Source organism: Misgurnus anguillicaudatus, unplaced genomic scaffold, assembly GCF_027580225.2.
Source record: "Misgurnus anguillicaudatus unplaced genomic scaffold, ASM2758022v2 HiC_scaffold_29, whole genome shotgun sequence".
Lineage (NCBI taxonomy): Eukaryota > Metazoa > Chordata > Actinopteri > Cypriniformes > Cobitidae > Misgurnus > Misgurnus anguillicaudatus.
Genome location: NW_027395279.1, coordinates 3,470,011 through 3,536,636, shown reverse-complemented (window position 1 = coordinate 3,536,636; position 66,626 = coordinate 3,470,011). Strand labels below are relative to the sequence as shown.

The 66,626-nt window shown below is 38.4% G+C and overlaps 1 protein-coding gene across 3 annotated transcripts; it reads left to right on the top strand.

Annotated features, from left to right (window-relative positions):
• The first annotated feature begins 11,896 nt into the window (after nt 1–11,896).
• Nucleotides 11,897–62,837, top strand: LOC141362907 (uncharacterized). Of its 3 annotated transcripts, XM_073865172.1 has the most exons (17): nt 11,897–12,091; nt 17,160–17,504; nt 17,587–17,943; nt 24,139–24,240; nt 27,875–27,961; nt 28,139–28,231; nt 28,426–28,497; nt 30,480–30,593; nt 38,131–38,265; nt 42,678–42,761; nt 43,310–43,408; nt 46,424–46,507; nt 48,287–48,382; nt 49,050–49,148; nt 54,513–54,541; nt 60,762–60,821; nt 61,742–62,836. In XM_073865172.1, exons 1-17 carry the CDS (start codon nt 12,040–12,042, stop codon nt 61,895–61,897), a joined length of 2,064 nt encoding a protein of 687 aa, XP_073721273.1. In that variant the 5' UTR covers nt 11,897–12,039; the 3' UTR covers nt 61,898–62,836. The 3 variants fall into 3 exon arrangements, with proteins under 3 accessions (XP_073721273.1, XP_073721274.1, XP_073721276.1); XM_073865173.1 differs by lacking the exon at nt 24,139–24,240 and having other exon boundaries at nt 61,742–62,837; XM_073865175.1 differs by lacking the exon at nt 30,480–30,593 and having other exon boundaries at nt 61,742–62,837.
• Nucleotides 62,838–66,626: the final 3,789 nt, after the last annotated feature.

Below are 66,626 nucleotides of genomic sequence, written 5' to 3'. Positions count from 1 at the left end.
CAAAGCATTTGTGAGATGTCTTACCTTAATAGTCTAAAATATCATGATATATCTAAGAATTTTGAGATAAGATTTTTTGGATGTCATTAGCGTTACCCTTTTTTTTTTATAGCGGGGAGTGTTAAGATCTTTACATAAAAATACATTATACTGAACAAGTATGTGATTGTTACATCTCTGATGAAATAGCACATGGCTAATGGTAGCCATTTTGTTAACATGTTAGTTTTTTCTGTAAATTGTCATTAGTGTTACCGTCATTGGTGTTACTTCTCTAATGAGTACTTCCTTAGCAATATTCCTTTAACTGACCAACATAAAAGCATACAAACAAAACAAGATGGAAAACTGTTTAAGTTTATAAGTTTTATCATATTCGTTATCTATTATTATATTCTCATTTTGTCAGGTATTGAAGATACAACGTCATGGATTCTTTATTAAAATGTATTAAAAATTAAACATAGATTAAGCTCCCCGTTTTGCGGATTCATAGATTTGTCAAGTTAATTAATGATATTATAGAAGTTTTGGGTGTTTTGAAAGAAGATTGACAGGTGCACATCCTCGTCTTTCAAACAGGTATCATTATAACCTTTAACAATACAGTAAACTTTATAGTTGCTTCCACTGTGTTTGTCTGATATGAATAACACACATCGGCAAATTATTATTATTTGAAAATAAATGTTATTTATTATTTGCTAATTATTATCTTATTTGAATAGATTTTTTATTGCTGCTTCCACAAACATCATGGGTGTATTTTACAAACTATAGGCTATTGTTTTACCAGTCTGAAATCTAAAATAAACATTATGAGTTTGAAAATACTGCATAGTGTTGATATAATTATGACAGCGCTGAGCTCGTCCTTCTGGCTCAGCGTCAACCAACGCGGAAGACGTTTGAATCTGGCAGTAATATCATGTCACTGAACATTCTAAATCCCATATGGGGATAAGGTTAAATTATTATTTAAATCAAAAGGTTGAACATTTTAACCATGAATACAAAAATGAAACAGAGGGGGCACAAATCAGATCAGAGGGGGCAATGCCCTCTTTTGCCCCCTCGTGGCGCCGGGCCTGGCACTAGAATAAGTGTAGTGAGCACAGTACATTAGTTTTATCATATGACCAAGCAACACGAGTTATATTTCATTGTCATAATAAAAGTTTTTCATTATTCTTTAGAACTTACGCTATCGTGAGTATCTTAATTTTTTAAGCTTAGTGATGCAAACATCATCAATATAAAATAATGTAGGCTACATTATCGCAACACAGCTGAATCACTTTAAAAACTATGATGTAGGCTACTGCATTATTTTTAATACTATTTATACAGTGGTATGTTTTACCATCACATAAAGTTTTACTGTTTACTACATCCATAAATGATTATATTATATATTATACTTTATCTTTATAATAAAAGTATAAGCCCTATGTCTATGTTTCACATCTATAGATAAATTTGTGTGCACACTTTACAACAAAAATAATATTTAACAAATATGTGGTCTAAAGGCTGAAGTATGGTACATTTTTTACTCATACGCAAGGGTCCGCGTACAGTGCGTGTGACACAATTTCCTTTGTGTTCTCCCAGCAGACCATACTATTAAAGCCGGAGTATAGTCTTATAGTTTTTTCAGTGTCAGATTTTTTAAACCCTGCGTACATTGTACGCGTAGGTGACGCAAGGTTGCCCAGGAGATGCATTGCATTTTGTCTCAATGCACATGTGTTGAGTGTCTGCGTACATGTATGAGTCAATACTTTGCCAGGCTGTGCATTCGACTGTGGCATACGTTCACATAAATGTAAAAAAACAGACTGTACTCTGGGGTTAATGGTATGGTCTGCTGGGAGTACACAGTCTTCAGGCCTTTGTATGTGCTTTGATTTTCAGTTTAAAGTGACTTCGTGAAGATATCTTTTTAATCACAAATAATAATTTGTAATGTTTTGATTTTCTTTAATTTTTAAACATTCTTAAAGTCAAATCCAGAAACAAGAATCAACCTTAACTCGTCATTATGGAAAATTTAATTGTTACAATGCATAGGATGTTTGGGTAACACTTTACAATAAGGCTCTATTATTCAATGAAATATCTAACCTAAATGTTTAGTCAGTTCATGTTAGCTAATATATTAACTAAAGTTAACTAACAATAAACTATTCTTCTACAGCATTTATTAATACATTTTTAAAATTAAATGTTGTAACTCTTAACATTAGTTAATGCACAATGAACTAACATCAAATTAACATATTGCCATTCTTGGTTTATGTTATGCATTAACTAATGTTAAAAAATAAAGTGATATTAAAGTAATGAAAGGCCTCCAGTAGTCATAACAAGTGGATAACAGACAGTCACTACAATAAATGAATCAGTGCAATCATATTTACAGTTTTAAAAGTCATGCTTTAATAAAAAAAGATACTTACAGAAAGCATGCATGAGTAAAACTGCCCAATAGAAAGCAAAACCACTGTCATGATCCTGTCAGCCCTGTATGTCTTATGTGTTTCATGTGACAGGGTCATGGCAGCCCTCACTGTTGTCTTGTTTTGTGTGGAGAGTCACGTGGCCTGTGTTTGTGTTTTGTGTGCCTCGTGCTCTCCTGTCTTAAATCTTGTACCATATTTGTACCTAAATGGTAAATATTAGGGCATTTTAAAAGGGTACTTCCCTAGTATCAGCTTTTGTACCTTTATTTTTGACAGTGTATATGTCACGGGGTGACTATATAGGGCGGAACCAAAATGAAGGAGATTGGTTCCGCCGGAAGATGGTTTCCGCCCGGACCAAAATTTTAACCCATTTTACTTCCTGGTTCCCATGGCAGCACAATTTGAGCTCACGAGAAGCAGGTGTGGAGGATTTGGATGGCGGCTCATGATTGGAGGATGCAGGCAGAAGGGACACATAAATAGGCCCAGAAAAACACAGAAAGGGAGAAAGGGCGGACGGGCGTCGGTCGATCAAGTGAACAGGGGCGGTTGGCAACACTGGACTGTGACTGGCGCATTGATGGAAGGAAGTGACGGTAGTATCGGAAGTGAGGTAGAGATGGGGGATGAAGCTAGTGGCGGGAGTAGTGGAGTAGGAGAATGGAGTAAAACCTCTAAGCGTAAAAGGAAGAAAACATCTAGAAGGCAATCAGAAACGGATAGCGATAAGGATAGGACTTCAACACAGGCAAATAGGGAGGAATTTAAGGTAATGATTAAATTTAAAAATAAAAATGTGAGTAACCCAATTCAGCTTACCAAAGCTTTGAAGAAAGCTGTAGGTGATATAGAGGGAGCCAAGTACTTGAGAAGTGGTAATCTACTAATTTTCTGTAAAAATGCCAAACAGCAAAAAATTGCACAAGGTATTAAGTCAATACAGGGGGAAGCGGTGAGTTGTACTCTGCCGGTTAAGAGGGTTTGGTTAAGAGGAGTAATCTCTGGAATTCCGACAGAAGTATCTATTGATACAATCAAGAGCAATATTGTAGGAGCAAAGGTGGTTGAAGTGAAGCGGTTAAAGTGTGTACGGAATAATGAGAAAGTTGAGAGCCTTTCCGTAATGCTTGTTTTTGACGAGGAAAGACTTCCAAACCGAGTGTATCTTGGATATGTTAGCTACATGGTAAGAGCGTATATTCCACCTCCAATCAGATGCTATAAATGTCAAAAATATGGTCATGTTGCAGCAGTGTGTAAAGGAAAGCAGCGTTGTGCTAAATGTGGTGGTAATCATGAGTATGGAGATTGTGAGCAAGGGACACAGCTGAAATGCTGTAACTGTGGAGGGGAGCACAGTGCTGGCTTTGGTGGATGTAAGGTGCATAAAAATGCTGTGAAAGTTCAGAACATTAGGATGAAGGAGGGAATATCATATGCAGAGGCTGTTAAGAAGGCAAAACAAGCAGAACCGAGTCAGGAAAACAGACCAGTGACTCAGATGCCCCAGAATACAAGACCAGTGGTAGAAAATGAAGGAAAGGATGATTATTTAAAAATGGGAAAAGTTGAGTTCATGACTTTTTTGGCTGAAGTAATTAATTGTGCAGCACAAACTGAAAGCAGAACTGAGAGGATTAAAATCATAATTAAGGCAGCTGAAAAACATTTGCAGGTTGAGGGAATTACCCTTGAACATGTGAATGAAAAACTTAAGAGCCAAATATCAGATACGCAAACATGTTATGGAGGATCCTAGTAATGCTAATAGTAGCTCAATGGAATGCAAGGAGTTTAATTTCAAATGGGCAAGAGTTTAAAAAGTTTATAGAGGATAAAGAATGCAAACCACAGGTTTTATGTATACAGGAGACATGGTTGAAACCTCACCTAGATTTTGTAATAGAAGGATATGTGGGGGTTCGAAGGGATAGAAGAATAGGCACTGGTGGTGGGGTAGCTATTTTTATCCAAAATGAAATTCCTCATAGAATAATAGAGGTAAATGAAGAATATGAATCAATTGCTGTTGAGTTATACTTAAGAGAACAGAGTATTAAGGTAATAAATTTTTATAATCCTTGCAATAGGTTAACTAGTGAAATATTAGACAAAATTATAGGAGGAGATCACACTAAAGTGATATGGTGTGGAGATTTTAATGCACATAGTACACTGTGGGGAAGTGGAGTTACTGATCATAATGGGCATATAGTGGAAGAAATGTTAGAATGGAAGGGCCTAGTATGTATGAATGATGATAGGGCTACCAGAATTGATGTGACTAGGGGTGTATGTTCATCTATAGATTTAACGTTAGTATCAGAATGTATAGCAGGAATATGTACATGGCAGGTTTGGGATGAAACTACAGTAGGTAGTGATCACTACGTTATTTGTTGCAAAATAGGTATGGATATAAATGATGTCATAGAGGAGAAGGTATGTAGGTGGAAATTTAAATCAGCAAATTGGGAGGCATTTAAATATATTAGTGGAATTAAATTGTTAGAGATGCAATCTAATGAGGAAATAGAGGATGTAGAAATGTATAATAAAAATGTATGTGAAGTATTGTACAATGCTACTGAAGAAATTATTGGAAGACGTAAAGGTATAAATAGAAAGAAGTGCGTACCATGGTGGACAGAGGATTGTGATTTAGCGATAAAAGACAGGAACAGGGCGTTTAGAAAGCTTAAGAAAAATAATGTATTTGATCATCTAATTCTGTATAAGAAAGCACAAGCAAATGTGAGAAGGGTGATTCGAGCTACAAAAAGGAATTATTGGAGAAACTACTGTGACACTATAGGGGAAAAAGTAGATGTCAGTGAAATTTGGGGCATGATTAGAAAAATGGGTGGGATTAAAAGAAATTTTGATCTCCCTGTTTTGAATAATGGGGATAGAAATGCTGTGACAAATGTTGAAAAAGCTGAGATGTTAGCAGAGGTGTTTATTAAAGTACATAGCAACAATAATTTATCAGAAGAAATGAAGAGAAGTAGAGAGTTAAAAAGAAGGGAACATCCTAATATTATGATGGATAAAATGCCTACTAATAACCCTATAGATAAGGAATTCTCTTTGTATGAATTGAAAAGAGTTTTGGGGGGAATTAAGCAAACATCTCCAGGCAAAGATGAAATTTGTTATGTGATGATTCAAAATTTATCTGATATGTCCTTGAATATAATACTTGGTTTGTTTAATAAAATATGGAATATAGGAAAACTCCCCGCAGCGTGGAAACATGGAGTAATTGTCGCTATATTAAAGCCAGGCAAGGATAAACATGATGCTGCCAGTTATAGACCTATTGCGTTGACATCTTGTCTGTGTAAGTTAATGGAGCGGTTAATTGTGAATAGATTGAATTATATACTTGAAAAGAAGGATATTATTTCACCTTATCAGAATGGTTTTCGTAAAGGGCGTAGTACAATAGATGCTGCCTTATGTTTAGAAACAGATATAAGAAAAGCACAAATAAACAGAGAAGTAGTAGTTGGTATATTTTTTGATATTGAAAAAGCATACGATATGCTCTGGAAAGAGGGGCTGTTAATTAAATTAGAACAACTCGGGATAGAAGGTAGAATGTTTAATTGGATAAAAAATGTCTTGCTTGATAGAACAGTTCAGGTAAGGGTTGGATTCATCATATTCCAAGATATATAAAATAGACAATGGTACTCCTCAAGGTAGTGTGTGCAGTCCTGTACTATTTAATCTTATGATAAATGATATCTTTCAAAAAATTAATTTGGATGTAAGAAGATCCCTTTATGCAGATGATGGAGCAATATGGAAGAGGGGTAGAAATATATCACACGTAACTCAAGGTATACAAACTGCAGTTAGTGAAGTGGAGAGATGGGCAAATAAGTGGAGTTTTCGGTTGTCAATATCCAAGACTCAACTAATATGTTTCACAAAAAGAAATCGTATCCCAGAAATTAAAATAAAATTGTATGGGCAGGTATTAGAACAGGTTAAAGTTGTAAAGTATTTGGGATTATGGATGGATTCTAGGTTGACCTTTAAAATACATATTCAGAAAGTGGTAGATAAATGTAAAAGAAGTAATAATGTTCTAAGGTGTTTGGCAGGAGTCAAATGGGGCGCAAGTCGAAAATCCTTGCAGCGCATATATAAAGCTCTGATAAGATCAGTGTTGGATTATGGATGTATAATATATGGATCTGCGTCTTTATCCTTGCTTAAGAAAATAGAAGTAGTGCAAGCTCAATCACTAAGAATCTGCTGTGGGGCTTATCGATCCTCTCCAGTATCAGCATTGCAAGTAGAAGTAGGAGAAATGCCCATGTGTATACGAAGATTACAGCTGACAATGAGTTATTGGGTTAGTTTAAAAGGCCACTCAGAGAGTCACCCAGTTAAGGATATACTAAAGGAATGCTGGGAATATGGGAAAAATAATGTCAGAAGTTTTGGTTGGATAGTAAATAAGGATGCTACAAATTTGGGTATTATCCAAATTGAAGTTAGTCCAACTGTAGCTGTGCCTAATGTACCTCCATGGTTATTTCCTGTGCCTATAGTTGATCTTTATTTGCATCAAGTTAAAAATGAAATGTCTATTCCTGTGGAAAGCTTTGTACAACAGTATCTGAATGAGGTATACTCTTCAATGATCCAAGTGTATACAGATGGATCTAAGGATCCAATATCGGGACGTACAGCTTCAGCAGTATATGTGCAAAGTTTTCAAATAAATATCCTAAAAAGGACTTCTGATTTTGCTTCAGTTTTCACTACTGAACTAATAGCTATCTTACTAGCCGTCCAATGGGTGGAAGAAGCTCAACCATCAAGGACTGTTATTTGTTCAGACTCACTGTCTGCTTTAAGTAGTTTAAAAAGTGGACAATCTGCCTCAAGACAAGATTTAATCTATGAAATTCTAATGTATCTCAATAGAATTCAAAATATGGGAATAATATTGAGATTTCTTTGGGTACCTGCACATGTAGGTGTAGAAGGCAATGAAAAGGTGGACAAACTAGCTAAACAGGCTCTGGAGCATGTGGATATTGATTTTAAAATTCCACTAAGTAAAACCGAAGTAAAAGGAAGAATTCGGGAACTAATGAGCATCAAATGGCAAGAGATGTGGGATGGGGAAACAAAAGGCAGACACCTTTATAATATTCAAAGACATGTTGGTAAAGGAAGAATGGTTAGGAATAAGAGGAATGATGATACTATTATTTCTCGACTCCGAATTGGACATTGTGGATTAAATCAATATTTACATAGAATAGGGAAACATCAAACAGGTTTATGTGAATTTTGTGATGAAGAAGAGCCTGAGACTGTTGAGCATGTAATAATGAAATGTGGGAAATATAATAGAGAGAGAGAAGAATTATTAAATAAAATGAGAAACTTTGGAAACAACAATGTAATCCTTTTAGATTTACTTAATTGTACAGGAAAATCCATAGTGCAAACGGAATTAATTAGGTACCTTAAAAACACAAGATTAGACTGTAGAATATAACAATTGACAAAGGTTTAATGTTTAAGTAAAATTAGTGTATTTAAAAGGTTTTTTTTTTTTTTTTTTTTCCTTTTCTTTAATAAATGTCCTCCTCTCTATATAATGCTCCACACTCCAGTCCAGTTGGTGGCGGTAATACACCATAAGTTGGCTTGTCAACCGCCAATAAACAGTACAAGAAGAAGAAGAAGAAAGGGAGAAAGAGGCTGTTTCTCAATATGCGTTCTTCAGCGATCTTGCGTCCTCGTGTCCTCGCTCTACGTCATCATTAACGGTCGAAGTTCATTCCAATTCTCAAGAACGCAAGGACAGAGGACGCATGAAAATACCCGGATGTGTTCTTGATATCAAGGATGCATCGAGTGCAGACTTGCTGAAATCGCTTTACGCCCCAGAAGTCATTGCGGCAAAACTTCCGAGTTCGTTCTTCCAAGGTCGCCTGGCAAGACCGATCTCCACGAGGACGCAAGTCCGTTCTTTGCGTTCTTGGAATTGAGAAACAGCCAGAGTTTGGGAAGAGAGTTGATTTCCGGGGCGAGCTCTGCTCCGCCTAACCCCTCGTTCAGACAGCCAGCGACATTATCGCTGTGTGTCGCTTGTCTCTTTCAATGAGGCGTTTCTAAATCTGCTTGTGATAAACAAATGAGTACCATCCACGCCAATAACTGACGAGAGAAGGATGGCGTGAACTCCACTGCTTTGTTCTTATTGGTAGTCGCTCCCGAAAGTCGCTCGACATTTGCATAAAGTTAAACTTTTCTTAACTTTCTCGCGTCGCTGGACACGCCCATACGGTCGCCAACGGTCACTGTCGCTCGTGTCGCCGGAAGTCGCCAGGTTTCCATTGAAATGAATGAGATCGCGTCGCTCTGCTACTGCTTGTCGTTGGCTGTCTGAACGAGGGGTAAGGCGGACCACTATTTACACTTCCTGTAAGGCGCCAGGGGTGCCGTTGATCCGGGGAACGCTCTAAGAGCGGACGGAAAGAATGCGGGCCCAAGAGAAGCGCAGAGGGAAGAGTCGTGGCTGTTTCGTACAGCAGAGCTCCACGGAAAGAGAACGGGTGCTTGGTGACTGTGTGTTTTCTTTGGCTGTGGTCCTTTGGTGATGGTGTGCTGTGCTGGTGATTGTTGGATGCCACAGAGGATTGGGAACTGAACGACGAGGTGAAAAAGAAACGCTAAGCGTGGAGTAGTTTGAATAGCGGAAGGAAAAACAGTGGTTGTTTTGCAACCGTAGCCCAAAGGGTGTGAGAGTATTACCTGTTCTGAGCTGTCAATCATTCCGGCCCCACCAAACGGAGAGAGATCAGCGTGGGCGAGCCGCGGAGCCATCTTAAAGGAGAAGTATTCATGTGAGTAATACTGCTGTTCATCTTGTAATTCTTACATAAAGCATTACCTGGTCTGTGCTGTTTATCATTCCGGCCCCACCAAACGGAGAGATCAGCGTGGGCGAGCCGCGGAGCTGTCTTAAAGGTGAAGGAGTCATGTGAGTAGTATTGCTGTTCATCTTGTAATCAATACGAAGCATTACCTTTTCTGTGTGATTTATCATTCCGGCCCCTCTGAACGGGGAGAGATAAGCGTGGGCGAGCCGTGGTGTTCATCGGGATCACATGAGGCGGTTCTGTGCCTTTATCCCCCTGTCCAACTCTACCCCCACGGAAGGTAGTCCAACGCCCTTACGGCATTCCAGGTCGAGGCCGGCTTCATCCTTAGTTTCACGAAATGTGGTTGTGTAGTGCTGTGGTGGGTGAGTCCCTGTCTTCACGTGTGTGTGTGCGTTTATCGCTTGCAGTGCTGTGCCCTATTTTATTTTGATAGGAGCCGGATCGAGACCCAGGGGGATGTGAGGAAAGGCATACGTCCGTTGGGACCCTTCGGGTGCGCAGTGGCCAGGTTCTCTGCCCCGACGGGTGCCCCCACCCCCCTTTCGCTATGACGACCTGAGGGCCGAATGATGATGTCCTTTTTAATTATTTAATTCCCCCTTATTTTAATGTTTAATAAAAGTTGTCAAATTTTAATACTTTGTGTGTCTGGTCATTGGGGTGTGTTGGGACCTCCTCGGGGTGGAACTAGGGGAAGCGTGACCCGCGACAGGGGCGGTCCGCTTCTCCGACCTGTGACATATACATGTCTTTACTTATACTTTTTGCCTTTTCTTTAATTTGTTTGTCATAGAAACCAAACTTTAATGGATTAAACCTACATACAAATCTGTCCACATGGACAGTCGCAACACTCATTTAAAATTTTATAAAAATGATTCCTTAACAATTTTGCAATTTAATATCTGTACAAGCAGAATTTGGGTTAATTACAACAAAAACTTGCAGAAACATTTTATATCAAAACTATATCATTTATATCATTTACTGAAACACTTTTGTTAACCTCTCTGAACTGAACATCTCTCTCGTGTCATAATAAAAAGTTAAAACACAGAACGGATAAAAGACTGTAAAAAAATGACTGACTGTATTTACTTAAAAAAACTAAATATAAATGGGAGACACCTGCAAAAGAGTTTTTTATTAATCAATAAAATTAAAAATGTATTATGTTATCATGACAAGGTTTTACAAGAACAGTTGCAATAGCATATTGGGACGACTCTCCGTACACTAACAGTCATGATAAAACTCTGACACATGCTAGCTATGCCTTTCAGAAGCTAAGAGAACCTTCATTGAAATTATATGATTTTATAATGCTTCACACAAACACTTCAAACATTACAGTAATGTTTAAACAATACTTTAAACAAAAATTTTTCTTTAGCTAGAAACATACTTTTTCAAAGAGGAATGGTCAACATTCTTCCAGAATAGAGGAGGGGCTAACTAAGCATGTGCTGTAGGAGTTTCATCAATCTATCTAATTCTTGATTGGAGAAATAAACTATGCAACTCTCCCCCCTTTTCCCTACCTCAAAAACCACATGATGTTTTCACTTACTTGCTTTCAGAATAAGTTCTGCCATCAGGGCAACAGAATTCAACAAAACCACACCAACTGCTCCAAACATGTACATTATTACATTGCAGAGAAGCCCTAAAACACAGACATACAAAACAAAGCATAACATCAATCAATCAATTAAAAAGTTGCATTAAATTTGTAATGAAACCTGGTCTCATCTCAAATGTAAAGCAACCTTTGCCCAGTTCCTCACGCAAAGCTAACAAAGTCACTCTTTATTTGTTAAAGGTTATGGAGTTTGCAGATTTTTTTTTTGCTTTTTCTGCAAAATCTGCGCAATTATGCTGAATGATTTTAAAGGAATTTTAAAGGGTTTTTAAAGATCTGAGAAAATGGGAGCTGTAAATATCTCACATTAAATCTAAAATATTTACTTTCATATAAGGCTTACAATAAAAATCCAGTTAGGTCTCCAAACCAAATGAATCCTCTTAATCCACCAGATAAGCCTTTCTGTATTTTAAATGTAAACTATAAAAACCAAACAGTTAAAAGTCCAAAACAGACAATTACAAATATAAAGTTTAAGTTAATCATTAATGAATGCAGTAGTGTTACTTTGGTAACGCATACCACTGTGCTGTTAAAATTATTAAAATAATGCAGTATCAATATAGTTTTTTTTAAAGTGAATCAACCGTGTTGCAATCATGTACATTATTTTATATTGATGATGTCTGCATAAGCTAAAAAATTAAGATACGATGGCGGAATAGTTCTCAGTTCCTTATAACAATATTTAATAACTTTTATTATGGCAATAATAAAACTCTTGTTACTCATAGTTTGATAACATGGTAAAGTTAACGTATTGTGCTCAGTATGTTTATTCTAGTGCGCGTTATTCTTTAAATTACTTTCCTGATCACACTGACCCATCCCTTACCGTTATTTAAAAGTGAACGGACAATAGTAAAACTGAAAGTAAATGTTCGTCTGAGTTTACAAACCAACCCTATCTCATGGCGAACATGATCGTCCAACAGCAACCAAATTATTTTTACGTCAATTTATCGTAGACACGATTATTTTGTTTAATTGTGTATATCAAAAGATGTACGTGCTTAACTTTCTTTCACTCTCTGTGCTGCTGATGATCGCCGATGGTAAGTGGTCTGTTTATGAAGAGAAAAGCTTTACTGCGATCTCTCTCTCTCTTTCTAAATAATATTGTTATAAGTTTCTAAATAATATTGATAATTTTATTTTGACTCGATCTATTGGCTCCTGTAGATGGACATAGAAATGTTTTGTGCAAAGCAGGGAAAGGTAAGCATAATGAGAATGAGACATGATAAGTTTAAGGGAGGTAATTTGAGACTTAAAACTACATTTTCACCCTGTCAGATCTCAAACATAAGAGGGAAAATCTCAGGAAAACCTCTGTCAAGTCTACAGAATTGCATTGTTGCTGAGAAAATCAAAATGTGTGTGTTATACTGTTCTGTTTTCAGATATGTGAAATTAATATTTAGCTAGCTCTAGGACACTACAGTTGGTGTTAACTTTGACTGAGATTATTTTAGTATAGCAGTCATAAAATCATATACTTGTAAATCTTGTTATCATTGTATAATGTAAAATGCAAATGTGCAAGAATTTGTTTTCTGTTGTCAGTATTTCCACACATTGCATGCCATTTATGCCACGAAACATGTTAGTGTTAAGTATATTTTTAAATACATGTTTATCTTTCCCAGTTCATGTTGCAGTTTAGGAATAATGATTTAAACAATGGTGGGCCCCAGTAAAGCTTTACTTCTAGCTACACCCCTGGCCAAAGCATATACATATAAGAAACATAGCACAATAATAACACACTCTCTCTCTCTCTCTCTCTCTCTCTCTCTCTCTCTCTCTCTCTCTTTCTAACATTTAGTTTTCTAATGAATCAATTTTCTTATTATAATAATATTTTAATAATACCTTGTTGAGATATGTAAGCGATACTAGATGACAAAGGACCCCACAGAATATTTAACCCTCAAAAGATCCTCGGTACATTTTATGCCATTCTGATTTTTATTTTCAAACCATCTTGACTGTGATGATTGAATCAGTGGCGGATCTAGAACATTTTACCGGGGGGTGGGGGGGGGCAAAGGGGTGGCAAGAGGTCGTGGCAGGGGGGACGGTACATGGGAATCCCTATACTGTATGTGAATGGCTTTAACAAAACAAAAATACTTTTAAACTACGGTAGTTATGGTTTAATCATGTCCTTACACACAAGTGTTTTTAATTCACAACATGATGGAATAAGTCCAGTGTTCAAACAAAACAAAACTGCATCAGGATAGTAAAGACAGATTTCTCTGTTTGCTGGGGAGACAAATTGGTAAGATGAATATATAAAATACAGAATGTCACATATTATTAACCTTTCATTATGTTTTAACACATACATGCTTTACCAACAAAGAACAACAACCTTAAATGCTGACTTATGTACTTATGTGTGTTGTCATTGAATGCAAGACTCAAGGATCAAACTGATACTACACAATCTCTGCTTTTCATGTGTGAACAATTAATGCATCAAGACACAGATAATTTTGCCTGTATTGTCCCTATACTACAATATTATATATGTAAAATTGCAACATACACAAACAATACAGATTAAAGACTTTAGACAATCACCTAATAGACAAGCATTTCTATTAAATTAACTCAAGTCTCAATGTTGATGTATACAGCTTATCTGAAATATCAGACAAATAAACGGACAGAGTTTTGCATACACTAGTATGCATATTAAACTTAACTAAACTCCTAAGATGGTCTGAGGACATTGACAGTGTACAATTAAATGAAATACAAACTGATTTTAGACAAAACCCGTGTTTTCTCATGTTGTGAATCTCATGTCACGTGTGTGTTGTAAGACACACTTACATCATACGGTACAGTATACAACAGCAGATGTCAATCATCGGGGGATTTTCTTCATTCTGTGCTACACGTTTAGGGGCGGTTCACATTTTGTGTCTGAATCCGCACGGAAAACGGTTAATTTAAAAGAAAAGTGGGTGAATTGCATGTCCAAAAGCTGTCACTAGGGTGGTACCCTTTTACAAAGTACACCTGAATAACTAAAGATTGCATATTAGTACTGTACCTACTATATTTATACATATCTGTGTGAGAGGCTGTAAGAGGACGCTGGCACGATGTGGTGCCGCTTCTCCACCAGGAATACAAAGATTCGTTTGAATTTCTACCTCAATTGGATTAACTTATTGGCAACATGTTGTTTCGTTGTTTAATAATTATTTTTCTTATTTCGATTTTAATTGGAGCTTACGGCAAGCAATATCTTGAACATCTTGATTTCCCCATGGTTAAATACCTTCCAGCCCAACTGTTAAATCTACGGTGAAATGGCAGCTTTCCACGACTACGGGACGGTCGTGGGGCTCAGAGCTTCGTCAGCCACCAGACCTAATATTTAATAGACTATTGTAATGGAGTCACACTTTTAAAATCTCTCATTGTAGGGGTGACCTGCCCTTTGTATTTATTTCCTTAACCATGTCTTTATATTTTGGGTAGCATATAAAGGGAAGAGGCTTTGTAATTTCTCAGACTGTTCCTTTACGGCAGGGCGTACCCCAGGGTTCTGTGTTGGGTCCTACTTTCTTCAGTATTTATATGTTGCCTCTTGGGCAGATTATTCAGAAGTAAGGACTGGGATATCATTGCTATGCAGATGATACCCAGATCTATATTAGTACTCAACCTGATGCTACATCAGCATTTACAACTTTATCAGCTTGCTTATTGGAAATACAGGCCTGGATGAAACTTCCTACAGTTAAACTGTTCAAAAACTGAAATTCTCTTGATTGGCAGTTCAACTGCTGTAAATAAATGTAATAACTTTAGATTTACTGTGGATGGGTGCCTGATTCCTCCTTCTGCACAAGTCTGTAATTTGGGTGTGACTCTTGATGCACAATTTACTTTTAACATTAAGAATGTCACTAAAGTAGCTTTTTATCATCTTCGGAATATTGCACGTATAAAACCATTTCTTGCCATGCCTGATGCAGAAAGGCTCATTCATGCCTTTATAACATCTAGGCTTGATTTTTGCAACTCTTTATTTGCAGGGTTACCTGCAAGTTTTATTAAGAGACTGCAATATGTGCAAAATTCAGCTGCTCGTGTTTTGACCTATACACCATCACGGTTTCTCAACTACACTGGCTTCCAGTTCAAGCACGCATTAATTTTAAAGTTCTTATTTTAACTTATAAAGCTGTACATGGGTTGGCTCCAGATATTTGTAATTTGGTTACAGTATCTGTACCAACCCGGTCTCTCCGCTCCCCGTGTTCTCTAACTTTGCATTGGCCTCGCTACAAACCCAAAACTATGGGTGGGAGGTCGTTCTCTTGTGTTGCGACTAAGCTGTGGAATTCTTTGCCTTTTTTACTTAAAACACATATTTTTTAATGAATCTTTTTAGTTATAATCTTATAGCTGTTGTTGCCACTGTTTAGTGTGTTGTAATTATGGGGTAGTGTTGTTTGTTTCTTTTATTGTTGTTTTATTGCTGTAGCGCCTTGAGTGTAAGAAAGGCAAATAAAATGTATTATTATTATTTTATCTTTACCTAAGATAGTTAAATACAGTATTAGTTTTTTAGTTTTGCAATACACCTCTGGTGCAACTCATCAGTGATGTATCCTGGGTTCATTGGGTGTTTCGGGTCTCACAACATAATACACCCTCGCCCAGGCGACCCAGCCAGGGTTGATCAGACCCTGGCTTGTGTCTGAGTAGCTTGTATGATCCACGGATCACCCCGCTTGATCCACAGCCATCTTGACGCCTTTTCAGCGACGTCCGTGATGTTCTTAATGGCTTTCCTACTGTGCAGTCCCTTCACTCCAAGCATCTTGAGGGCCCTGATGAGTGACTGGCCGACAAATCCTCTACACCCAACCTCGATGGGATTGCATCTTGTCCTCCACCCCCTGCTTCGGCATTCGGCTGCCAGTTCCTCATATTTGGCCCTCTTCCTCTCAAACGCCTCCTCCATCCGGTCTTCCCAGGGGACCGTCAACTCCAGCAGGACCACTTGCCGTGTTTTTTCCGACACCAGGACTATGTCTGGCCTGAGCGTGGTTACTGCAATGTTCTCTGGGAATTTGAGCTGTCTCCCTAGGTCGACATTCAGCTGCCAGTCCTGTGCTGTTGCGAGCAGCCCCCCTGTTTGTTTCATGCGCTGGTGTGGCTTCTCCCCGGCTTTAACAAAGGTGATGTTCTGCCTTATTGGTCGCTGGTGTCTGCTGTCTATGATCCCAGTGCTGATAACCTCTGCTATGGCCTTCAGCATTTGGTCGTGGCGCCAACGGTAGCGCCCATCCCCCAGTGCTTTGGGACAGCAGCTCAAGATGTGCTCCAATGATCCTCCTCTCTTGCAGAGTGAGCACAAAGGTGTATCTGACAAGCCCCAGCGAAATAGATTGGATGGGCTAGGGAGGACATCATAGACAGACTTAACCAGAAATTTGATTCGGTGTGGCTCCGACTTCCACAATTCTGCCCATGATATCCTCCGCTCCGCCGCCTGCTCCCATCGGGTCCATGCCCCCTGCTGCCGCATCCCTACTGCTCTGCTGCCGCGGGATTCCTCCTCCCCTGCTCGGACCTCATCTTGAATCAGCTGTCGCTTTTCTTTTCCCTGGGCCTTGTTAAAGCGAGGTGTTGGGTTGCTCCCGAGTCCTGCCCGTCCAGATGCCACCGCTCCTACCAGCTCGCCATGTCGCAGCCGTGACTCAGCCTGCTTTACTGCCTCATGGGCCTTCCACTTCCTGCCAGTTCTGACCTCTATGCCTGCTGAAGAGACTTTGATGTCACTGGAGTCTCTGTAAAGTAGCACCTCTCTTGCTCTGGTCACCATGAACTCTTCCTTCAAACTACTGAAAGGCAGTTTTAGCTTGTTCTTCCTACCGTACAAGGCAATGTCATACAGTATTAGGACATTTCTTAAGGTTTTTCAAACAGTTTTTCTTTCTTTTTCTAAAAGTGGAAACAAAAGAAAAAAATACTTACAATCAAAGACCAAATTAAAAGTCTTTGGATCAGAGATAAATGTGTGCTTTATGTTACTGCTTATGTTATAACTATTATTTAATAAAAAGTTTGATGTTTATTGTTTAGGTTTCACAGTGAAGGGTCCCTCAGGTCCTCTGGTTGTTCCTCTGGGAGGTTCAGTGGTTCTGCCCTGTTCTGTTGGTTCACTCTTACCACTGGAGGATCTGGAGGTGGAATGGAGAAGATCAGACTCACAGACTCTCATTCATCTGTATCAAGATGAAGATATTAGACCAGAGGCTCAACATCAAGATTATCATGATAGAGCTCATTTCTTCACTGAAGACATTAAAAATGGAAACTTCTCACTCATGTTGAACAATCTGACAGCTGAAGATGAGGGACAATACACATGTAAAGTTCACACTGGACAAGAGTCTGGAGAAATTGTGGTGGAAATTAAAGATGTTGGTGAGTTTGATCATATGATTTACTAACATCATATTTTATGTTATTTTATAGATTTAACCTTTGAATAATTGAATTCTTTCAGAGCGTTTGATAGTATCAGGATCAAGTCAGTCAATATCTGCATCTGTGGGTGGTGATGTCACTTTAAACTGCTCTGTGAACTCTCACATCAAACCTGAAGAGATTGAAGAAGTTTCATGGAAGAAAACAAATAAAGGTGAACCCATCCTGGTTCTGCTCTATCAATACAATGAAACCCTTTTAGACACATCAGATGACCGATACAGAGACAGGGTTGAGTTCTTCGCTGATGAAATCCACAGAGGAAACTTCTCTCTCAGACTGAAGAGAGTCAGAACTGAAGATAAAGGAGTTTACATCTGTCAAGTGTTTACTGGACGACTTTCAGCAAATACAACCATAATACTGCAACAAACGGGTGAGTCAATAAAAAATACAAATTATATAACCATTGGCCTAAAGTAATACAAGTTTAATGAGTTATATAAGTATATCATATAAGTACAAGTTAATAGGTATATCAGTTATTTTCTTTTTATTCTCTGCAGAATATTATTTATCAGATACTGTTATGCTCCACTGCAGTCATTTACTGTGTGTTCTTGTACATGTTTGCAATGTGTGATCAAAACCATAGACTCTATATTGTAAAACATGTAAGTAGTGTCCGTGACATTACCCCGTAGGTTTCTGAAGAGCATTTTTAAGCCCATAGTTGGCGGTTGTGGCTAAAAAAGATACAGCAATGGCCAAAATGTCATGTAATCTCACCAGATGAGTGCTGTTTTTATCCTAATCCTACCCCCAAACCCTACCCTTAAACCCAACATCTCACAAGATTTGGCTGTAGCTGTATGTCATCTAGCCAGAACCAATGTTGGTGGAGTCAGCTGTCGTCATCTTGGCAATGCATCACTGCTTCACTCGCAGATAACCAAAAATGAGCAAAAAGGCGTGGGTGGAACTGAGGTGCCTTGTTGCTGAAACCACGCCCATCTAACTCAACAATAGTGACAGCAGCGGCAATTCACCTGTCACTCAAGTGACCATGCCCTTCCTTATGCAGAAATTTTGTGATAGTTGAAATAGTTACAAGGTAAGAGGAGTAGCCGGACCCGAAAGTACCCCGTAAAGTCCAGAGCCTCGAACTGATGTAAACTGTCCCTTCAACCAGGAAGTCCGAGAAGAGAAGGATCAGGTGGCCCCAAGACGGCAAAGTGTAAGCAGTGTGATGAGGATGTAGACAAGGTGTTGGAAGTGACAGCTAAAGATGATGTTGAGTAGTGACTGCAAACTATGATGACTATCCTAGTGAGAATGGCTGGTTTGGTTGGTGGAGGAGAAGGGACCGAAGCAACCTTACACCAAGAACCAGAGGGCAGTCAAGATCCACAACATCAGGAAATGGCTGAAAACCCTGAAGAAACAAGACCAGGGAGCCAGTGAAGAGGAAAGGGCAGCAGTGGTAGAACTCCGTCAAATGCTCAGGAAGAGGCTCCTAACTCTACACAGAGCCGAATATCTCAAGAGACGAAGGAAAGGGCTAGGAAGCAGGCCGCTTTTATCAAGAAACCTTTTTTTCTTTACAAAGGAGCTCCTTGGGCAGAAAAGCAGTGGATGACTGGCCTACACAAAGGAAGAAATTGACCGGGACCTCCATGACACCCTAAGGGAGACCAGAAGCTAGGGCAGTGCATGGCTGTGATAACACCACCAGAGACGATGGTGGCTTTTTTTCTGAGAGAGGCACTCCTGAAAGAAGTTCAGGAAGTTGTGAAGAAAGCAAGGTCAAGCTCTGCACCTGGACAAAGCTGAACAACCTACAAGGTCTACAAGCACTGTCCCAAGGTAATAACCCAGATTTGGAAGAAGTTGAAGGTGATCTGGAGAAGAGGGAAAGAAGCGTAGTAGTGGCGAGTTGCAGAAGGATTGTGGAACCTAAAAGAGAAAGACTCCAAAACATCAGCCAGTTCAGCATCATCTCGCTGCTCACTGTTGAATGGAAGATTTTCTTCAGCATCATAGCTAAGCGACTGACCTAGTTCTTTATCAAGATTTGGTATATAGTCACATCGGTGCAAAAAGGTGGTATCTCGGTCACACCAGGATGTTAAAAGCACACGGGCGTGGTCACACAGCTCCTCAGAGAAGCAAGGGAGACCTAGTGGTGCTGTGGCTAAATCTGACCAATGCCTACGGCTCAATGTCATAGACTGGTCATTGAAACCCTAGAGAATGCCCATGTCCCAGCCATTGTAAGAGAACTCATCCTGGACTACTACAGCAACTTCAGCCTGAGAGCCTCCTCAGACTGGCACAGATTGGAGGTGGAAATTATCCCAGGCGGTACCACCTCAGTGATCCTGTTTGCAATGGCAATGAACATGTTGGTGAAAGTGGCTGAACCAGAATGTAAAGATCTCAAGTCCAAGCCTGGGATCCGCCAACCACCAATCCGTGCCTTCATGGACGATCTGACAGTGACAACAGAGTCAGTGCCTGGAGGTAGGTGGATTCTGGCAGAGTTAGAGAAGGGGGTGATGGGATGGGCCAGGGTGATATTCAAGCCAGCAAAATCAAGATCCTTGGTCTTGAGTGACGGACAAGTTGAGATTTTCCATTCAATTCAATTTTATTTATATAGTGCTTTTCACAATTGGTAATTGTTTTACAGCTTTACATTAACAGAAGCAGGGGAAAAAACAGAAAATCCGTCATACAATAAAAGTAGCAAAATACAGCGGCTATTAATAAACTTTACAAGCGAGCGTATTAATAATGTATCGTATACAAGAGAGTGCTAAGTTAAGCCACTGTCGGCTTACTCCCCACACCTCCGGACTTTTTTAGCCTGGGAGGAACCAGCCTTTTCCTCATCCCTTGCCTACGTAAACTGCCGCCCGAGCAGTCTGAGCTCACTCCTTAGCTTGCTGATCTTCACTTCCCGTCTGTTTGGCTCTGCCACACTTCTGGTCAGCTGTTGTTCCTTAATGCCAAACCTTTCAGCTCCGATGCTGATGATCATTGTTGACATAGCTCTCAACTTCTGGTCTGCATTCCCCTCCCAGTAGCTTCAAGGACTTGATTCCGGTCTCATCTCTGGTGCAACTCAGACACATCATCAGTGATGTATCCTGGGTTCATTGGGTGTTTCGGGTCTCACAACATGGAGAAAAATCTTAATTTTCAAAGGAGGTGTACTTCTTTATGCTGTGCCTTGTATTCATATGGGATGTAAATGGTATGTAAACGTATAAGGAGATTAAATGTGTTCCATCGGTGGTCATTGGTCAGGCATCCGCTGGGCATCACGTTGAAGGACGGCCAGTACATCAGTGGTGTGTTGACCTCCAAGGCAACCAAAACTGTGTCTCTTTGTCTCAATGTCCTTAGGTTCGAGGACGAGACAGGGAGAGAGAAACACAATCCTATTAGCGCAGGGGCCGTTCGCATGTAATGCAAGTGTCACACAGTGTTGTGTTTTAATATATGCTCTGTTCCAGACAGGCTAGCTATTGCAGCAATAGTATATTACCCAGACGAGTTATGTTATGTGAATGCTTTGTAAACGCTGCTAGGTACGAGCTGAGGTCTGATGAACTTCAGCTGGGTCACCTGTACAAGGGTGTCTGATGTTTGAAAGACCCAAAACACTCAATGACTACAGGTAACATCACTTTTGATGTGCCCAGAGGCGATTCCAGAGTCTATGGGGGCCCTAAGCAAAAATTCCTAGGGGGCCCTTCCGACCAGTGTTCTGAACTTTAGCTATAGCTGCTATTCAATTCGGTCTCCCCATTAGTTAGATTAAAGGAAAGTACTGTTCAAAAGTTTAGGGACACTTGACTAAAATGTTAACTATGAATCATAGATAAAGAACAAATCAAGAACAAAAAATAAAAAAGAACAAAGTTGCACATTAAGTAAGGTCTAAAATTAGTCTTTATTTTATGGATAAAATATAATAATTCATATTTATAATAATTATGAATTTTATTATATATTTATATTTATTTTAAAATCTACAGAAGTTATTTTCTCTTGTCTTGGGTTGTTTGATTAACATAAAAAGGTTACTGTTTCTTTAAGACCAAATAAGCACAGACTGGTTTCTGCTTCTAATCTATACATACACCAGATTAGTAGATTAGACATAAACAAATGTTTTTATTAAAAATGAATACTGTGGAGATCATTTTGTTTGTATGTGCCCTGTCAAGAACAGAAAGATTTTTATGTTTGCTTGCTTTTTGAAACACGTCTCTCCGTGTATGCACTACTGAGGGCACTTAAATACGCGCACCAGGGGCATTGCTAGACATAAAGCTCTACTGGGGCACAGGCCCCCCATATTTTGCTGACTTTTTTTGAAAGCCTGCTGTGTGCAAGAAGTGTGGACTTCTATACAACGTCCTTTGCTTAACCCACTATTCTACAGTGGGACAGTTACTGCGAAAGATACATATATAAAAGGGTAATCTTCATCATACATAACATTAACATGTTTGGAGGCATAAATGGCATTACATGTTTGGAAATAATGACAGCAGAGAACTATTTTCTACATTATACAATGATAGCAATGATTAATAGCTTATTTTTACAAGAATATTTTTACAAGAATATTTTAAGAAACCAGTCATTTTACGACTGCTATACTAAATAATCTCAATCATAGTTACTGCTAACTGTTATGTAAGTTAGTGTCCTAGAGTTAAATATTAGTAAACTAAATATTAATTTCATATCTCAAAATACAGAACAGTATAACACATACATCTGTTGATTTTCTCAGCAACAATGCAATTTTATAGACTTGACAAGAGGTTTTCCCGAGATTTTTCCTCTAATGTTTGAGACCTGACAGGTAGTGATGGGAGAAACGAAGCTTGTTGAAGCTTCGAATCAATTGAACCAATTGCTTCGAAAATTGATTCAGTTTTTCGAAGCAGTTCGAAACACCACACACGCTGGCGACCCCTGCTGGTCAACGTAGTGTAAAAGCAGATCTGTCCAAACATATTACACTTTTTTTTACAAAATAATAGCAAGATTTTTATTAAAATATGTTAAAACATTATTTAACTTAATTAAGACATAATTAAAAGTGTATTATGTATTTTAGTTTTATTTAGGGCAAACAAATCATTAAAACCAACTACCCTTTTATTTATGCACATTTTTGTCATTAAATCTGTCTATAAACAAAAAGTAGACAAAATGGCAGTGTTATTAGTCAGAAGGATAAATGTTTTATGAACTTGTATAATAAAACTGAAACGAGTTCACCTAAACATATTAGAAACTGGTAATTTGTGATCAACTCCCCCTAGTGGTGAACCATCGGATTTTTATAAACGTTTTGAAACAGTTATGACGTAATGAAGCCTCGTTTGCTAAAATCACGTGACTTGGGCCCGTTTGAAACACGCTCCGAACCACTGATTCGAAACAAAAGATTCGTAAGTGTTTCGAAGCCTCATGAAGCAGTGCTTCGAAAACGACCATCACTACTGACAGGGTGAGGATGTAGTTTGTCTTCCCTCCCTTAAACTCATCATCTCTCCTTTCTTCTTCCCTGCTTCGCACAAAACATTTCTGATGTCCATCTACAGAAGCCAATAATGATCGAATCAAAATAAGATTAGCATTATTATTTAGAAACTTACTTTAGTCTCGTCATATTTTCATAAGCCAACTCACTCGTGTGGCGCTACCTTTTGAATGCGGTTGTGCCGCGATTGTCTTTGTAAAGGATTGCACTAGTTAACTGCTAAAATTTAAACTTGAGATTTACACCGGGGCACAAAAGATTTACACGGGGGCACGTGCCCCAGTACAAGGGGTCTAGCGACGCCCCTGCCGCGCACACACACACATAGACGGAGGGCGAATTCCAAACGTCATCCCACATTTGTTTTTCATTGCTCTATTCACCAAATGTATTTTAATCGATTACACTATGAAGCACAGTGATGCAACTCTCTAAAGTTTACACATCCAGAGTTCTGATAGTTGAAGGGCATATAGGGATGATTGATCACGTCTGACTGGAGCTGGACTGGACACATTAAAGCATCATGTGCTTACAGAAAGCTGCTTACTTTAGCGCCTTTTTGCGGTTAAAATGTTTTAAATCACTTGAGTGTTAACATTTGCAAGCCTTTGAAACATGTGCAAATGATAAACTTTTCCTATTTAAATTTGCGTATTAATCTGGGAATCAGGTGCGAGCCGAACTGTGGGTCATGATCCTTACGGATCAACTGCAACAGCACTACTGAAAAATACAACGTCACCCATTCGCTACGTTCATTTTCGAAACTAGCAAATTATCCACCTGGGTTGGATTTTGACTGGGCTAAGCCAATGTCAATCAACATTTCATCCAATTGGAATTTGCAGTCGTCTACGTTCATCTACCAGGTGTAGCTGGCCATCCGAGAACCAAACTCAGGGGGCTCCCAGTGGCTCTGGGCTCCAAGCTGTTGCCTGCCTTGCCTGTTGACAAGGTGCGCCTCTGGATGTGCCCTAGCTTAGCATCAGAAGATGTATCCTACAAATGTACAGCTAATTTTGTACATAAACTGTCATTCGTCTTTGTGTGTTACAGGTTTCTCAGCTTTACATGCAATAGTGTTGATTCTCTGTATAGCTGCATGTGGATCTGCTATTATAATCTGCTGTCTCATCTACTGCAGATCACACAAAGAAGGTATGTGTATCACATGACTCTATTGTGTGCAAACTTTACTAGGGCTTTGTGATTTGGCAAAAATGTTGTCACAATAATTTTACATGTGATTTTAAACAATATACAGTGAGGAAAATAAATATTTGAACACCCTGCTATTTTGCAAGTTCTCCCACTTAGAAATCATGGAGGGGTCTGAAATTGTCATCGAAGGTGCATGTCCACTGTGAGAGACATAATCTAAAAAAAAAAAACAGAAATCACAATGTATGATTTTTGTAACTATTTATTTGTTTGATACAGCTGCAAATAAGTATTTGAACACCTGTCTATCAGTTAGAATTCTGACCCTCAAAGACCTGTTAGTCTGCCTTTAAAATGTCCACCTCCACTCCATTTATTATCCTAAATTAGGTGCACCTCTTTGAGGTCTTTAGCTGCAAAAAGACACCTGTCCACCCCATACAATCAGTAAGAATAACATGGCCATGACCAAAGAGCTGTCCAAAGACAATAGAGACAAAATTGTACACTTCCACAAGCCTGGAAAGGGCTAAGGGGAAATTGCCAAGCAGCTTGGTGAAAAAAGGTTCACTGTTGGAGGAAGAAGAATGATGAGTACCATCCCAAGAACACCATCCCTACTGTGAAGCATGGGGGTGGTAGCATCATGCTTTGGGGTTTTTTTTCTGCACATGGGACCGGGCGACTGCATTCTATTAAGGAAAGGATGACTGGGGCCATGTATTGCGAGAAGGAACAACCTCCTTCCCTCAGTTAGAGCATTGAAGATGGGTCGAGGCTGGGTCTTCCAACATGACAATAACCTGAAGCACACAGCCAGAATAACCAAGGAGTGGCTCTGTAAGAAGCATATCAAGGTTCTGGCGTGGCCTAGCCAGTCTCCAGACCTGGACAGGCTATTGCTAGGCTATTCCTATGCTATCTACAGTTTTATTACAAACAGCAACCTAAACTACAACGTAATATTCACGTAGATTTAAACATGGTTATCTAAATATAATTTAGTACATTTAAACATCACTGTTTAAAGGTTTTACCAGCCTTTGTATGTTAGGCTATATGCATTGTTTGGCAAAAGCAGTGTTCCTCTGTTTGTCTGTGTTTTATATGTTAGTCTACATGTAATCCTTATATTGTACTGAAATTAGCTGTATTCATTGAGGCCTAATCCTCCAATAGCACTTTTTGATAAGTTGTGTCAACCCAGTGCATGCCAGGTTTGTGCTGTGAATCTGAATTAAAAGTGAATTAAAGAATAGAATTGAAAAGAGGTTGTGTGTCTTGCCATGTTATTAGTCTATAGGTTGCATTATAGTGGGCTCTAGCTCTATTGTGTTTGGTATGTGTACCATGATTTACCAGACTTTTACCAGATCATTTGTCTATGTTTATGATTCTGACAGTGATTGTTACTGTATTTTGCCATAAGTCTTCCCTGTGCCTATTCAAAGCTCGAGGGCCAACATTCGAGGGGATACATTCTATATCGGATTTTAAGACTAGACCTAGTTATACAATGTCTCGCATACACTGCCAGATGAACTGAATTTTGTTATGCTCGGTTTGAAGAAACACACATGACCCTTCAGGGAAGCACTGTATGCAGTCCTGTAAGCAGTACATACTCTCCCAACATTACATCTGAGAATTTTCACATTACAGAGGGTGATGTGCGACGTGTGTTTGAAAGGGTGAAAAGCTGCAGGACCGGATGGGATTCCCGGTCTGGTGATCAGAACCTGCACAATTCAACTTGCAGGTGTGTTCGCAGATATTTACAACCGCTGTCTGTCTCTCTCTGTATTTCCCTCCTGTTTTAAATAATCTGAAATAGTGCCAATTCCCAAGAAGAGTAAAATCATGTGCTTAAATTATTGGCGGCCTGTTGCTCTTACTCCAATAGTGAGCAAATGCTTTGAACAGTTTATAAGAGATCACATTAACAGTATCAGTTTGCCTATCAGGAAAACAGATCCATGGAGGATGCTATATCTACAGTACTTTGAAGCACTTTGGAAAAAGAGAATTCTTATGCCAGAATTTTCTTTATCGATTATAGCTCAGCATTTAATACAATAATTCCATCTACACTGGTCACAAAACTCAGGAGCCTTGGTATTCCATTGGACCTCTGTAATCTCATTTTGGATTTCTTAAGTAATCATCGTCAGGTGGTCAATTATGGGGTCCATCATCTCTGCCCCTCTGACCGTGAGTATCGGAGCTCCTCAAGGATGTGTGCTTGGTCCTCTTCTTTATTCTCTGTACACTTATGATTGCACACCATTACACTCATCAAATCTCATTATCAAGTATGCTGATGATACCACAGTAGTGGGTCTGATTAAAGATGACAACGAGAAATAACTAGTGGTGGACTACAGGAAGAGGAAAAGGGCAGAATTGACTCCTCTGATGATTCATGGTTGTGCAGTAGAAAGGGTGAGCAGATTTAAGTTCTTGGGGGGTTAACATTACCAATAATCTCACTTGGGACATACACATTACAGGAATAGTGGGGAAGGCCCAGCAATGCCTATTCGATCTTAGGCAGTTGAGGAAATTTGGCATGGGCACAAATGTTCTCTGTGCTATTTATAGGGGCACAAGTGAAAGTATCCCAACAGGAGCCATTACTTCTTGGTATGGCACAATAATTTATTATTGTGTTTATTATTGTTGTTGAGTGTGGGTGTATGTGTGTGCTGTGTGTGTGGGTATGGATGTGCTTTTTAGGGTTGTTTTTATGAAACTGTTGTTGGTCAAAAAAGGTGTGGAAGACCTAAGATTTTTGCTCTTGCATTGTATGTAAATATGAGAAATAACTTTAATAATCTGAAACTGTCATGTGTCATAGTTGTCATAGCTCCGGTCTGATCAGTAGCCTATTGTGTTTGTTTACTTTTGTGTGTTTGACAGTTCCCCATGTGTACGTTGCTTTGGTGAGTCCTCCCTCCTTTTTAGTGTGATTGTTTTCCTCACCTGTTCCTCGTTTGCTGGGTCTATTTAATCCTCCCGTGTGTTTCGTTTGTTGTGTGTTCGTCGAGTTGTACCATGCTCATTGCCTCGTCTTGCCATGTTTTTGGATTTCTAATGTCTTGGTGCCTTTTCTGTCCTTTTCTCTCTTCTGTTCGGTTCGACTCTCATGTATTTGCTGTGTGGAGTCAGGATTGCGTTCCATCTCTCTGTGTCCAGTCTCCCTGCGATTCCGCCTTTTGTGGATTTTTTTTCATCTCCTTGGTATTTTGTGACTCTCAGGTGCCTCACCTTGTACCTCCAGTCTCTCTCTGCTTTCCTGTTCACGTTGTCTGAGAGCTGTTGGATTCTTGCTTTCGGATACCTGGAGGATTCTTTGCCTTAAAGAGTACATCTTTGATTGATCTGTGCACGTCACTAGTGGAATTGCTGCCTGATATCCAGAAGTGTTCCTGTGTAACTCCCTCCTGTAATTCTTAATAAAATTTTACTTGCATTTGATTCCAGTCTCTGTCCCATTTTTGACAATAGTATTGTCTATCGGCACAACCCTAGAGAGTGCTGGACTGGTCTTCTTTGTGTAATCACTGGTGCTCTTTTAATAATAAGAGGTAAATTTAGTACTGAAAAAAGCAAATCTCCATTTTCTTTTTAGATGCAGTTCTTCGTATCCAGTTGTTTCTGGTCTTCTGTCCAAATCTCATCATGTTCTTAGCTTTTGTATTTTGGGGTGTATCTGAAGGTCAGTGTTTATGAAAATTACTGTTTATTACTCAATCGACCTGCTTAACATTAGTGAGAAACACTGTTGAATCATTGTGCTAACACTTTAATCTCCTATTTTTTTATTATTGCATGTATGCAAATGTTGTCTGATGTCATGTGTTGAATTGTCATTATTAATGTGTTTGTGTTTTAGGATCTGTGAATGAGAAGATTTTCTGCTGTGCTCTTTTTATTCTCAGACCTCTTTTTTTGCTTTTTGCTGCTCCATATCTCAATGAGTTTACAGGTATGTTTCACTTCTGATGATTTTCAGTTTATCAGAAGAGATCAGAAAATGTATAGTCAAACACAGATTCAGACTTCACATCTTTTTGTCTGTGAATTTCCCAAAGAAATCTAAATAAAATTCACATTTGAATTTAGTGTTTTGATGTTTATATGATATTAATATTTAATTATGATATATTTTCTGTTTTAAAGGCAAAATCGAAATACTTTTAAAATATAGTTTTGAAATGAACTATATTTCTTTCACAACTGTTGTTTTTGCAGGTAAGCTAATGCCAATACCACTTATTATCATAATCACAAAATGCATTTTGAGAAATCTCAATATTCTGAGAAAAAATGTGATTAGAATTTATATGATATAATTTTCCGAAAAGTATTATATAAAGTATTTTTGTACCATGTGCTGCTGCTGTATGTTTCTGTGGATGTCATAATTATGTCAATATACTATGGAAGTAAAACTGAGTGGATTTTGAATTCAACTTTTTATCACAGATTTTTTTACATAAAATTTTTAACACAGATTTTATTTTGCATCTAAATCAGACTTTGAATTTTAAAAGCCATCACATTTCTAGCACAGTTTTGTTGCCTATGAAATGTTTTCATTGCTTTAAAAAAAATGCAATGTCTCAAAAAATTCAATGTTTTAAAAAAATTCAGTGTAAAAATATTCAGAGTCAACATCCGGGTAACCAAGGAGAAGCAATCTATCCCTGTATCAAATCATTCAACATCCAGCCAATCATTTACACTGAATTGGTCATGTGACGCCGAAACGGGAAGGCGGTGAAGTTCAGGCAAAGAACTTATATTGAACAAGTGAAAGCCAATAGAACTTTTCATTGCAACACCAGCGCCCAGCAGCAGCCTTACGGTTTCGCCATTTTGGAATGAAAGCGACTCAGGTGTCGTCTAGAAGTGATGTGTCGTTTGCGAACAAGCGACTTCCCAACACTATCAACCAGCTTCTTGTTGTCGCTATGGCAATTTCAGTAAAAAAAGTATCAAGAATCAAATCCAAACAGAATGATGATAATACAAAATAACATACAATAAGACTAGTGATCATCAAATCCCTTTTTACAATGTCTTACACTTTTCCCCCCACAAAACCTTCAGTTTGGTTTGAAATTCTTTGAAGTTTAAGTATTACCATTAGCATTACATATTAGAATTACTCCTTCGTCCTCGAACTTGAACGTGTTCCAGCTTTACTGATAAGATGTGTACTGTCGCATGCGATTTATAATGCAGCCCTAAACGCCACCTCATTAAATGTTCCTGTAGATATTTGTTCAACAATTATGTTAATGTGCAACGGTTCTGGTAACTATTACTGCCTTTTACGAACGCCTTACTTTTTTGAGACGTTGAATTATTTTGCACAGAATTTTTTGAGACATTGATTTTTTTTTACACTGAATCTTTTGAGACATTGATTTTTTTTACACTGAATCTTTTGAGACATTATTTTTTTTCACTGAAACTTTTGAGATGTTGAATGTTTTACACTGAATTTTTTGAGACATTGTCATAGGCAAAAAAAGTGCTAGAAATTCGATAGCTTTTAAAATTCAAAGTCTAGATGCAAAATAAAATTCAGTGTTAAAAATTTGATGTAAAAAATTCGGTGCTAAGAAATAGAATTCAAAATCCAACTATTACTTCCATAATATACACTACGATTTAGTTTTGAAACACATTAAATAATTCATTAATTTGTCTGTAATTTTTGTTTTAACCTTACAAGCCTAACCCGGGACAGGGGTTGCAAATTGGCTACAAACCTGGATGCATGGCATCTACTTTGTATTTTTTATAAAGCAATGTTTTATGCATTTGTCCCTGTCAAATAAACATTAAATAAATGAATTAGAAAACAAAAATGTTTATTGATGACTTGGACTTAATAATGGACCTAATGGCCCATAACAGATGGAAATTCTTGCAATCCTGTAAAAAATAATATCAGGATGCGAACAAATAATATAATAAAAAGAAAACAATATAACATTTCTAGGCAAAGTTTGTCTACTTTAAAATGCTTAAATATAACCGAGAATTGATTTTTTTTTTGGATGTGTTTAGTCACAGCATAATCCCCATAGTTACATTTGTGTTATCCATAGTTGTGATGTTTACTTTATTCTACAATAAAAAATGATGAAGTGTTTATAAACTTTTGAATGGTAGTGTAAATGTCGGCTGTGCTGATGATTTTTATGTCTTTCTTGTTCCAGTGTTTTTCAAAACAGCCAGGGAGAAAACTCTGAATTATACTGCCTCAGAGAGAGTCATGATCTTGGTTCTCTTTGTAATAGTGCTTCTGTTATGCCTCATCTATATCTTTTACAGTAAGTTTTTTTTTTTATCTGTGTGCTTATTTGTGAGTATCCTTTAATACCACTCTGAGATGTGCTTTAATTAGCTGAAAAGTGCTTGTGTCAGACAAAATCTGAAGTCAATAACAAATGAACAGGCCCGTATTCATGAAAAATCTTGTTGTTCTTAGTGAGAAAATTCTTAGAAATGTGGTTTCCTCTTAAAATTACAGAAAATATTCTTTTATAGAAAGAAGTAATTCAGAAAGCATCTTAACCCTTAAAAGATGCATTAAGATCCAAAATTGTTGGGAGTATCGACGAGGACTTTTAAGAGGTTTAAGAGGTTTTTTAGCAGCAAGGAAATTGTACAAAACGCGAAGAGGGAGACAAAAAGTGTTCCACACAATGCATGACAGTGAGTTAATAAGACACAAGATCAAAAATTTGAGATGGGATAATGTTTGTGACTGATCTTATTAGAGACATGCTAACATTTCAGACACAGCGCAAAAATGCCTTAGCGCCAGAAATAGATATATTAAAGTGACACCATGTAATTTTTCAACCTTCATAATAAATTTTCAAGACCCTTGTGATAGTACATCGACTTTAAATAGGTTGAATGACATGTCTACCATAGCTTGACGGGGTCTGTATCACTTTTACTCGTATTTTAAAACTTAGGGTTTCTGGTAGTAACCAGAGCACAAAAAAAAAAAATAATTTGACTGCTTTACGGCATACGTCACTTCCTCCACACAATTAGTTTTTAACGTGAATTTTGCTGGAGGCTACGTAAGGAGTGTAGAGAGCAACTTCTATTATATGATTCTGTGGCACCATGTTAGTGTCATGGACTTATGACACGGGCGACCCGGGTTCGATTCCCCTTTAAGGCAATTTTTTATATAAACTCTTGATTCATACATAAATGCGATGTTCTTTATAAATGACGGCGATTATCTTGCATATAGTTCCCTGTATTCAGATGCTGTGTTCATGTATTTACCTTTCTTTTACTGTGTCTATGATATTTACATTACAATCCAGGATGCAATAGCAACTTGCTCAAACTCACACAATGTAAAACCAAACCCTATTCATTCACCAATCAGATCCGAGCGTTTCTCTCTTCTCTCTTCCTCATTTGCTGCGTTCCGCTGTCACTCGCATGACGTATTACAAAGCGGCAGACTTTAGGTCTGTTTGGACCACATCGGTTTACTTGGATTTGGAGCGACAATGTTCACACAAAAGAGAGGAAAAACGAGTGCCATTGCGGAAAATCCTGGTGGCGAGGGAGAGAGAGACGATGCAACAATATTTGTTTGGAAAAAGGCAAGGAAATACTTCTGGTCGTTTCTCAATTGGAAGGCTACAGGCTACGGAGGTCAAATATGCAGGCGGCATACGTCATCAAGCCTGGTTTATTAAGGTAAACTGAGCATTACATTCGCAAGTCATAAGCATACTGCAACAATTTACGATTAACTAAGTATATTAGTCAATTTTGTTATTGTTAATATTGTGAAATAAGACAGTCTTGATGACGTATACAGCTTAGAAATACGACATCCGGAGGCTGCAACCTTCAGATTGAGAAATGGCTTCTACCACGACAAATTCCTCATCAGAAAGTTGTAACATGACTGCGTTTCTCACTGTTGTCTCAAAATGTTGATCGTTTAGCGTTTTAAATGTTTAGTTTTTAGTTTAGTTTTAAGGTTGGCCAGTCCCTTTCCTTTGTGACAGTGCTGCGGCGCTTGTGGGCGCTAGAAGTGAAAAATACATGTCTAGCACCCCCTAGTGGCCAAAAAGTTCTGCGGTGTGCCTTTAACTACAGCAGTGCTTCTCAAATAGTGGGGCGGGACCCCCAGGGGGGGCTCGAAGCGACACCAGGGGGGGCGCACGAGACCCCGGGGAAAATACTTTTTCAGGAAGTGATTTTTTTGCACCGTCACTTAAAGACATTACAAAACACGCTGATAAGCTGCTTGAGTTTTTTATTATTATTTATTGATTATATTTAATTAAATTTTTCAGTATCAAATGGTCAAAAATATGCTGTAAATAAGGATTGATTTTTTTATTACAGGCAAATTGATGCATTTTAAGTCTTTTCAGTTACAGACTAAAAAAACAATGTTAATAAAGTTATTCTTTGTTGTAGTTGATTGATATTTCTTTTTTTGTGTTTTCTTTAATGTTAATAAGGATACAACATTTTGCAGATGTGTAATTTTATAAACAAATTATACTATTTACAGTCCCGGCGGAGCGTTGGGGGGGCGCGAAATGTTTACTTCTTCCTGGGGGGGGGCGTGACAGAAAATAATTGAGAAGCACTGAACTACAGTAACATATTTGGCAAATGAAAAAAATCTACTTTGCAGCAAAGATGATTTGTTACAGACTTCTATAAGCAAAGTGATCACAAGAACTTATATTTATATACAGTACTGTGCAAAAGTCAAAGAGTCACCATCACCAGCTTTGTTTTAGCAAAGTTTTAATGTCCATCCATGTTTATTTTTTCACTCTTTTTAAGATATAAAGAGAAACTACCGGAAATATGTACACATACAAAAAAATCAATAAATGTCTTCTTCACACTGTAAAAAATTTATATTTAAAAAATTGTGGAAACTGAGTAATGGTAAACTAAATGCAGTCAGCCAGAGGGGGGCACATTGTAGTACCAAGTCTACTCCAAGTCTACTCCTAATGCAAGATTGCCCAATTTTTACTGTCTTTTGAATATTAATCAATAAGTATGCTATGTAAAATGTAGGTAAATCTGTTATTGCTTTCTTATATCTGTTATTTAGTATGTGGTAAAGTCCTATGAAGACTTTTTGCTGTATTAATGCAGTGTTTTCTTGTTCACCTTGCAGCCTACGATGAAGTCAGTTTGTACATTAACAATGACTATGTTTACATGTACACCAATAATGTGATTATTTCCAATAATAAGTGAAAGGACTTAATCGCAGTAAGATGTTTACATGACTAGAGCTAACCTGTTTACATGCAGTTTTTATTTTCTGATTATTCACACGTAGCCCAATGCAGAGCACAAATGAACTCACATATACTGTCCTCTGTTTGTATGGATGTATTTCGCTATTCTGTGCCGTGATGAAGACAGAAATATTACAACCCCAAATCAGAAAAAGTCGGGACACTGTAGAAATTGTGAGTAAAAAAGGAATGGAATAATTTACTAATCTCATAAACTTATATTTTATTCACAATAGAATATAGATAACATATCAAATGTTGAAAGTAAGATATTTTGAAATGTCATGCCAAATATTGGCTCATTTTGGATTTCATGAGAGCTACACATTCCAAAAAAAGTTGAGACAGGTAGCAATAAGAGGCCGGAAAAGTTAAATGTACATATAAGGAACAGCTGGAGGAGGACCAATGTTTAGGAATAGGAATGTTGTCCTATTCTTGTCTAAAACAGGCTTCTAGTTGTTCAACTGTCTTAGGTCTTCTTTGTTGCATCTTCCTCTTTATGATGCACCAAATGTTTTCTGTGGGTGAAAGATCTGGACTGCAGGCTGGCCATTTCAGTACCCGGATCCTTCTTCTACGCAGTCTTGATGTTGTAATTGATGCAGTATGTGGTCTGGCATTGTCATGTTGGAAAATGTCAGGTCTTCCCTGAAAGAGACGACGTCTGAATGGGATCATATGTATCTAGAACTTGGATAAACCTTTCAGCATTGATGGTGCCTTTCCAGATGTGTAAACTGCCCATGCCATATGCACAGGGGCGGACTTACCATTAGGCAAAGGTCGGCAGTTGCCTTGGGCCCCGCCTTACCAAGGGGCCCCAAAATGCAGGGGTGTACTTGGTGAGCTGCCACTTTTTGCCCCTGCTTATCATCAAGATTCCCAGAAGACTATCATAATTTTGTTTAATTAAGAATTCTATTTTAACATCTTTTGTGTTTTTCAGTATATTCCCATAAAAGGTTTGAACGTTATTATTACATCTGCACGAATGCGCCCCCCATTATAGTTTAGAGTGGATCATTCCATGCACTACCGCATATACGCGCGCGCAGCTCAAATCAACAAAGCCAGCAGAGCTGAAGGCAGCAGCGAGTGAGTGATACATTAAAAGAGCGAAGTTGCATGGAAATAAACCAACAGTAAAACGTAGCTACACCAATGGAGCAGAAAAGATGATTCACACAAAAATGTAGCCAAAGTCTCCGCTTTTCTCCACACAAACACTGCCACGGTCTGTGCTGCTCTCAGCAACCTCTTTTCCGTCAGACACAGCTCTCTCTCGGGCACGGACACTGATTGTGTGCCGGTGAGTATGTTCTAGAGTTTATATAATATTAGCGTGTAATCTCAGGGACAGTAGCCTCTAGGTAAGCTTTAGCCCGCCGAAATGTCTGCCCAGCACCACTAAAGATTGTAATTCATCCCCAATCTGCACACACATTCGTGATCGCTTTAGTCTCATTTAAATCTCATATGAAAACGGTATGCTTCGGCTTTGCCCTGTATATCACTAGCGAACATCAAAGTACAAGATGTATACATTAACTGATAGATGACATCTGTATAGTTCAATAATATAAAAACTATTTACATAATGTAATGCAGAAGCAATACATGACGCTTTACCATCCACTGTATAAAGTCAAATTTCACCCCTTGTTTATCTTATCTCGAGTTCTTAACACCTATGCTTGCATTATTTTAAAACCATATTATGTTTCTTCTCATCATATTATGTTCATTTGAATACAAAGTATTTTAATTTAAAATATATTGTGGATGTAATGTGGCATTAAATGAAAATATATTAAATAAATTAAGTACACAAAGTAAAATAAAAAGTACATAAATGTTATACACGTCTTTTTACCATGTAGTACTGCGGTTAGTATAAAATCCAATCATATTATCAAACAGTATATATATATTAATCTCAACCTCATTGGGGGCTGAAACTTATGTAACCTAGAGGAAAAAAGAGATAGCGATGAGAAAGAGATAGAAAAATACAGTAAAGGTTGCGTAAAGGGTGCATAGTTAGGGCCCCGACACATGGTTCGCCTTGAGCTCCCAATCACTAAATCCGCCCCTGCATGTGCACTCATGCAACCCCGATACAATCAGAGATACAGGCTTCTGAAATGAGCGCTAATAACAACTTGGGATGTCATTGTCCTCTTTAGTCCGGGTGAAATGGTGTCCCAGTTTTCCAAAAAGAACTTCAAATTTTGATTCGTCTGACCACAGAACAGTTTTACACTTTGCAAAAGTCCATTTTAAATAAGCCTAGGCCCAGAGAAAACCCCTATGCTTCTGGATCATGTTTAGATATGGCTTCTTTTTTGACCTATAGAGTTTTAGCCGGCAACGGCGAATGACAAGGTGGATTGTGTTCACTGACAATGAAGTATTCCAGAGCCCATGTTATGATTTCCATTACAGTAGCATTCCTGAATGTGATGCAGTGCTGTCTTAGGGCCCGAAGATCACGGGCATCAAGTATGGTTTTTCAGCCTTGACCCTTATGCACAGAGATTGTTCCAGATTCTCTGAATCTTTGGATGATATTATGCACTGTAGATGATGATAACTTCAATCTCTTTACAATTTTTCTCTGAGAAACTCAGAAAACTATTTTTCGCGGCAGCATTGGGGGAATTGATGATTCTCTGCCCATCTTGACTTCTGACAGACACTGCCACTCTGACAGGCTTTTTTATACCCAATCATGATGCCAATTGACCTAATAAGTTGCAAATTAGTCCTTCAACTGTTCCTTATATGTACATTTAACTTTTCTGGCCTCTTATTGCTACCTGTCCCAACTTTTTTTGGAATGTGTAGCTTTCATGAAATCCAAAATGAGCCAATATTTGGCATGACATTTCAAAATGTCTCACTTTCAACATTTGATATGTTATCTATATTCTACTGTACATAAAATATAAATTTATGAGATTAGTAAATAATTCCATTCCTTTTTTACTCACAATTTCTACAACTTTTTCTGATTTGGGGTTGTATGACAGTGCGTGCCTGTAACGGTTTCATACACTGCTGTGGCATTATTTGAGCTGTTTCTGGATGAAGGCAGATTGCTGACAATTTAGTGCGGTATAGATGCGTTTAAAGTGTTTACATGGCCACATACTGCGATTAAAAACGACGTACGCACCTGTTTTAATCCAATTATATTTGCTGCTAATCCAGGTTGTGTAATATTATAATCTGGGTTTTGAAGCGGAAAAAAAGATGAAATAAGATAAGTGTGGAGGAATAAATGACAGAAAAAGTTGTTGTTTTCAATATTTAACAGGAGTTGTTTATAATCTAGCAGACGGGAGCCGCCATCTTAGTTCACGCACCGGGTCTCGTGAGGTCTTGCGTTACTCCTGCTGCTATTTTATGCTTAATCCATTATTTTTATTACCATACTTTCCAGACTATAACCCCACCGGAATATAAACCGCATTATTTAAAAAAGCGTCATTACGACGAAATAACATATATAAGTCAAAGTGGACTATGCGTCGCGTTTATTTAGAAAATTATTTCACACTATCCAAGCTGAAGAACAGATATTTAATCTGAAAAGGCGCGTTATTCAACTAAACAATAGCAGACAGAACAGCAGGCTGAATAGATGTCTGTACGTTAAAGTAATATTATCAGTTATTTAAACGATAAATCATAGCATACAGAACTTCCCTGGAAGGTTGAATAGTCTAAATTAACCGAACAAGCCAACTAGCGTTAAGTTGTCATACTCGTCATTCTACATTACAGAATACATTGAATTACAAAAATACAAGAGCAGCATAGCAGACTCTAGCGGCTGTAGACGGTAATGTTGTCTCTTGCCATAAATGTCAAAATTAATTCATACTGACTTACAAGGCGCACCTGACTATAAGACGCAGCACCAGCCAAGTTATGACCAAAAAAAAAAAAAACGTGGCTTATAGACCGAAAAATATGGTTGTATATTTATCTAGTAGTATTGTGTTTACATGGGGTAAAGTAAAATCAATATATTCTGTATATTACCTTGGAATGAGACGTTTTTATCTACATACACCGTGGGTCCCCTTACATGGAAGTCACCATTTTGCAGTGCTATGTTTCTACAGTAGCCCTAAACAGACAAACTGCTCTACAGAGCGCGTTTCATCACCACGTTGTCTCATATGACAACATGCTTGTCTATGTGTTTTGAAAGGGAGGACTGAGCCTAGGTTGCAATGTGCAATCTCACTGCCAGATGCCGATATACAAATGAAAACAACAACAAATATTTTTTTAAGAAATAAATAATACAAATGTCCAATTAAAGCTACACTAAAACCCTGGTTTTAGCTTGCCTTATCTCAATATGTAATTTTTTTTAATGAATACTTATTGTTTATAAAATGTTTATTTTGATTTCTGTATTTTTTCTTGCTGATGTCCTTTATTTCTTTTTTATAAAATCTGGACTGATAAACATTTGTGACAATAAAAATAACTACTTTTTCATTGTTGTTCTGTTTTTGTGATACAGTGTTCGCAATGATAAGTGGAAAATTAAGTCAACGGATAGAAACTATATTCATGGTTCTGGCTCGTATAATCATTACTGTTCTGCCTTTATTACAATTCATCCTTCTGTTCTACACATTTGCATCAGCCAAAGGAGGTGAGATCAACTTTATAAACTATATGGATTTATTCATGAAATATATTAAAAGAAAGCAGTATTGATATTTAAAATCAATTTAATTGAAATAGTTGATATTTTAGAAATTCATTAAGCAGTTGTATAAGCAGTTAAAAGGCTGGAACAGATGTATATTATTGAAATATATACCATATATTGTATTTTTAATGATTATATTTGAGTTAATGATGTAAATGAATGTTCTATAGGATCTTGTTTATTCCTATTAGTTATAATGCAAAACCTCTGTATATAAAAGCTGCTTTATATCACCACCCTTACTATACTGTACATTTATGATGAAGCTCAAAATCAGCCTTAAATATGAAACTCTTTATTATATATATATATATATATATATATATATATATATATATATATATATATATATATATATATATATATATATATATGAAGAGTTTGGTTCCAAAACGCAATAAATCCATTTTGACAAATTTTGGTAAAAACGTGTTTTCTATACCAAGAAAGTGACAAGATGAAAACAACTATTTTCTGTTACAAACTTTCACACAGCATCTTTAGGTTATAAAAACATAAAAAATTAAAATCCATAAGTTGATTTTCAAAGATTTATTATAAAAACTGATTATTTTTTCCACAAAATGCAATAAATCCATGACAAGTTTTTATTCAAAATGCTACAAATCTATTGAATCATAGCCTATATAAATGTGCATTCATCTTTGCCATGTTATATTCATTTAGTTGACTAGTTGTACACACTAATTAAAAATATAAACATTAATGTTATTAATCAAAACACTTACTTTGTCATATTAAGAACCCTGTCATTGCGGTTATACTTGACGTCCTCGCTTAACGTTTTTCACAGCGATCAGCTGTAAAATGTTTTTGCTCGATTTTCGTTGACTTTGAGTAAAATTATGGAAAGTTTTTCATAAGATCCTCTGGGGTCAATGCGTTAGCATGAGAAGCTTGATGCTGTCGGTAGAACAAGCACCCGTCTCCCGAGTGTCTCTCAGGGAAATTATTAGATGTTGATGGCTTACGTTTCTTTCCCATCACAGAAAACCATCACAGGTTTAGGGATGCAATTAAAGTATTATTTTGTTTTGTTTGTTGATCACAAAGTACAAAGTAGATGAGGAAAACTAGGACTCCATGTACTCAGCGCGCTGCCATGTTTGTTTACATTGCGTGAATGGTGCGCTGTGGGATTTGTTGCGTTCTGTAAAAAAGGGGGAGTGGCGTTTATCGCATTTGGGGAAAAAAGGGAGAAAAGATGACAGAATAACACGGCGGATATTGGATTTTGCGTAAAATTAAGAATTTACTTTTAACTACTGACCTGATATAATACTGATTTTGGCAGTAACTCATTTTTTTCAAAAATGGCGTTTATCGCGTTTTGGAACCAAACTCTTCATATATATATATATACACCCGATCAGAGTTTACGGATGCAGGGCGAACTGGTCTTTACGAGCAATGTGGGCCAGCAAGCAACTTATAGAATAATGAATACATTACTGTGTTTTTTTCTTGGACCCACTTGTAACTCGCTGCTGTTGTTGTTGCCTCCCTCCATACACACAGACACGAATAGTGCAGCCGGCCAGCGATCTCGGTGCACATCAGTGTCAAAATGTTGACAAATCAAAATTACAGAAGGCGGAAGTTTCTATTCACAGAAGCCATGAATGACTTTCAGCCAATCGAATTACATGGCCAAGCAAGAATTTTAACCAGAAGCTGGGTTTTTCTTAAGAAGAACACAAATTTCAGCCAATCACTTTACTGTACATAGCTGAGCAGAATTCCAACCAATAATACAAAAGAAGGGGGGAGTTTGTGTTCAGTAAGTTTAAGCGTGTAGTGTTTTACACATTAATGCATTTCAAAGCTGCATTACAGAAAACAACAGAAAAATAATTAGCAAATCCAGGGATGCAAATTACTTAACTTTAGGATAATTTTGCCATTTAAAAATGAAATGAAAAATGAAATTTAGATTATTAGATTATTTGTTATCTTACACTATTGCTGTAACTCTCAGTCAAGCAAAAGGATGTTTATAGCATACAGTTTAATATGAAGTTTGAATGTCAAACTTGAACTATTATCACAAGTAATGAAATTACATTTACATTTACATTAGTTATTTATAAATCTTATAAATCAATATTTCCTTCACGCTAAAAATAGATTTTTTTATTGTGGCAGTATTTAACATCTAAAAAACTGCTGGCGTTTCCAAATCATATTATTTTATAATATTATTCCTTATATTGTTTATATTTCTGTATGAGTGTATAGCAGTCCATGCATAACAAATCAAGCAGTATCCAGTCCCAAAGCATTTACCCAGCTAACATGCGTTGGGCCAGTTACATAATTTATTCGTCATATTTTGTCATTTCATTACTTAAATACCAGCTGGCAACTGTGAAATGGTCATATTACAGTACTGTAAAAAAAAAGAAATTGCAATGTTATTGCAGCTGGGTTGCCGGTAATTTACCATAGATTTAAATTTATGTTATTTACTGGTTTGTTTAAAGTTAAATAAATGTTAAATATTTACAAGTCTTTATCTTTACAGAATAAAACTATACAATAACAGCCTCATGCAAAGCATTCTGGGAACCAGAAATCATCATCAACCTTTTTCTGTTTTTTGCTTCAGATTTTGTTTCCCAAAATGTTTTGCTTGATGCTGTTCTTTTTAGTTGTACTCTGTAAAGACAAAGACTTGTAAATGTTTAATGTTCATTTAATTTGGAGCAAAATGTTGCCAGTAAAAAACATAAATTTAAATCTACGGTAAGTTACTGGCAACCCAGCTGCAATTTCTACGGAATTTTTTTACAGTATACCAATTCACAGCATTTCCTCTATGATCAAGATAACAAAGAACATTCCAATTAACGGTATTTGTACTATTTTGGTATTTTGGTCCTTACACAGGAAATAAAAACAAGCCCGTCTTGATCTAAACTCACTCAGAACAGAGTGCACACACAGTAGAACGGCATCTGACAGGACCGGCTGTTTTTCTGAACTGAGACCCGTTTATTTTCACTACAAATTATTTCAGTTGCTTAAGAGACATGAAAACAGCCTTTAAACATTACATATTAGAGGGTATAGTCGTACAGAATCTCATCTGACACCAATAACAGCATGTTTATTTTAAGGTGCCAAGTGCTTAATAGCTTAATAAAAATGTTGGTTTTACCATAGCTGATGCTGGGCATCTTTCGTGATTTCCTTCGGGAAAACTCTTTCACAACGTCATTGAAAATACAGTTCACAAATTCGTATTGCATGGTCATTAAATATGTTGAACTGAGACGTCTGAGTAGCTACTTTAACCTCAGTAGCTCAGATCTTGAATTAGAGAGATCTGTAATGAAATGTTCTTAATGTTGAGATGTGACCAGCGGCGTTGTGGAATGGGCAGAGGTTTTAACAGACTGGAGGGTAGTTCTTTGGGGGTTTTAAATTGGGCATAGATACGTCAGGACTTGACAAAATGTATGACATCATTATTCATGGTGGGCGACCAAAAGGATGTTCTCATGAGTGCTATGGTACGTGAAATACCTGGGTGTTCAGAGCTCAGGGAAATATTTTTACAACTTTTATTTGTTATTTATTTATTAAAAACACATTATTTCACCATATTCAGCACCATATTATTTAAATAAAATAAAAAATATTACTATAGGAAAAATTTACATACAGTAAATTTGCCAGGGCCCCCTGCTGGTCCAGTGCCCTGGGCACGTCACTGCCCAATATGCCCGTGCATTAATCCGTCCCTGGCCTTGGCCTCCAGATTCCATAGATTTTATTCTGACTGAGCCTCTTTTGGGTGCGCTGGACCAACAAATCTGCTCCATGTAGGCCCCACATCATAACTTGCAGGATTTACGTCTTGTGTAGTCCATGCCCCAATGCATCAGATCAGAGCTGTTTTGGCAGTATGAAAAAGACCTACACAAATCTGTTAGGCAGGTGGTTTAATGCTGTGGGTGATCAGTGCATGTTTTTATTATTTCACCCCCAATCCTGCAAGATTAATGGTCTATGATCCATTACAAGAAATTCACCCTCTTGTTGCTTTTTGGAAATGATTATATGACAACAGTCCCGTAGTTCAGTTGGTAGGATATTGATTAGTGCAAAAGTTTGTGAGTTTGAGTCCTAATGAACATGAGGAGTAATAATTGTTTGTATAGATTGAATGCACTGTAAGTTGCTTAGGATAAAAGCAATGGAAAAAATATACCTGAGAAAATCTTATGCAGTGAGAGTGATGTTCAGAGATTAGTGTGATGTGTTGTGAATCTATGTTCAGATGTGTCAGTAAATCCCAGCATATAAATATAATTACTCTTCTGTAGGTTTCTTCATTGTTGCAATTTTACCTGTGATAACAACGGTGACCAGATACAACTGGAATGCTGTTTGTGGGGATCAGATGGGCTGTAAGTGGGAGAATCATCATCTCTGTTATAAATTCATAAAGTAAATATTACATAATAATATAGAATTCACTAATCTGTATGTCTCTGTCAACATTAGTCATCAGATTCTTATCCTTTATGATTTTAATGTTGTGTTGAATAGGAGAAGAAATATTTTCAGTTCTTTCAGCATGATCACCTAGATAGACATTTTTGAGATGATGACCTTGATTTTTAAACAGTCTTTCCTTATTGTTTAGTCCAGGAGTCTCCAACCTTTTTGTGAGTAAGAGCTACCACAATGGATAAAACAATCTGGAGGGCTACTTTTTTATATAGTCTACTCTGAACCGTTTAGTTTTACTTGTTGATATGTTTTATCATTGTTTAAAATGTTAACATACATAAAAAGCCAAGCGAATATATTAAAAATATGTAATATATAAATATTAAAATTGAGGCTATAAAATGTGTTTGGCGGGCAACTCACAGACTCGTAAGAACGCTGGTTTAGTCAGTTTATAAGCCAAATATGCACTGTTTTTGTTAAAAACTATGCTTTATTTCAGGTTCACCTTTGGTCATGAGATTGGTGTGGTTCATTTTATTATTATTTATGAATGCACTACTCATCTATTTCTACAACATAGCACTGGGAAATGAAAATGGTAAGATGTTTTTTTTTATTTTTTTTATTATAATTTTTTAACTAAGTGTAGGCAAGGCAAGTTTATTTTTTTACTTCAAAGTGCTTGATATATGAAATATGTACATGTTAGATAAAAACAGCAAAGAGATAATACAGAGTGAAAATATGAGTATTCTTAAAAGAGACTGACTTAAGTAATCACAAACAGCTATAGATAATGAAATAATTAAAATAATTAACATTTTTTTTAATGTTCAAAAAAGAGCAAAAAAGAGCAGTGCTCATTCAGTAAATGCAGAGTTAAACGTTCTTGAGAACGTGGTGCAGGTGGTTCGGGTCTGGCTCGATGGAAGTCCTCAATGAGGTTGGGGTCATGAATGTTTTCTGAGGCTACTCAGGACCTTTCCTCAGGGCCGTAGCCCTCCCAATCAACTAGGTCCTGAAGTCGACCCCCACGTCGCCACGAGTCTAGCAACTCCCTGACGGTGAATGCCGGCTCCCAGGCAAAGTCCAGAGGAGGAGGTGGCTTTTGAGGCTCCGCGTTGGGGTCCTACTCAGCATGATAAGGTTTCAGCAAGGAAACATGAAAGGAAGGAGAAATTCTATAGTTAACAGGGAGTTCCAACTCGTAAGTAACATCATTGATTTGTCTGACTATTCTAAACTTAGCGAACTTAGCTTCTTGGAGGGTAACTGGAGCTTTAGATCCCGAGTCGAGAGCCAGACCCTCTTAGCCTGGCTCCGCCCTCCTACGTTCTTCCCCTTAATTTTCATTTCGCTTCAGAACAACGTCTGGGGTTGCTGTGTAGAGTTTCGTTTACTCCGGCAAAAATCTGCAGTTTCAATCAGCGAACATCGGGGACGCAGATGTTGAGGTTGTGCGCCAGACTGAGTGATATACGTCACGACCAAACGTTAGCGATTGGTTATGGCATATTCAACAGAGGACTTCAACAGAGGACCCTCCTTAACGGAAGTAACGCTTTGCAATGGAGCGTGGCCAGACTCTCTGTACAAATGAAATGAATTTACGAGAGTCTGGATGCACCAGGCTAAGACCCTCTGACCAGGTTGATACGGGGGGTGTGGACGTCTGTGACGGTTAGCATGAAGTTCCTGGTTCCTGATGGCTCTCTGGAGTGTCACATGGGCGCTTTCCCAAACTTCTCCACTCTTCCTCATCCAATCATCGACAGCAGGACAGCAGATGGTTCTCCCAACCAGGGGAACATGGGTGGTTGGTAATCGAGTACGCATTGAAAGGGGGTGAGGTTGGTAGATGTGTGTCTCAATGAGCTCTGTGCGTACTTGGCTCAGGGAAGGAACTCTTACCAGCGATGTTGTTCTCTGCTGCAGTAGGATCTCAGGTATCTACCAATCTCTTGATTCAGGCATTCTACTTGACAATTTGACTGGTGGTGATAACTAGAGGTTAACCTGACATTTATATCAAGCTGATTACAGAAAGCTTTCAAAACCTGTGGGGTGAACTGGGTAACACGATCAGATATGATATCCTCCGGGATTCCATAATTCCTAAATACATGGTGAAACATAGCGTCAGCAGTTTCCATAGCAGTGGGTAATCCTCTGAGGGGTACTAGACGGCAGGCCTTCGAGAACCGGTCTATGATTACTAATATGGCAGTGTAGTTAGGGGGGGCGGTGGGTTTGGGGGGTGTACTTTTGGGGCGGTTACCCCAGCTCTATTTTTTGTGTGATTTGAATATGATTCTGGACGTGACTTAACAAAAATCACCATACTTTAATCAAAAATCAATGTTAAAACATCCTTGAAGCTTAAGGAGAATGACACATTTAATATTTTACAAATGTTTTTATTTACAACTCACGGAAACGCCTGGAAGTGTTGTGAAGCATGACACTGAAATAAAAAAAAAAAACGATCTAGACTAGACGATCTGCTGCAGTTCAAACCGAGCATCAGAATGGGGAAGAAAGGTGATTTTAGTGACTTTGAAAGTGGCATGGTTGTTGGTGCCAGACGGGCTGAGTATTTCAGAAACTGCTGATCTACTGAGATTTTCACGCACAACCATTTCAAGGGTTTACAGAGAATGGTCCTAAAAAGAGAAAATATCCAGTGAGCGGGAGTTCTGTGGGCGCAAATGCCTTGTTGATGCCAGAGGTCAGAGAAGAATGACCAGCCTGGTTCAAGCTGATAGAAAGGCAACAGTAAGTCAAATAACCACTCGTTACAACCGAGTTTTTCAGAAGAGCATCTCTGAACGCACAACACGTCGAACCTTAAGGCGGATGGGGTACAACAGCAGAAGACCACACCGGGTGCCACTCCTGACAGCTAAGAACAGGAAACTAAGGCTACAATTCACACAGGCTCACAAAAATTGGACAATAGAAGATTGGAAAAACGTTGCCTGGTCTGACGAGACATTCAGATGGTAGAGTCAGAATTTGGCATCAACAACATGAAAGCATGGATCCATCCTGCCTTGTATCAACGGTTCAGGCTGGTGGTGGTGCTGTATTGGTGTGGGGGATATTTTCTTGGCACACTTTGGGCCCATTAGTACCAATTGAGCATTGTGTATTGTTTATGACCATTTTCATCCCTTTATGACCACAGTGTACCCATCCACTGATGGCTACTTCCAGCAGGATAATGCACCATGTCATAAAGCGCAAATCATCTCAGACTGGTTTCTTGAACATGAAAATGAGTTCACTGTACTCAAATGGCCTTCACAGTCACCAGATCTCAACCCAATAGAGCATCTTTGGGATGTGGTGGAACGGGAGCTTCGTGCCCTGGATGTGCAGCTGACAAATCTGCAGCAACTGTGTGATGTTATCATGGTAATATGGACCAAAATCTCTGAGGAATGTTTCCTGTACCTTGTTGAATCTGTGCCACAAAGGATTAAGGCAGTTCTGAAGGCAAAAGGGGGTCCAACACGGTACTAGTAAGGTGTACCTAATAAAGTGGCCGGTGAGTTTATAATTTAATATACAACATGTATTCATGTATTATTTTCTTCATGTTAATCTACAGATCGTGTTGGATGGGCGTGTATGATTGGATTTCTTCAAGTGTTATGGACAGTTTGGAATTGTTTATATACATTTAGAGATTGGGGTAAAGTATTAATCATCTGCTTTAATCATCTTCTCTGTGTGATATTTTATTTGCTATCAGCTCTGGTTAATTCTTCATTTATTTATCATTTTCCAATTAAGAAACAAATAATCATTTATGCTTTCTCAACTTTCAAGACACAACAATTACAGCTATAAAAGTATTCATTACCCTCACATTGTGAAAAATCACAGTATTCTTCCTCGGTTTGTTTAAAAAAACCTAAATGTTGTTACTGCATTGACAAGACTCTTAAGTAAGCAGTTAGGTTCTACACGGTAATTCAATAGAAAATGAAATGTGTTTTTTTCAATTAAAGCCACAATTCACCCAAAAATTACATTAACCTCCCAAGTCCCGAGTGTTGGTTTGGCTTGCATTTTAGATTTCTTTCAGCTATTTGGGGTTAGGAATAACCAATAAATATAATGACCAATTTTGACTTGAGCCCTATTCGCACAGGATTAGTATTATCTAAGGACCTCATGTGATTTAGAAATTACCCCCCTACATCTAAATTTCGTGTGGCACATTCGCACCAGATAAGCAAAGCCTGTGATTTTACTCAAATTTACTGAATTAACTTTCGAATATGATGTCAAGGCATAACACAGTGTCCTATAATTGCACGCGGCGCTGCAATACGCTGTAAAAGGTACCTTTTCCATGTTAATCAAAGTTTTTAACAAATACCTTGTAAAATGATATACGACCCCACCAAATCCTGGCCAAATTACAGAGAGGCCGATTTGCAGAGGACTAATATTTTTACAGGACCTCTGTGTTTGGCGAACACATTTGAAAGGGAATTTTTACTTTACAGTTTAAGATTAAGATCACAGACAACCTTCAAAATTATTACAAATGACTAGAGGTCACCACGTAATAATAGTCCTATTTAAATTGGGCTTTAAAAGAGTTTTGACCTTGAAGAAAATTTTTTGTTGACTAACTTTTAAGACTAGTCTAAGCAGTTTATGCAACCAACCACTGGATTACCCGGAGATACTAGTTGTGCTGGCAGGGTGACCATTAGACCATTGCAATAGTTCAGTCTTAAAATGAAAAGTGCTTAGAAGTGTTGCATAATCAAACTGTAATGGTGCATTCACACCAGCCGCGTAGTTGGACGCCTGAACATTTGAGTTTACTCAGTTCATTCGCGCATGAAATTCTAGTCATTCGAGACATTCAGGTGGAAATTCGTGTCATGGGAGTGGCTTCTGTGACTCCGCTGAGACTCCGCTAAAAAAAAACCTAGGAGAAAAACCTCCCGACTTTTTAGCCAGGAGGGAAAAAACTCCTTAGGAGTTATATATATATGGTCAGGCATTGGCTGGGCATCACGCTGAAGGACGGCCAGTAGATCAGTGGTGTGTTGACCTCCACAGCAGCCGGAACTGGGTCTGTTTGTCTCAATGTCCTTGGTATTGAGGACAAGACAGGGAAAGAGAAACAAAATCCTATTAGCGTAGGGGCCATTCGCATGTAATGCAAGTGTCACACAGTGTTGTGGTTTAATATCTGCTCGGTTACAGACAGGCTAACTATTGCGGCATAAGTATATTACCCATAGTTGAGGGTTTAGCAAATTCCTCTGCACGCAGCTTATATGTATCTAAATATCTGTTCAGTATTGTCTTTGAGTAACAAACAAAACAATGTATTAATTGTAGTTCTTCTAATGAGGTGATATAAACCATATGGGTATTGAGACAGACCCTCAGACCCCTTTAGCGAATTGTCCTTTTACTAATGTTAAAATGTATTAATTTACAGAATACATCCGTATCACTGCTGTGTATGTGTTTGGATCAGTTGGTGTTGTTTTAATCAGCGCTGTTGCTCTGATGACTGAACTGATACTGAAAACAAGTGAGTAAACACAATACATTATACAGTAGGGTATTTTATAGCATGGCAATGCCACCTAAATATTGTACCAAAGTCCATAAGAAAATTATTTAATGAATTTGATGTGGAAGAGCTTGACTGGTCTGCACAAAGCCCATATCTGAACCACACTGAACCTTTGATGAATTAAAATGCTGACTGTGAGCCAGAAGTCATGACATAGTGGCTGAGTTAAGAAAGACTTTAAGTGAGGTGTCTCATATTTATGCAGAGATAATTTTTGTCATAGAGTTGTTCTTATCAGATTATTCTGATTTGAAGAAATTATTTTGAAAGATCCAGATTTAATGGAGCAGTAGCAATTGCACACTTTATATGAATAATCACAAAAAATGTCGGGGTTATTCAAATCTTACCCTGGAGGGCCTAGCACTACAGAGTTAAGCTCCAACCCTAATCAAATTTAATCACCATTGATTGTCTAGTGATCATGAAGACCTTGATTAGCTTGCTCAGGTGTGTTTGTTCAGGGTTGGAGCTAAACCAAGATTTGAATAGCCCTGCATGGTCCACGTTGTTAGAATTTAATTGAGTAACTGATAGTGGTGATGATAATATTGAAATACTTGTATATTGAAGCAGATACAAGGTTGTGTGTAGTCTAATATATTTTCATTGTTATTCTCAGTTAATGGTGAAGGTTTATTTGGGGATCTGAGAATCGCTGTGTTTTCCTCTGAAAGTCTCTTTGCTGCATCTGTGCTGATGCTACCGCTACTTGCACCATGTAAGTACAAACTGAACTTTATTAAAGACATTCAGTTTAATTGCTTTAACTTCTGATCTTTAGGTGTTTTGATTCCCCTCATGTTTGTGAAGTACATTTGTGACCCTGTCTGTGAAATCCAGTTTAAAGTCTTATAATATAATAATGAATTTGAAATCAATAAATGAAATCCAATCTGACACAATCTTACTCGGTCAAGATATCAAGATGATAGTTTCACATTGTTTTTTACATAAAGGGACAGATTTACTAAAAGCTTTTGGCCGCACAATCACCCGCAGTGTTAATCTGACCCTATAAAGAATTATTTCCCAGTAAATCATCAAAATTGACTTCAGCTGTGTTTTCACCAGTGTTGGGCAAGTTACTGAAAATTAGTCATTAGTTACAGTTACTAGTTACTTCTTTTAAAAGTAATTGAATTACTTTATCAGTTACTGTATCTCAAAAGTAATTAGTTACTAGGGAAAGTAACTTTTACGTTACTTTATGTCTGCTTTTTAAATGTAAATATGAACAATACTGAACAGTCAAACAATAAAATGATAGGCTGTGGGCCACAGTGGGCATCACTCTTTTGTTAGATTGGTTATGTACTGCATTATTTTAGTGAAGTTTCTTGTAGACGGGTTGCCGGTTTACAAAAATTACAGGGTGCACGCATCCAGGAGGCAGAAAGCCCGCTTGGTGATCTGATCCGCTACTGCAACAACCTTAATTATTGAAGTGTTCTTTATTGTTTGTATATAAATAAAACTTGATTTTAGTTGGATCTGTTTTTCTGTCTTTATTTTTGCAGTGTTACTGTGATACATGTATGAATTATAATGTTAGGCTAGTAACGTAATAGTCGCATCTACTGGTATGATAATATCAGGCACCCAGCACTGACTCTGTTGGTACTATTTTCCACGCAAAAACTCAGTGGTGAGAAAAGTACTGAAAAATCCTACTCATGTAAAAGTACAATTACTTACCAAAAAAATTAATGTAAGTAGAAAAAAGTACCTGTCCTAAATACCACTTAAAGTTCGAGTAAAAAGTAGCTCCTTTAAAAGTACTCAACAGTAGTGAGTATTGAGTATTATGCTGTGACTGTTATTCTACCTTATTACCATGCGAATTAAAATGTAGCTTTATATCAGTGTAATTCTCTTTTATGGTATTTTTTCAGTAAGAAATAAAAATTATAATAATAATAAGTTTTATAGAATTGCCATAGAATTTTAATACTTCTCACAAAAAAAGCTTACACAAAAGTATAAAAAGCATAAAAAAGAAGATAAAAACGACTAAAAAGATAGTCAATGATGAAAGAATGATAATAAATAATAGTATATGTATATACATATGTATGTATATCTTATATATAATCTCTTATTAAAGGTAGAAAAGTGATTTTCTTCAAGATTAGTCAAGAGCAGTGAGAAATCAATGCTGTTTGATTAACATGCCCTCTTTCTAACACAGTCTCACCCCATGTCGTCAATATTTGATGACACTTGACCATTCGTCAATATGTGACGCGGAGGGTATACCTTTCGCGTCATTTTTTGACGAACTGGGGACTTCAATACTATTACGTCCGTTGCATTCTCTTCTCCTATTTTCTTACCATTTTCGCGTCGGTTTAGGGTTAGATTACGCAAAATTAAACTCTTTCAGCTGTTTACTTTCTCTTAGGCCCTAAATGGTCATGTTTATGAGGATACGTGCAAAGACAGAAATTTTGACGAATATGTGTTTTTAAGTCAAAAAAGCTCACGAGCTTAATGAGCAGCGGATACGCAACATGTGTGCTCCTGCACATAGCACTGTTGTGTTTCAATCGGGTTTCAATAGCTTAAAATCACTTGTTTTAAAACTGCGGACCGACACGATAGTCCAAAATCTCTACTGGTTGACAAATCACTGGACAAGAATCACTGGACTGATGATTCTGTTTAGCTAATCATAACTGACAGGGAAAAAAATTAGCAGAAAATGTAGTGATGGCAGGTTGAGAGAAAATAGTACAGATACAACACTAAAAATGTACTCAAGTACAAGTAAACTGTTTTAAAATTACTTAATAAAGTACAATTCCTGAAAAAAACTACTCAATTACTGTAATGAGTATTTGTAATCCGTTACTTTACACCAATGCACATACTGTAGGAGCCTGTTTTGCTTTAGATTCAGCCTTTGAATATTTTTGTTAGAAATTATCTTAATATGTAAGCTTAGTTTATTTATGTATATCATTTAGACCATTTAGACAAATATTCTGTATGTTTACATTGAAAATATATAATGTGTTAAAATTGTGTACTGTCTCTTTAAGAATTTGGAGACTGTGAAGCTTGCCACAGGTAAGGCTACAGGTGTGCTACCTTGGAATACAGTGGAGTTGCACAGTTTTCTTTACCGCATCCGTGATATTTAAGATCATATATTGTTTGTATATTTTTTATATTTGATTTAAATGATAAACAAGATTAAAGGAAGATATTTAACCCTCAAGAGATCCTTAAAAAAAACTTACATAAGTTTTCCTAAGACTTTTCTAAGAAAAATGTCACCTTCCCAAAAACTGCTCTAAAAATAACATATCATTTCATTTTAAATTAGATTAAATCTTTTAGAACTACTTCTGAAACATACATATCAAATATTAATTTAATTTAATTAACCCGGAAAGTGTCCTGTCCTGATTTCTCACTCAATTTTTGACGTCCATCCGGCCATTTCTTTATCCATCTCCCCTACACTCTCATCTTCTGACAAGTCTTCTGAAGATCGCCCTGATGAATTGGACTCCAGCTGGTCTACTTCTACCTCTGAGGCCTCCGTGTCGACCTCAGAATCCTCGGAGGAAGATGAGGAGCCATTCTCGCTCTTGGAGTGCATGCTTATTTCTAGAGACTTATGTGTGCTGTATTGCCTTGCCATTTTCACTACTCCTGCTATACTGTTCATACTTATAGCAGTGTACTTGCATAAACAACATGAGCGAGAACCAAAATGAAGATTGATTTTGTTTCGGTTTTGGCCTATCATCGTTTTACTGAATTAGCTTGTAACATAGAATGTGGCCTTCAAAGATAGAAGAATTTGGATATGTTGAATATGCCCCCCCTTACTCCACCCCCTTACCACTCAGACACACTTTTTCACACACACACACCAATTTTTAACATCAAAGGTTTATCTTTTCAGTAGCAATGCGGTCCGCAGTGACATTTTGTTGAATGCATGAAATGGTAAAAAAATAGCGCCACCTGGTGGACAAGTATAAAAATCAAAACAAGAAGGTCAGTAGTTCAAAATGATATATTGACATAAAGGTATGTATTAGTTTATGTTAAGATAAATGGGGGGTCAAAAATGGTAGGTATAATGGTTTTCAATAGGGTATAGGATCCTGTGTCGTTTTTTTGCATAGCTAATTTAAAAAACTGAAACCAAAATCTAAAATGTATCAAAAATGATTAACCCCTGGCAATTTTGGACAATATTCAATAATCACAGTCAAGATGGTTTAAAAATCAAAATGCCACAAAATGTCCCTAGGATCTCTTAAGGGTTAATCAGAAAACGGAGTACGTGGATTGTTTTGTTGGACAGACACCGAGCGAGCGGATTGTTTTGTCGGATACGGAGCAAGTGAAACCAAATCTGAAACTAAATGCACTCTCACACATATTATGGAGTTTTAACAGTTGTACAGCGCAGGGTGCATATGTGACCAGTCGTGAAAGTAGGGACACAAGTCAGATCTGGGCCATTTTGAGTTGTTCACAGATTCTAATAGTGTAGTTTCTAAACTTTCCAACGATGTGTAACACATGGAAATCTGATATGATTTGGAGAAGTTGTGTCCATTTGAATTTAGGAACTAGAGGGACTCTCTTTTCCAGCTGGGGGAGACAATAGGGCTCATTTACATCTCATTTAGCTAAGCCATACCCCCTGTAAAGCCGTCAGGCTGACGTATGACGCGCCTGACTGTTATTTGTTCCGCCCCAGCTTCTTTTATTTTTCTTTTGTTTTGTGCGCCCGAGCTTCGTTTACAGTCTGGGGAGATGCACGCTGTAAGTTTAAAAAAATAAAACTTAGCAAACATGTCTGAGGAACAGGTCAGCCGCGTCACTACAGTCACGTGTCTTCACGCGGTTCACAACAGAACCGAAAGAAAGACCATGCTAAATAAAGTTGTAATTCTTGCTATTTTTGGACCAAAATATATTTTTGATGCTTCAACACATTCAAACTGACCCACTGATGTCACATGGACTACTTTGATGATGTTTTTATTACACTTCTGGACATGGAAACCGTACATAGATTTTCAGTGGTTGGGACAAAATTCTCGGATTAAATCTAACGTTAAAACATCTTAAACTGTATTCTAAAGATGAACGGACGTCTTCCGTGTTTAAAACAACATAAGGGTGAGTCATTAATGACATTATTTTCATTTTTGGGCGAACTCTCCCTATTAAACAGCCACGCTGTTCCCTTTGGGGGCGGGGGCAAAAACATCTGCTTATCCAGTATGTAAATATACACAGACAATGACGCCCCCCTGCTGCACGCTAGAATCTCCAGAAAAACAAGCTGATTTCAACCGCAAAATGTATGCTTTTAAATACTAAAACTGCTCTCAAACATGGAGAGGGTTCTTTGTGATCTCAACTAACAGATTGTGCAATAAAACGAAAATAACAAATTAAAAAAAAAAACTTTCTTTCTCATTTTCTCGAAAGTTGTGCTGCCGACTTGTGTCACTGGTTTCCATGACGGGTCACATATTTTACTGGAAACAACAATTGTGGATCGTTCTCTTCCATGAAGCCGATGTAAACATCTAAGAATATATTAACATTTCTCAGATTTATTACTTTTGTGGACTACAAATGCAAGTTGATGTCATACTGGGATTGCTTGGCAAAGATAATTTACAAACATGAGATCGGATGGATTATGACTCGCGCATAATTTTTAAACAAAGGTATGTTGTCCCATTTTGATTTTTCATGTTTATTCTATATGCACTGTCGGCCATGATGAAGTTTAATGATTCATTGCGCCGCCCACCACGGTCCTGCGACGTTAGATCAGAAATGTCTTGTCTGCAAGTGTTATTTTTTTACAAAATAGAGTAACGCGAGTATCAAACACATTTAAATTTCAGTAATTGTAATTGCGCTACTTGATTTAAAAGTAGTGAAATTCCCATCACTGGTTTTCACAGACTGGCTTCACAAATATGTCCAGGCATTTGTCTCATATGCGTTGTGATTGAACTGTCTTTAAAACTGCTTTAAATTATCTATAATTGTTTAAATAATCCTTTTTTCCACCACTTCTCTCAACACACAGGGATCAAAAAGGATCTGCAGTGCTGTCTGGTTAGTGATGTATAATGTATATTTCATTGATTTCTGATTTACAGTTAACTTAAGTCATTTGATTCTTTATGTTGCACCAACTATGATAGTGATCTTGGGTTGTAATACTTTTACATTTGCATTTAGGCATTTAGCAGACGCTTTCATTGAAAGTAACTTACAAAAATTAGGAAACAATACAATTTTTTCTCATATGGAGGCAATAATACAAGAAGTGCTTATAGCAAGTTACTAGTTTTCACAATTTCGAAACAATACCTGAGAAAACGTTTTTATTTTAATACTGACATAATACTCTGTAAACAACACTGTCAAACAAACATTTAGTTTATAGTTTTCCATTATTATACAGTGCAGACAGTATGTATTGTTAATTTATTTTATTTTACTTACTTAAATTAAAGTGTTAAATGTCTTTTTTGATGTTTTAATGTCACTGTAAGCATAACATTCAGCCGTGTGTCAGGGTATATAGAAATACACACAAGGCAAGAATCCAGTTGCAAATTAAAAAAATTGTTTAATTAGGAAACAATAATAGACAGAGAAATACCACTGGGCAATGCTAGGCAGAGATATAGTCACTGGGCAAAAACTGGAAGAAATGACCGCCAAGCTATCTTGGGGAGAGATAACCACCAAACTGTGTCGGGGCAACGTGATCTCATGAGAATACGTGTGTATTTTTACGTTTCAGTGTTGTTGTACAATACGTTCATTTACTTACGTTTAAGTACACACTGACACGTACAATATCGACGTTTTGACAGGACTAATACGTAAATTATTTACATATTTTCAGCTTTACAAACGTACAGATTTGTACGTAAGATTCCTATTCATAAATATTAAAATCGCGGGCATTGGCGTTTCTTACACATAACAATGACATGTTTTCAGTCATATTTTCTGACTTATTTACTTAAGACAGTTTACCCATTTACCTAATGAAATGATTATGATATTCAGAGAATTTCACAATATTTAACATTTTAAAACTTTAAAATGAAAAGCATTTCTGTATTTATATTTAGTTTGTTTGCCATGACACACAAAAATGCGTTTTCTCTTGTTGTCTTCTATGCAATACGTTATTATTACTACTAAGCAATAATTACAACAAAATACAAAATAAATTCACAAAAGATGTTACTTTATTCATTTGCTGTAATCCACATCTTTAAAATTCATACGATTGTGAGGAACAGATCCAAATTCAGCCCTTTATCCAGCGATCTGATTCGAGTTCTTATCAGCAACCGTAAAGTCAGATCGCGCGTTCGTTAATGTGAATTCAAATATCCCGCCTCAAGAAGCTTTACGACACATTGCTTTACGGCAATGATATCAAAAGCTCATTGGCTCTTTGAGTGCCACGTGACACATTTGCGTCATTTCCATTTCCGCTGGTGTACTTTTGAAATGAAAAAAGCGCGTCGTGACAGAGGGAAGCCGGATCAACGCTGATCAAACTCTTGGATTAATAAGTTTAATACTTCTCTTTACTTTACTTCATATACTTCAGAGAGGACCTTGGCTGCAGCACATTGTCATTTTAACTACTTTTGGTACTGATTTTAATATTCGCAATAAATAAGTTGTTGTGATTACATTTGTCTGTCTATTATGATTTTTTAAACAGTAACGTTAAATGATTTTAATAAACTGTTTTGCGTAGGACTGTAGCACCTTAAAATATCTTTTGAATGCTATGTTGTTACTAATATGTTTCTTAACATATCTGTCCGTTCAGGACAGCGACAGAGCAGATGGAGACAGAACAGGAGTCCGAAGTGGAGGGGAGCAGAGGTGCTATAATCCTAGTTAAAGGAGATGGCAGAGCAAGAGGCAGCAGACAGAACAGGCAAAGACAATAAAAAAACAAGATCAAAAATACAAAATAAATCCAACATACTGAGAACAAGACTAGACTAGAAAAAATGGCAAGACATAACAATGACGAACTTGCGAAGAACAATTGACACAGGGAGACTAAATACCAAACGAAATGGGGAGAAAATCAGGAACAGGTGAAGGACGCAGGTGCAGGAAATAACTGGTAATGAGATCGCCCTGGTGACAGACGCGCACGTATGGAGCTGTCAAAATACAAAACAAATACATACACAGAGAAACAAAAAGACAGAATGGTCGATCAGACCGAGAACGTGACAGCCCCCTACCCCTAACGACCGCCACTGTGCGGTACCAGAGGGGGCTTACCTTATCACTGACAGAGATCTGCTATCAATTCTGGATCCAGAATGTCCCGGGCCGGGATCCAACACCTCTCCTTCAGACCATAACCCTCCCAATCATCTTAATAATGGAAACCTCTGCCCCGTCAGCGAACATCTAGTAAAGTTCTCACTGAATAGGCAGGAAAGGCGCCACTAGAAGAGGGGTGGGGGGACAGAGGGAACAGGGTTCAGCGTTAAACAAATGCTAGAGCAGACTGAACCGCTGCATTGGATACTTGAGAAGGGAACAGAGGTGGCTGAAACTCATCAAAGCCTCAAAAAAATGTTGGTAGTAGAAACAGGGAGTTCTGCGCATATTCAATCCAAGGCTGCTGTTGGCACCAGGAGCGCGGATATTAAGATGTCAGCCAGCGGAGTGCTCAGCTGAGATCCTGAATAGCCCGTCAAAATAACGGTGTTACCTTTGGAATTAGGTAAGCCGGTAACAAAATCTCTGGCTAGATGTAACCAGGGACAAGTAGGAACGGATAAGGGTTTAAGCAGACCAATGGGAGCTTGATGAGAGGTTTTGTTGCGAGCGCATACCTGACAGGCTAATACATACTGTCTGACATCTGAAACTATAGAGGGCCACCAAAATCATTGGCGAACGGTAGCCAACGATCTCCGAACTCCAGGATGGCAGACAAACTTGGACTCATGATCCCACTGGAGGACCTTGGAACGAAGCGCCACAGGAACCCACAACCGAAGCGCCACAGGAACCCACATCTGGCACTTCCCCCTCCCGGCCGGCCTCCCTCACACGCTGCTCGATTCCCTAGCGGAGGGCACCCACCACCGACCCCTCGGGAAGGATGGCTTTGGTCCTCTTAACGTCAGGGCTATCGAACAAGCGAAAGGGGCATCAGGCTTCGTGTTCTTGGAGCCCGGCTGGTACGAGAGGGAAAAGTTAAAATGGTCAAATAAGAGTGGCCAACAAGCCTGTCGCAAGGTCAATGATCCATCCAGACCATGAAAGGTTCCGAGGCACCCTCCAACCAGTGACGCCATTCCCCAGAGCTAGACTGACAGCCAGCAACTCCGATTACCTACATCGTAATGGCGTTCGGCTGGGTTTAACTGATTGGAGGAAAAGGCACATGGATGCACCTTCCATCCTTGGTGGACCACTGGGACAGAACAGCGTCTACCCTGACATCTGATGCATCAACTTTGACAATAAACTGAACTGTAGGATCTGGAATAGAAAGCACAGGAGCAGAGATAAACCAGGACTTTAACATATCAAAGGCTTCCTAAGCCTCACTGTTCCAGAGGAAGCTCTTTAGTGGAAGTAAGTGCTGTAAGAGGTTTGGCAATCTGACCGAAATTTCTGTTGAATCGCTGATAGAAATTAGCAAAACCCAGAAATTGTTGCACCTCCTTACTAGAGTAGGGGATTGGCCACTCGCCAACCCCTTTGAGCTTAGTGGGATCAGGACGAATCTCCCCTGCAGCGATGACAAAACCCAGGAATAAAACCGACTCCCTATGAAACTTGCATTTCTCCACCTTAATGAATAACTGATTCTCTAGGAGACGTCGTAAAGCTCTGCAATCATGCTGAGTGTGTACCTGCATAGAGGGGGAAAAATTAGAATGTCATTCAGGTACACAAAGACAAACTTGTTAATCATGTCTCTCAACACTTCATTAACCAGGGTCTGGAAGACAGAAGAAGCGTTCGTTAATCCGAATGGTAAAACAGAGTATTCAAAATGTCCGGAGGGTGTATTAAATGCCGTCTTCAACTCATCGCCCTCTCTGATGCACACCAGATGATAAGCATTGCGCAGGTCTAATTTGGTGAAGAAACACGCTCCCTGCAGAAGTTCAAAGGCAGTAGACTATAAAGGTAGGGGGTATCTATTTTTAACAGTAATGTCATTTAAGCATCTGTAATTAATGCATGGATCTAAGGAGCTGCCCTTCTTTTTAACAAAAAAGAACCCCGCTCCCGCAGGAGAGGTAGAGGGACGAATGAGACGAGCACGAAGGCAATCATTAATGTAACGATCCATACCCTCTCTTTCAGGACCAGACAGAGAATAAAGTCTACCTTTAGGTGGAGAAGTGTCTGGGAGAAGCTCAATAACGCAGTCATAGGACCGATGAGGAGGTAGGGAGGTAGCCCAGGCTTTACTAAAAATCAGAAAAAGATCAACATACATCAGCCACAGGAACATGAGAAACTGAAAGAACAGAACCCAAAGGAGCAGAACCAAGACAAGACACATGACAAGACTGAGACCAAGCTAAAATTACATTACGCTGCCAATCAACGTGAGGGTTGTGCTGTGCCAACCATGCATGCCCAGAAATGATGAGAGAAAGAGAAGCACCACCAGGACTCCCGGACTCACTAATGGGCACCTTTGCCGTACAGTTCTGTGCCAAATGTCCAGATTTGCCACAATAAAGACAAAGTCCATTGAGCAACCTCCGCTCCCTCTCCTTAGGAGTGAGTTTCATCCTTCCTAACTGCATCGGCTCGCTCGGAACAGGGGGGGACAGACGAAGGATGAGAGGATGAACAGGCTGCCTCGTCCAGGAGAACGTGGTGTCGTAGTGAGCGGGGATGATGGCGGTCCAGTAGACTGTAAGGGGTAAAATATATAATCCCCATCCATCTGTTGGCTCAACAGTGGAATCCAATCGGCATGGTGAATGATTCTAGCGTATTCTGTCTTTTCCGGGGCTTGCAGATGACGTTTTGGCATTACGCAATTTAGATATTGTTATCTGACTCCAAAGATAAAGTTAATATAAATCGGATTGATAATTACTTTTAACAGTTGCAGAATTTGGGTGGATGTTTAGTTATTCTGATTTAGCCCTACTTGCTATTGCATCCTTTCTTTCGGCTGCAGACTCACTCACCAGCCGTGTATTAATATTTAATAATCATGCAGGCCCCGATCACAATCAAACCAGGCTTGGTCGCTGCTAGAAGTTGGACCATATGTTCAGAAGGCGCCTTATGCTTGCTCATCTCTGAGCATACTTTATTTAGTCCCCATAGAGGTGTAACTTAATAATTACAATAGTTATTTCTAACCAGAGGTTCACGACCACTATCATAAAACAAAACTGACCGTCTTCTCCAATGATAGCTTTGTATAATCGTCCCATTATTTTATATGCAACTTAAGTAGATTAATATTGAAATAATCAGAGGTTGAGGCTCATCTGATTTAGAGTGGTCAGACAACATTAATATGTTACTCTAACCAGGAAATACACTGTTAGCCTCCACGCATCTAATTTAACTTAAACTAACGCCAAGTGCTAGTCAGATCTTCAAAATCCTCCGCTAATGTACCACTATGCCATCTAGTCTGGGATTTTAGTCCGGTACTAGCTTGATTTCAGTCATTGCGGTAACAAGGATACATCGTAATTTACTATTCATGTCAATAACTTTCGAAGCAACACAGAATAAATCCAAACACATTATTAGACAGGTAGGAAGGTCATAATTCAAAGGAAATTCACAATCCAAATAAAACACGAAGAAACAAATATAATCAAATGAGAATATTGCATACCTGGCAAATGATAAAGATCTGGTTACAGATCAAAAATACAGCATCATGGGGTACATTTCTAGATGGGTGGGTTTGTAACATAGGGCTCTGGATCAGATGAGCGACGAGGATTGGAAGCCTCCAGCTACATGCGCTCAAGCTGTGTGTTGAGATCAGAATCCTGGGCGGCGAGGTGTTCCACCTCCCGCGAAGTGGTAGAGAGCTGAGATTGTGACACCGTGAACACTTTAGTCCTCAACCAAAAGTCTCCTTTTATAAAAGGATTATTGTGTTAAATGAAATATTTCACTGGTCATGTGATTTCAACATGGTGGCCACTATGAAAAGTGCTGCCCTTGTAAAATGAAACCGTATTGTATCATCTTGTGAGCATAAATGATGTGATGTTTAAAAACTGTTTGAAATGTATGTGTTTTCCCTTTTGAACAGAATCCAATAAAGTTTAAAAAAGTTGGATCTACTGGATCAGTTCATAATCAGTGTTCACAGGTTAGTATCATGTGTAAGGTTGCACACATTATATATTTTACAAGAACATATTTTTATAATTAATCATTAATTATTTTATAATTAATCAAAATGATTTATACCAGTAACTCTCAGTCTTGACCCTGAAAACGCACTGCACAAAACACTTTAGATGTCTCTTTGGCAAAAATGTGTCAATTTGAATCAAAATACAGTATGTCATTATTGTGATTTGTTTATATTAGATTTTTTTTGCGGGATGGGTTGTTGGTCGGCAAGAACAATAAACTTCAAAAGCATCAAAAATATCATCCATTAAAAAATAGGCTACATATGTGGTTGCAAGCAATTAAACATGCAGACTGGGGCAATGCATAGATCAAAGAGGCTTGTATTTTGTAGTGCTCACTACATTTCAGGTAAGTCATAATTTATCAGCCCTGATTAAATTAGAAAGCCTGTATTGTATGATCAGTTTTTATTAGCCGCACAATTTTTCTGACCCCATGATGCACGCACACCCAACCTAGGCGTTCAATGTTTACAAACATTCAAGGGGTCTATTGTAAAAGTGAAATTCTTTAGCTGGTCCCCCGGACACACTCTTGAGGTGAAACCTATAGTGTCCTGTGTATGGCATACTAACCAATGGTTGCCCATGTGAAAATCACTAAATTCATTTGTGCCCGTGTCAAAATTACTACAATGTGCTTACTTGTCTACTATATTCAGTATTACGCAACAAACAGTCAATGTGAAGGATGTCCGCAGTATTCATGACACAGCAGATTTGTGCTGCCTAAACATCAGCTGATGGACTGAAGCTAAATCAAGTTTTGATAAGGAAGACTTCCGATTTGTGCAGTGCTGGAAACTTTAGGTGCAGGACTGAGATGATGTTGAATGTGTTGTTTAAAGTTTGTGTCTTTTCCTGATCTCAGACTGCAGCTGCGTTTGATGAAACTCAAGCCACTGCATCAAACCAGAACACAGCAGGAGAATCTCATGAAACGAAACATCTACTGAATACACAAGAGTCTGATAGAAACACAGAAAGAGGTGAAAGTCAGCCTGATTCAGTGAGATCACAACCATAATGAACAATAAGAGAAGATCATTTCAGATTCATCAAAAACACTCTGAACATTTAAAACATCACATGATGATGAATGGAGACTTCTGGTTGTGCTTCATTTTGTACTGCAGATGTGTTTGTAGTTTACTTCTTTTTACAGTTTTGAAAAACAGTTTAGTTGTATGACAACACATTATTTTTGTAAAAAGTATTCATTTATTGGTAACTTTTTTGGCTTTTGCTTTTCTGCTGTCACTTTTATATAGACAGAGTAAAACATCTGTCATAATTTTGATTTACAGACATTTCAGCCTATCTTACTTTATTTACTTGAAGAGTTTAACACAGTAGAGCATGTTTGCATTACTAGAGTTGTAATTGTTTGATTTTTATTCTGTAATAAAGAAATCTTTATTCAGCAATATTATTAAACATGTTAAGGTTGTATTGAAATGGATGCCAATACTTAATGCCATTTAGTAAAACAACAACCAGAAATATAATAAAACCTACATTTATATCTGCTCTGATATATTTGTAAATAATAACTGTACAGATAAGCTTAAATTGATATTTGATCACATATACTGCATTCTTTTGTATAACTTGTCAAAGTCAATATTTTATGTCCACTACTTAATTTGTAAGTAAAGCCTTCTTGAATTGAATGTTAAAGCAACAACAGTCAGAAAACTGTTACAGAAATCAAAATATAAATTAACAAATGGCATTAAACAAATATTGATAATGTTTTCCCAAATCCTTTCTACTTTTGTCTATCATGTCATGCCCAAAAATCAGGAAAGGGCGCCCGAAAAGTCAAAACATCACTGTAAGTTTCAAGATTTTCTTATAAATGGATAAACTGTTCTTTTCTTTTTTTTAAGTTGACAGACTCTGTCCAGTTTTATTTGATGATTAAAAATTAACCAGAGGATTCTGCCAAACATATCTTGTGTTATTCTCCAGAAAGTTATATGGGTTTGGGTACAATATGGTGAGTAAATGGTTAACTTTTGAAGGATTAATTTAATGTATTGTCCCCAAAATTAAGCAGCATATTGCATTCATCATCATCAAAGTCATTTAAAGTTCACTCTGTAGCCATTGGGACAGCTATTTGCAATCATATATTCTATTTACATGATTTTGGAATAACTAAAATCTTCAAAATGGTTTAGAAATTTTGCCCAGTGCCAATAAACTTTATAACTTGTAGGTTAATAAAAACATGACGTGTTGCACTTCTACAGAACAAGGAGACTCATAATCTGACAGGGAGTCAAAATGTTGACTTTTAGACTTTTAAAAAAGTTTTATAACCTATAGTGTGCTATGTGTTGTATTGCTGCATGTAGCATTGCTCTTTTAAAACTGTTAATAATTTGACAGCGTGAAGCCAAACAGCTCTGTATGAGAAGTAGCCATTGTTATACGATTTTATCAGTAACATAGCATTTTTAAAAGAGTGTCAATGGTTATGTGTTAATGAGAATTTATCTGTTGTAGAGAAGAGCAAGGGCGAAAGTACCATTTTTCAGGAAAACTTAATTTTAAAAGATAATGTTTTAGACAGAGATATATTTTTGCTGTTGTCAATAACTCAGAAGTGTGCTCAATCAATACCAGGGGGAATTTTGAACAAATGTAAAACGACTTCAGTATAATTTCACTTTGAACATAAGTAGTGCATTGTTACTTTTGACCCTGTCAGCAGGGACGAAAGTAGGGTCAAAAGTAACACAACAGAACAATAAAGTTTTTTGTGTTACACTTGTTTGTATTAAATATACACATGACTATGACATTGTTAATATGTAACTGCCAACATAATTTGTCATTTATCTTGTAATTAAATTACATTTTTATTTTAAATTTCAGTTTTATCAAATGTTTCAAAAGCAAACAACTGTACAAACTTAAATTGTTGAGAATAAAAAACAGCTTGAACACTATGAAAATGAAATTAAATCAAATCAACATATAGCAGTGGGACAAAACGTCTCGGTTACGCATGTAACCCATGTTCCCTGAAGGCAGGGAACGGAGACGTCACGTCGTGACCGACGGGAACTAGCTTAGAGACCAATCTACTTCGAGTACTACTAAAACGCCCCGTTAAGGGCTGATGGTGGGCGAAAGTCAACCGTAGTTGAGGTATAAAGATAGCCGTGGCTGTGTAAGCAAAGCAGTGCTCTGCTGAGGGAAACGTGGAATAGTAGGATTAACCCCACGTAAAAAATACTCACAAAGGACGCAATGTGGATGCCCGAGCCAAACACATAGGTTTGCGAGGATGCAGCTAGTGAGAGGCTGGCAGCGGATGCTCCGCAACATCAGGCTGCCAAGGCAGCGGAGGAAAGACAAATCAAACCATTACGCATTTTTGTCTTAATGGCCTTCCATACTGACACTTAATTTGAAGCACCAGTCGGAGGCTGCAAGTCGACCTGCGAGTCTGTTCTCCGTGCTTCCCCTGATGAGGAAAGAACACGAGAAGAGACAGGCTCGATACGAACACTCTAAAATCTAATGAACGTATTAGGTGTCGCTCTACCAGCAGCTCTGCAGATGTCTGTTAGCGAGGAACCACGAGCGAGTGCCCAAGATGAGGCAACACTTTTAGTAGAGTGAGCTCTCAATTTAAATGGACAAAGAATGCCCTGCAGATTATAAGCAAGGGTGATAATGTCAACATTTCAATGAGACATCCTCTGCTTAGTGACAGCTTTCCCTCTCTACTGACCACCGTAACAAACAAAGAGCTGATCTGAGGTCCTGAGGCTTTGTGTGCAATCCACATAGAGGCGCAGAGCGGGTACGGGACATAATAAAACCATGGTTGGGTCTGCCTCCGGAGGAGGATCACCACCTGATCTCTGAAGGGAGTGGTGGGAACTTTGGGCACGTAGCTTGGTCTGGGTCTGAGTGTTACGCTCGAGACAGCAGGACCAAACTGAAGGCACGAATCGTCGATGGAGAATGCATGAAGGTCACCTACCCTCTTAACAGAGGCCAATGCGAGCAGGGTCAGAGTTTTCATTGACAAAAACTTCAGACTCACAGACTGCAAAGGCTTGAACGGGGGTCCCTGCAGGGCTTTCAGCACCATGGACAGGTCCCAAGGAGGAATAGAGGGAGGGCGCGAAGGATGTAGCCTTCGTGCGCCTCTTAGAAATCTAATAATTAAATCGTGCTGGCCAACCGATCTGCCGTTTATTAAAGAGTGATGTGCAGATATAGCAGCGACGTCAACTTTAATGGTGGTGGGTGACAGCCTACGATCTAACCGGTGTTGAAGGTATGTAAGCACAATATTAATGGGGAATTATCGGGGGTCCTCGCGTTGCAAAGAGCACCAATCGACAAAAAGGTTCCATTTAAGCACGTAAGCCCCTCTTGTGGATGGCGCTCGTGCCGCGGCGATTGTGTTAGATACCGCTTGCAATAAATCACCTAAACCTTGTGTGCGCTCAACGACCATACATGGAGATCCCACAGGTCGAGGCGTGGGTGTCATAATGTGCCCCCTCCTTGAGAAAGAAGGTCCTTCCTCAGGGGAATCCGCCAGGGAGGGGCTGTGGCAAGGAGCATCAGTTCTGCGGCCAGCTGTGTGCCAACGCATCCACGACGAGGCTGCCCTTGGTTAGTGAATAAAATAGGCGACAATGGGTATCGTCCGGTGACGCAAACAGATCTATCTGCGCAAGACCGAACTTCTTCCAAATTAGCTGAACCGTCTGGGGGTGGAGTCGCCATTCGCCGGGGCGCGCAGCTAGGGAAAGCGCGTATGCCGCTGTATTGAGTGAACCTGGAATGTGAATGGCATGAAGGGACCTCAGATGCTTCTGACTCCAAAGGAGGAGATAACGGGCGAGATGTGACATGTGACAGGAGCACAAACCGCCTTGACGGTTGATAAATGCAACAGTCGCAGTATTGTCGGTGTGAACTAATACATCCTTCCCTCGCAGCTCCGTAGCGAAGCGTACGAGTCCCAGATATACAGCCCACAACTTGCGGCAGTTCATGTGCCAGTGCAGCTGGGGTGCTGTCCACACCCCCGAGGCTGCAAGCCCGTCGTACGTGGCTCCCCACCCCGTGTTGGATGCATCTCCGTGCACAGCAGCATGCCTAGAGACCTGTTTTTATGGAAACACCTGCTCTCAGAAACGCAGGGTCTGACCACGGGGTGAATGTTAGACGACACGCAGGTGTAATGGTTACACTGTGAATGCCAGCCTGCCACGCTCTCCTCTGGACTTGATCGTGAAGCCAACGCTGAAGCTGGTCTCATATGTAGCAGCCCGAGCGGTGTCGCAGCCACGGCTGCTGCCATATGTCCCAGGAGCTTCTGAAATAGTTTCAGAGGGACCGCATTCTTCCCTCGAAATGAACCGAGGCAAGTCAGAATCGACTGGACACACACTTCTGTTAAACGCTCCGATAAATCGATAGAGTCCAGTTCCATGCCGAGAAAAGAGATCCTCTGCGTGGGGCAGAGTTTGCTCTTTTCCCAGTTGACCCGAAGACCCAAACGGGCAAGATGCCGAAGCGTTAAGTCTCTGTGCTCGCAAAGCGTCCGCCGAGAATGCGCTATTATAAGCCAATCGTTGAGGTAAGCCAATATGCGAAAACCGCTCTCTCTCAGGGGTTTTAATGCCGCTTCTACTGCTTTTGTGAATACACGGGGAGAGAGAGACAGCCCGAATGGTAGAACTTTGTATTGGTATGCCCGCCCCTCGAACGCA

Bases quoted from the DNA above. Each gene is read 5' to 3' on its own strand.
- LOC141362907 (XM_073865172.1), top strand. From the start codon at position 12,040: ATGTACGTGCTTAACTTTCTTTCACTCTCTGTGCTGCTGATGATCGCC. The intron at 28,232-28,425 runs GTATGTTTCACT...TCTGTTTTAAAG, and splicing joins ATATCTCAATGAGTTTACAG to GCAAAATCGAAATACTTTTA. The intron at 42,762-43,309 runs GTAAGTGGGAGA...GCTTTATTTCAG, and splicing joins TTGTGGGGATCAGATGGGCT to GTTCACCTTTGGTCATGAGA.